Genomic DNA, 72,089 nt, shown 5'->3' with positions numbered 1-72,089 from the left:
AAGTCCGTCTAATGCGTTTACACTGCATAACACTGGAAAAGTGCTTGGTCAACATCAACAGTTTGAAAACAGGAGTTTATGAGTAGTTAAGCATGAGTTAATAATGATGGGTCCCTCCAAGTAAAGTCATCATGACATAATTCTTCATAAATAGCCCATATGTTCATGTTGGTTATTAAACTTAAATGTTAATTAATACATTAACATGTACTAACACGTAATTAGCCATTATTCAAGCATGAGCTCATGTGACTCATGTTGTAGTTAAGGTTGGTTCATGATAAACACACACCTTAACTCTTCATTAATTCATAATAGAGTAATATTTAGTTTACATATTAGCACATCATTATTCATGTGCTTGTTATTCATGTATTCATGTTGTTGAAAAGTGTCACAAAATAAATAGGTCGACTACTTCAAGCTCAAACTTTCAAAAAAGTTTTGAATTTGCATGGACATTCTCGACAATGGAGTCGTCGAGAATGTCGGCCGGAGAGCTAGGGAAATTCAAGAGCTCTCCACCACTAGCAACACTCGCACCAAAAATGAGCTATTTGAACTCTGCCGGAAGTTCCACTATATAGCCAATCAGAACCTGGACCACATTAAAATGGGAGCCAAAGGGATAATATAAGACAATGCAATAAGGTGAAGAGAAAAAAAAAAAAAAACCACAAAAACAATTCAAAACAAAAATAAATAAATAAATAAATAAACTTCAGTCATAACACTGCAACTTTAAGGTCAGCAGATTTCATCTTTATCTATATTGTTTGTTGAAACATGACAAAAGCAATCATGTGAAAAACAGCAAATGGAACACTGTGAAAATACAATTTCCATCATCTTTGTTTACCAGTCATGGGCTATTTTGTGTTTGCGCTCTGGTCCATCATCACTGCCGTAGCGGGAGAAGAAAGATGCTTGTGATGGGTGTGATTAAACTTTTACTATAGTTTGCCATTGTTATTTATTGAAATGATGAAGACATTCATTCTTCATAATAAATGTGGCCTGGGCCTGAGATGGATATGGGGCTGTGACTGGAATAGGAAGAGGCTTTCAGTGTTTTCATCTGTGGTAGAGAATTGAGCAATGCTTCATTGTCCAGCACACATAATAAGGACAATCCTTTATTCTCAAAGTAGGAGTTAAAAACAAAACCTGTAGGGGTAGATTTTTAGAGGAGCTGCCATTCATTTTGGAAAAAGGAACTGTATTTTTTTTTTTTTTTTGTAAATATTAATAGTTATCAATATAAACTGCTATAAACAATTATATAAGCATGCTCTAATGAACTGGAGTGATTACATTTGGCATGACGTGTAACATAAATTTACAATTAGCAAACAATGTTCGGACCTTTCCATTTCTTATTAGAATTTTGCTCGTTTAGACTACTTATTTTTAATTAGCTAAAACAACACAATTCTCGAGATTTCATTGGCACAACTTAATCTTTTATGTTCAATCAACATAATTGTGTTAGGTCATGTGTTCTGTGCTTCATATGAGGTCAGTGAACATTGCGAGAGATGATTTTTAAAGAATTAATGTTCACACTCAAGCCAGGATGCGCCATTCCCCAAAGAGACTGCACATATTTGGCTAAAAAGTCTGCCGCGTCAGTGTAGCATTTGGATCTGAAGTTAAAATGATGAACATTCTGGCCATACTTTTGTAATTTTATTTGTCTCAGAGTTTATTTATATTTTAATTCATATCATGATTTTGTTATCTGATATAATTATTTTTAATTCACATTTTGACTATGATCCCTGTACTTTGGGCATTTCTTTATTTGTATTTACTGGAAACCTAGCTTTATTTTCTGTTTGACTGTAGTTTGGATTTCTTACTTTCTGGGTCTCAATGTTGTGCTCTAAACATGCTCACACAGGCACTTTAGCTTTTTAAAAAATTCATTAGCATGCAAAATGCAAAACTTGTTTGCAGTGAGGGCTTTCTGCAGTAATTTGTTACTATTTTAAAAAAAGAACCTAACCCCCTAAACATATGATTAGGATATTAGTCAACTATTTTGAAATTCTGATTCAACTATGTAAAAATTGTGAATAAGTGGCAAGACTGGGAAATAACATTGTATGTTATATATTATATTGTGTGTGTGTGAGACACACACACACACACACACACACACACACACACACACACACACACACACACAATATAATATATATATATATATATATATATATATATATATATATATATATATATATATATATATATATATATATATATATATATATATATATATATATACACGCACACACACACACACACACACACACACACACACACACAATATAATTAAAAATATCTAAAATAAAAATAATACACTACATATCATTTAATTAATAATTAATGTAATTATTGGATTTATAAAGATAAACAACAAAATCATTATACTAAGGTACTCCAAAGTAGGTGAAGTATTTAGTAGAATCAGCCTTTAGATCAAATACAGCTACGGGTCTTTTGGGAAAGATGCAACAAGTTTTTCAAAACTGGATTTGAGGATCCTCTGCCATTCGTCCTTCAGATCCTTTCCAATTCTGTCAGGTTGGATGGTAAACATTGGTGGACAGCCATTTTAGGTCTCTCCAGAGATGCTCAACTGGGTTTAAGTCAGGGCTCTGGCTGGGCCCTTCAAGAACATTCAATGAGTTCTGAAGCCACTCCTTTGTTATTTTAGCAAAGTGTTTAGGGTCATTGTCATGTTGGGATGTAAACCTTTGGCCTATGCAGTCTGAGGTTCTGAGCACTCCGGAGAAGATTTTCATTCAGGTTATATCTGTATTTGACTGCTTTCATCTTTCTCTCCATTACAACCAGTTGTCCTTTCCCTGCATCTGAAAAACAAGCCAAACTCTGTGGTGGCTTTCTTGTGTTGGGCCACTCCGCCATAAAACCCCGACTGGCGGAGGGCTGCAATGATGGGGAACTTTCTGCAATTTTCTTTCATGTTTAGACTACATCTCTTGAGCTCAACCACAGTGGTCTGATATGCATTGTAAGCTGTAAGGTCTTATATAGACAGGTGTGCTGCTTTCCTAATCAGGTCCAATCAGTATGGTCAAACACAGCTGGACTCAAATGAAGGTGCAGACAGATCCATTTTATGGAGGATCAGAAGAAACAGACAGCACCGGAGTTCAATAAATGAGTGCCACAGCAAAGGGTCTGAATACTTAGGACCATGTCAAATTTTAGTTTTTCTTTTTTAACAACTCTGCAAAAATGTCAACAATTCTGCATTTTCCTGCCTATATGGGGTGCTGTGTGTACATTGAGGAAATATAACAAAGAATGAAAAACTTAAAGGCATCTGAATTTTTTCCGTTTAGAATACAAATTTATAGTTGCATCTGAAAAACATTTTTGATTAATTTATTTCCTTTACATATTAATGTAAACTTAAATAGATAACATCATGATACACCACTTAAATTTGCAAGCATCCTAATGCTGAGATAGATAATTGTTTATACAACAGATGTAATAGCTCTTAATACACAACACATGCCTCTAAAATAATGGCACAGCAAAGTCTTTTACATTCCTGGAAACGCCACGCTCGTTGGAGTGCGGCTGCGGGATATATGCTAATGCGTGACATTATGACGGAAATGATCCCTGGCCTCTAGTAATCTCGCTTCAGTGAGCAGGGTCCAGCCGAGGCTGATAGGACAGCGGGTAGGCCTATATTTTGGCTGAAGACAACCCAATGCAAACAACATTTCCGTCCCATTTGTCCTAATGGGAACACCTTGCATGCCAGACCCATAAAAGTGATAGAACACGGCTGTTAAAGGGAAAGTTCATCAATCCACCAATATACAGCCACTCCGACACTTTCAGAATCATTGGCTCGTAAAGGGCCATTTGCTGTCATTTTACATTAGAAATTAAATGCATTTCAGAAAGTACCATTGCAGATGGTTTTGTCTTTATAGAATGCAGTGACTTGTTATCTGTCTGTCTGTCTGTCTGTCTGTCTCTCTGTCTGTCTTGATATTTATTCAAATGAATAGTCGTTGTTATTGTTAGCTGTTATTTTTAAAGACAGTATGGTTGACCAGTTGGATTTGTCTCCAACTTTTTTTTTTTTGTTACTGGAGTTATTCAGATTTTCTTTTCAATGATTCAATAAGTCATTCACAAAGACATATGGACTTTATTTAATTATTGTTTGGGGAGTAATTAGCTGTTAGCCTAGCTACATTTTTCAGTAGGCTGGAAGTAGCTTAACAACTAAAATGTAGCTTTCCCAGTAGCTAGCTACTTGTATTTTTCAGCAAGTAGTAAAAAAGCTTGACAACAGTTATTTCTTATATCACATACTGCAATAATGTATTACAGCCAATGTTGGAGGTAATGCGTTACAAGTAACAAGTAATGATACATAACGAGTAAAGCATTACTTTTTTATAATCATGCCGGCAACACACATGGTCGCCCACTGAAGCTAAGCATAGCTGCGCCCGGTCAGTCCCTAGATGGAAAACTACATGGGGAAGCTAGGTTGCTGCCGGAAGTTGTTTTAGTGAGGCCAGCAGGGGGTGCTCAACCTGTTGTATGTGTGGGTACTAACGCTCCAGTATAGTGACGGGGGCTCTATACTGCTCAGTGAGTGCCGTCTTTCGGGTGAGATGTTAAACCGAGGTCCTGACTCTGGTCTTTAAAAATCCCAGGATGTCCTTTGAAAAAGAGTAGGTGTTTAACCCCAGCATCCAGGCCAAATTTGCCCACTAGCCTCTGTCCATCATGGCCTCCTAGCCATCCCCATATCATAATTAGCTTCATCACTCCTCTCCACCAGTCAGCTGGTCTGGGGTGTGCAGTTTGGCGCAATATGGCTGTCGTCACATCATCCAGGTGGATGCTGCACACTGGTGATAGATGAGGAGATTTCCCCCCAATGTGTAAAGTGCTTTGAGTGTCTAGAAAAGTGCTATATAAATTTAAGAAATTATTATTATTATTAATTGTTCTTTTTAATTATCTGAAAGAATTAAGTAATAATATTTGAGTAACTTTAAAAAAAAATGTAATGAGTTACTTTTTATTTTAGTTTGCTTAAAATAATCCTAAATTAAAATTCGCTCTGAAAGAATTTGTTCCCTGAGGGAACAGACAGAAACCAACATGACAGGGCAGAGCCTTACACTCCAGCGATTAGAGGTATTCTCATTATTTTTAACACATAAAAAAAGGTAAAAGGGATTGTCTCAATAGTTTTACTTAACTAATAAGACCAAAATTATAAAATTAGCAAATACATTGCTTCAAACTTTCAATAAGGTAAACGGTAAATGAAGGTTATAAAGTGCATTTTTAAATAATTAAAAGACCCCACCCTGCAAGTTACCCGAGCCAGGTAAAAAAATGTAACGCAAAAGTACCTCAAAGTAAAACTTATTTAAAAAAGTTATTTAGCTTTTGCGGGGAGTAACTCAATAATGTATTGCATTATTCTCAAAAGTAGCTTTCCCCAACTCTGATTACAGCCATCTATTGGTAAATCACACATCAAGCTACAGTGTCAGTGTCTTTCCCAACACTAGCTTTATTTTTGAATGAACTAGTCATTTGAACAAATCATTTAAATTGAGTCATAAAGACTGGCAGTTTACTTTCATATTAAACAGTATTAAAGCATTTTCATGATTGTATCTTGAACACCACTACACTCCTAACACTGTTTACGCAGTTGTCAAAATTATGTAAATGCATCCATGTTGCATTTGAGCTTCATTAAATTAATTTTGTTCTAAATTTCTAAATTTCGATTCAGATGCTTCTGTTTCCTACCAGTGGAAACAGCCCTTTTGCTAACAACCCCTTTGTGTCTTCATATATTAATAGTAAATGCTAATAAAATGACAAAATTTGGATGACTAAAACCTTAAACAACACACTTAACTAACAAAAGCATGGCCAGTAAACGTAATGAGTGGCTTGTAACTTCGGACTAAACTACCTGATAAGTCTTGTCGTTGATCCCAGTTGTAAGAGCAACAAATAATAACTTGACAGTTGATCATTCTGAAAAGTGGAAGCAGGTAGATTTTTTTTTTTTTTTTTTTTTTTTTTAGATTAATCATTTGTTGAACTGCATCCCAATCATCACAAATACTGCAGGAACCCTTATAGACCCAAGATTCCCATAGATGACAGTCAGGTTTGTTGAAGGAAAAATCATGGTTTGGGGTTACATTCAGGAATCAAGACATTTGTGCTGCTCATTACATTACAAACCACAGGAGAGGGCAAATTCTTCAGCAGGATAGCGCTCCTCCTCATACTTAAGCCTCCACACCAAAGTTCCTGAAAGCAAAGAAGGACAAGGTGCTCTAGGATTGGCCAGCCCAGTCACCAGAGATGAAAATTATTGAGCATGTCTGGGGCAAGATGGAGGAGGCATTGAAGATGTATCCAAAGAATTTTGAAGAACTCTGAGAATCCTGCAAGAGTGCTTCCTAAAACTTGGATAGGTGACAAGACTTTTCACAGGTAGTGTACTGGTGAGCAAAAATGTTATATATGAATACTCATAATCATCCTAAATGACAATCCTAAATCGTAAACATTTGATATGCTATATAATTGGAAGGTTTAGGATTATATTTGTAACACCCCACATTATCAGTTATTCTGTGCTGAACATCAGACCTCAGATGAGCTCTTGAACAAGATTTTTTTTTTTTCTCAGATTGGCAGGAGTAAAAACCGCCATAAATCGGCCTACAGCCTGAACCCCAGCTTAAGGAGCTGCTAGTGCGGTTTGTTTTGATACAGCTCAACATTTTTTATTTTTTTTAAGCGAACAGATAAATTTCATTGCACGTCTCCGTTGCGCTGTTTTCCATTCGTCTCACAGCTTGCCATTAATAAATAAACAAATAGACTTAAAGATCACAAGGAAAAATAGATGGACAACAGGGATTGCAACAGCTTTCTCCCTCAAATCTAGCGCTGGATGGGTTTTAGTATTCTCTTTTTCCACGATGGCAAGACTTTTTATTTAGTTTTTCGGTGCACCTCAATCATAATGGCTGTCACAATCACTTTGCAACTACTTTTTGACCACCAAAAATCATGTGTTTTCCAAATTACAGGAGAAACTAGGAAATGTTACATAAACTTACAGTATATAATATAACACATTTCACATACCCGGGTGGCTGATGCTTTCTATAGAATCGAAATAGCTGTCAGTCATTCTTTTTTTCTCTGTGTTTTTATTTTTTCGTCAGATAGACCAGCATGTAGGCAGTGAATCTGATTCCTCCTTTACAGTTTCTGTCCCCTTCGGCTATAAGCCTCATAGAAACCTTTAATAATGTTCAGCTTGGCTTTAGACATGGTATCTCATGCTCTAATGATTCTCATACTTTCTAAATAAGGTTTATTTGACATGCTGAGGCATACGAGGCATTTTCACCATGCTGAAATTGACCTGTGTGTCGGGGTTTAATTTCCTTGACTTGTTTCTGTCTCAACCTTTAATTTGAATGGTTGAGGAATCATTGTTCGTGGAGTCGCACAGCACCGCCGGCAAAATATCTGTAATTGGGTTTGACCTTTTACTGGGAATACCAAAGTAAGAAATGAGAGTTTTTCTAATGGCGCAGTTTTTTTCAGCGTGCTCGCATTTCCAGTTTATAAAATGTGCAATGTGAATTAAGCGGTGAATATCATACTTCATGTGGACAAATATTATGCAATTGCCTCCAGTTTACAATGGCCTCTATCCATTTTATTTTTCCCTGGGTGTCGTGAAGATGAATTTCATTAGTCATAGGTAATATAGACAGGCTGGTTTAGAAGATAAGCTCTCCAAATCCAACTCCCGAATGCAGATTTACTTGCTGAGAATATAAAAGCCGCTGAAACGCTGACACATTCAATATCACAAAATGTCATTAAAGGTAAAAATAAAGTCGCAGCTCATTAAGTTGAGTTGATGCATGTCATGTTAATGCATATTATCATTTAAATTTTAGGATACAGAACAAAAAAATTGACCATTTACAATAAATGTTTCTTAAATAATTTACAATTTGTTTAAAAACATTCCTCTCCTGAATATCCCATTTAAAAGAGAAACCCCTACATGTTTATATGCGGCAAAATAACTGTTGCCTCTCCTCATTCTTTTTTTTTTTTTTTTTTTTTTGTATCTTCAGTAAATCCTGACAATAGTTATTTATTTTTAAGCCAGAAGCACAAGCTGTTGCTAAGTCTGACTCGTGATGTGTTTTAAACTCGCTACTTATATGTTGTTGTTGTTTTTTTTTTATTATTATATAATTAATTCATTTGCATGCAAAGATTGCTCATGGGAACTTTTTAAATATACAAAAATGACATTGAGATAAGAGAAAATGAGATGAGAATGATGAGAACAGTGCCTAACCTTTCACTGGTGATATATAAAAACTACAAATTATAATGATGTAGATTTTACAAATCATTAAAAATTAATTACTAATCATAAGAAATGTAAAACATAAGTGCAGTATATGTATGAAGTTTGGGATTCACATGTTTGCTTGCTTGCAAATGGTGCATTTAAAAAAATAGCAAGTATCATGTGATTTAAAAATGAAATAAAAGTTGAATGACTACAATAATTTTTAAAAAGATTACATGTTCTCCACAGAAGTGTTTACAGGGGTCACCACAGAAGAACTATCTAATGTTCTTTATTTACAAGTAAAAACAAAAGTTTAACGTTGCTACATATTCTATAAAACTTAATAATTTTTATATCGCTTATGCCCAACAAGGCTTATTGATTGGATATCGAAATCTTAAATTTCAATGTATTATTTTCTATTCAAATAAATGTGAACGTCATTTTCTATTTGAACTCGCATGTTTGAATCTATTCTAAACTAACCCCCAAAAATCATTTTAATATGATTATTTGCTGCTCCAGAAACATTTTCTGTGCCCGGTTGCTTGAAATTTCTCAAGTAATTTATCTTAAAGGTAGAAAAACTTCCTGTGGTAAGGGCTTTCATCAATGCCTTGTCCACACAACCATGGCTATTTTCGAAACTGCACTTTTTTCCCCTATGTGGTTTCACTGTTAGTCAACACGAAAAAGCAGTGTCAGGTGACTGAAACCCAAACTTTCAAAATACTTTGGCTAGAGAACATTTTCCAAAACTCTGGGCACAGTGTGATTGTGTGGACACTACAACTCGAGGCCTCATGACATTAGCACTTGTTGTTTTCTCATTTCCGATTGGCCAACATGGTTGAGTTCATACTAAACTTGGCAGACAGACAATTCCGACTTTCATGGCAAATGCATTGGATATTCCATGTCATTTGGACCACAGGAGAGTAATTCATCAGTTCTCACGTTTGCAATGATTTGTTTGCAATTTATTCATGCAAATATTCCTCGTTTGGTGTGAACTCGGCATACAAGTGTCATTATCAACACTTGTTGGTTTGGCGTGCCCTTAACATGCATAAAAAATGCATTTTCATGTGGACAGATTTTTATTTATATTTTTTTTAAACGAAAGCAGAGAAAAACCCTGTTAAAAAAAAATGCAAAAAACTTCTTAATAGTCCCCCTCACCCTCATCTAAGAAGTTTTTACTGTAGTTTCTGGCAACATATGGCAATGGGCACTGAAGTTGCTATAGTTATGTAAACAGATGGTAACGAATGCTTGGCTGCGTCCGAAATCGCCTACTACTCAGTAGGTGCTACATTTGTATTTGAATGTACTACATGACTGTTAGAAAAGTATGTTATATATATAGTATTGTATGAATGTGAGTAGTATGAATGGAGCTCAAACCTACTACAGCTGTCATTTTTTATTTTTTATTACATAACCTACCCTGTCGTGTCGCTTCACTTCCATTCATGAATTCTCGCAAAGCATAATGGGATAGTGTAGCCTCCATCAGATGTTGGGATGTAGATGCAATGTCACTTGAATGCAACAAACAGACCATCAAAATAAAGTGTTCCAGTGGTTTGAAAGATCCACTCCCTCACTGACAAAGTCCAGAAATTTGGCCACTGTACTGTATGAGCAGATTTGTGCCATTTTTCACAGTATACCATTGTGAATTGTAAAAAAAAAAAAAACGAGAGAAGGCTTTAAGAGAAATAAAAATTTTCATTATTCAAATTTACAAATACAAAATAGAAAATAGCTGTCCAGATTTATAGTTTAGTTTAAAATTGTAACCCATTTTTTTTAACAGAAAAGCCAAAAAGACAGCATTTCTTTATTTTTCTTTATTTATTTTTTGATATTATAAATATATTAATTGATACATCTTTTACAGAATGTAATCCATACTTGCTGAACTTATTTGAAAAATATATTTGAAATAGCCAAATCACAATTAAATAATTGTAGCTGACAACCTGCATATCTTTAATATCTCAATAGCCTTTCAGGAGACTTTAATAACGGCAGAGAGTCTGCACGCCTTGTAATCAAGTGATTGGTGTGAAAGTCTATGGCGAATCTGACAGGTTACTTTGATTGATTCTCCAATAGCGCTGAATGAAGGGTGAGAAGTTAACATGATATTTATAGTCCCTGTGCGTTTACGATGCAGGCAGTAATGGTTATGAATGCTGGTGTGTGAACGGGGGTCTCTGCTCTATTGAGTTCAGCCAGTCACTCATGACACACATTCACTAGAAAGTAAGCATTTCCCTCCAGCCTCAGACTGTGAGCGCTGTGGAATTGCTATAATCAATTTTAAGTAGGCGAAACCTGCGCCCGATAATATTTTCACCAAAGCTTTCGCTCAGATAATCATAAAAGAAGAGCTCCCTGTGGCTGAAACGGTCCTGTAAAAGAGCTTTCCAGCTCTCCGCTTTTGAGTATTGGGCTTTTTATAGCAATATCAGTACTGTAAATCCTGCCTTTTATTTGACTTTTTCCATTCAGACCTATAATCACACCACATGTAATTGGCACTAAAACACTTTTTATTATTCAGTCTATAATTTTTAGACTTGCTGTGTTTTTCAAATGATGTCTATTTCTGCAGCCCAAGACCAGTTACTCACTGAAGCTAAGCAGGACTGAACCCGGTCAGTCGCTGGATGGGAGACCATACTGAGAAATCTAGGTTGCTGTTAGGGTGGTGTAAGTGAAGCCAGCAGGGGGTGCTCAATCTGTGGTCTGAGTCCTAATGCCCCAGTATAGTGAAGGGTACACCATATTGTCAATGAGCATCATCTTTAACCTGAGACGTTAAACTATCTGTGGTGATTAAAAATCCCAAGGCACTTCTTGTAAAGAGTAGAGATGTAACCCTGGTGTTCTGGCCAAAATCCCTCAATCGACTCTTACCCATCATGGCCTCCCAATCATCCCCATTTACTGAATTGGCTCTATCAATGTCTCTATACCTAAAGCTGGTGTGGTGCCGTTGTCCTGTGGCTGCTGTCGCATCATCCAAGTGGATGCTGCACACTGGTGGTGGAGTGGAAAGACGGCCCTCATGATTGTGAAGTGCTTTGGGTGTATGGTCATACACAATAAAATATTCTATATAAATACACATTACATTACATATAAAGGCATTTAAACAATCTCTTGTTGTATTCAAATTCATTCAAAAGTTTGGGTATTGAATTTGATTTTCAGTATAGCTTCCATTTATTAATGCTAGTTAATGTGCCTACAAACAGGAATACACAATGAACAATATATTTATTCTGGTATTTAATCATCTTTGTTAATGTTTACTATTGAAAATAACTTGCAGTTCACATGCAGATTTTGTAATTTTAATAATGCATTATGATTAATAAATGAAATATAAAGTATTATTTATTATCAATATAGTATTGTTAAGTGTTAATAAAAAGTATTGGTCATTCCTGGTTCATGTTAGTAAATACTATACATTAACTAATGCAATAGGACTGGACAATTAATCGAACTGAAATCCGGAAAGTGATTGAGCAAAGCTGTGATTGTCATGCACATCTTGTAAGGCGAGCACTGTGGGGTTTATAGTAAATCTCTTCCGAAAGCCAGATAGTGCTGTTATTGAAACTTCAAATATCCCCATTCAGAAGAAGAAACTCGGGAAATGCTCATAGTGGGTTCTAATCCAATCCTGCCTTTAATTTTCAGTGCTAAATCCACTCTCATGCTCCATCATAACTCAAGAGACAACTTTTCACCTCAATGAGAAATGTCGGCTTGATTTAGTCTTGCGAGATCTCATGGCCTCAGATCTTGTCACATCTCTAGTAACTGGTTACATTTCCAGTTACTTTATTAATTATTTCTGTTACACTTGCAAGATATTTCAATCTTGATTTGAGGTCATAATCATTTAATTTCAAAACAGCCTCCACAAATTAATCTATTTTTTTGGTTGTACATTTTTTGGTGAAACTGTCGTAGTTGAATGTAATAATGCACAATTAAAGGTTCAAACATTTTTGATTCGCAAAAAATGCTATTCGTTAGCATAATAGCTTTGAAAATATAGTCCCTCCCCTGTTGCCCAAAGCCATGCCTCCTGAAATCTGGAACGCGCATCTTAAAGATGATAGTAGACAAGCCACTATATCATTTACCATTTACTTTTTATTACATTTTTACATTTTACCATTTACAGAAAACTTCATGCTACTTCATTATATTACTATTATATTAGTATAAACGATATCAGGTTTTCTGTAGTGTAGCAAGCAAAACTTGTCATAATGTGCAATATTTCATGCAGGCAATGATAGCTGGTCTCACTCTCTTGCACTTTGTCCTAAAGCAACAACTATGTCCTTAGTGGTTGGCCAGCATGTGCATTAATTACACGTATTACTAAACCATACTTAAAATGCTAATTCAGAACGAATATTGAGAGTAGCATGGTGAAAATTATTGTGAACACGTCACAGGCTACCATTGTTTAAAAATGAACCTGAACCTAAATATAAAACCAACTTCACCTTAGTAAAGCAGGCTAGGTGAAATAGGGCTATTTACTGATGATTAGTTATGACACTAAATAAAATCTACATAATCAATGCTGTAAAAGGTACCTTATGATACTGAAAAGAGTCACATTGATATTTCGCCAGAAGATTTTAGTGGCTGAACAACACTTCTGTGCATAACCCGTTTATAAAACAACAGAATCTACATCAGCTTTGTATGACTAAAATAGGTTTAAAACAGAACCTGTCTCAAAGAAATACTTCAGCCATGGTGTCATTCTTTCTCCAATGTTGATTCCGTTTTGATTACGCATTTGTTTTTACTGCTGTCACTCTCTTGTGTGCATGGGAACTTTAATTGGACGAATGTTTTTTTAGTCTTATGCCTTTATTACCCAGAATATATCAATTCATGTAAAATCATTTAGATCATTTACTTTATTCGTTAATATTGGAATGTGATGAGCCTTTCGATCAACACAACAAAAACATTTTTCTCAAGACAATCACCTACTGCACCTTTTTTCTGATTATATATTTTTATTTTGCTTTTTCAAAAGTTAACAATACAGAACATCAAAACTAAGCAGCAAACGAACTAAAGTAAAACATACACACAGTATATAAATAAATAAAATAAATAAATAAATAAATAAATAAAAAGGCAGAAGGTGCAGTATAAACCAGTGGAGAAAAACTATGTTGTCAAATTAAATCATGTGGTACTGTTTTAATATAATTCAAAAATGGATTCCAAATGTTTTAAATTAATTCACCCTATATCCTCTCAAAGAATATGTGATCTTCAGTGGTATACAGTTGCAAACTTCTGAGATCCACAGTACAATTGGTACTGTTTTACCTACTGAACCATTAAGTGTAACTAATATAGTGTCGTGTAACAAGAACACCTTAAAATTAAGCAATATATTTTTTTTTAAACTATGGCTTAAGCAGTTAAGCCTAAATAAAACGTACATTAAGCCAAAAGGGAAAAATAAATACACAGAAAACTATGCAAACTCGAAATACAATATCGAATAAGTCTGTGTCGGTATTTAAAGCAGCAGAAACCTGCACTGGCAATTTTCCCCCAAGCCTTTTTCTCTCTAATAATCATAAAAGCAAAACTCCCACTAGCCGAAACAATAAAAAAATCCATTTAACTCTCGAGCTTTGAGTAGAGCTATTTATAGCAATATATTCACTGTAAATCCTTCCTTTTATTTGACTCTTTCTAGTCTCACACTGCACTTAATTGGCCCTAAAACACATTTTATAACTCCGCCTGTGATTTCCACCGTATTCATTTCTAAATTGGAATGCAATTAAGTCCGTGTCTTCGGCAGAAGTCAGAAGTCTGTGTGTTTTGCTGTGTGTTTTTGTATTGGATCTTTGTGCCTGGTGCTGATTGTCCACCAGTTTCTTTCTTCTTTTTCTTGGAGCCTGTGCTGATAAATGCAGTGCATGGAGGTGCAGAAAGCGAAAGATGATGATTTGTGTGGTCTCTTTTCCCACTTCTTGATGAAACAGGTGCCTGGCGTGGTCTTTGTCTTTCCCTGCACACGCGTCTCATGAGATCTGCCGGCTGCTGGATACAAAGTTCCTCTCTAATGATCATTAAGTCACTGTCACATTATATTTAATTGCAGGGGGCTGGAAATGAGATTGTCTGCACAGTTGTGTAATTATGGTTTTAATTATAAAGCCCTGAGTTGAGTGAACACTGTGTTATCGGGGGAAGATAAGACCAAGGAAATGATCGGTGTCTGCAACCCGCACACACACATTTGCTATTGGGAAACACTAATTTAAACCTTGTTCTAACCTGGATTTTTTGTAGCATGCTTGCAGTGTGCATATTCCTATTAATTTTGTGTTAAAAGACTAATTCTGTTTAGACTTTGAGGTGTTTATATTTTATATACTATGCTCTAAGAAATAAGTTGGTTGGATAATATACAATATTTAGCTTATATTGTAGTGTGTAGTTTTTCAACTGTAATTTAAATCATCTTTAATCAACCCAGAAATTGCTTATTCTTTATAATCTTTGGTATTAAAGTATTAAAAATGACAATACTTTATTAAACTGTACAGCATAAAACTTTGTCAGATCAGAGATCAACATTCCATCATTCATTCATTTTTCCTTCGGCTTAGTTCCTTATTTGTCATGGGTTGCCACAGTGGAATGAACCACCAACTATTCCAACATATGATTTACCAGCGAATGCCCTTCCAGCCAAAACCCAGTACTGGGAAAATGTTTCATTATGTAATATTAAAATGTAAAAACTGAATGAACACCCATGAGTCAATTAATCCTGAGCTACTGACACACTCTGATAAAATATATAATCATATAATTGTTGTCAAATCAATTTTAACTAGTATTTCTTTATATAATGTTATGGTCACCAGTGATCTAGTGATTGCAGATTGCTGGTAACCACATCAAGGCAACTACACATCTGCCACTGAACTGGACTATATTTCTCACATCATGCACATCACACACACAAACACACACTAGTACCTGATTACTACTGATTGCAAACACACAGCTGCATCTAGTAAGGACTGATTACAAGGACTATAAACACAACACACACACACACACACACACACACACACACACACACACACACACACACACACACACACACACACAAATCTGTGCTGAGTCTTGTAACATGTAAGTGAGCATTACAAAGTCTTTTCCTTGCCTTCTCTAGCTGTGCCTTTGAACCTTGTTTTGTTTATTGTTAATGTTGTGTAGCTGGTTGTCCCGACCATTCACCTGTTTATTTCAACCCATCTCTGAATTACATGTATGCTCTTGTTTGCACCTGTTTGACCTTTGCCTGCCTGACAATTCTTAAAGCTGCTTTTGGATCCTCACCTCTGATGCCAATCGACTCATTACACTATATTTAGGTGATAACATCTTATTTCTTTTAGTTTGAGTGCTGTTCTCCACCAAATGGGACTTGCGGAAACTCTTAAAAAAAAAAAAAAAAAAAAAAAAACCGAGAGGGCTAATTATTTTGACTTCAAGGCTGACTTCTGACTTTAGGTTTTCTACCTAATTTTGCCATTTAGATTGTTGTGGCTGTTATGACCATATTCTTTTGTCCATTTGAAGTGTAACTATTATTACCTTAAAAATGTTCTGTTCAGAGATCATTAGATGATGCTGGAAAATCTAGAAAAAAATGTCTAGAGCTGCATACAATAGACAAACAAACATAATGGCAAACTTGCTGGAACTAGAGAGAGAAATTAATAAATAAATCTAGCTATACAGCAACAAAATCATAAGGGAAAGAAACAAAAAAAAAAGTCTGGCTCAATGAAAACAAAAACAAAGACTGGAACTAGACTGAGAATAAACACCGGAACAAAGAAAAAATAGAGCTTATCAAAAATGAATTAGTACAACACTAGACTACTGGTAAAAGACTAAATGTAGCAAAATCTTACAAGGCTTGTAAACAAAAAAAAAGAGGTGTGTTCACACAACAGAACAGCAAAGACATGAAGGAAAGTTGCTACATAGAGACACCGGAGGATCAGGTGAACACAATGAGGCAAATGACACTTAGAACTAAGAGTTGATAACGAAACATGCACACGTGTAGATTGTTTGCCCACTTTCTGAAATATGACTTTGTGGTTTTTCCTTTTTATTTTATCATTTATTTTTTGTATTACTAGGCTATAGGTGAAGAGCTCTAGAGAGCACAAGTGCAGCCTGCGCTCTGCTACAGTATGTTGATTTAGTTGTTTTTTTTGTGTACTTTTTAGCATTAAATGTGACAATAATAATAATAATAACAATAATAATAGTAAAATTAGGGCATGAGTAAAGTTGGAACATGAAGGTTGGGGTTTTAATTAATTTCAGGGGTTTGCTTTTGTTTGTTTTGCATAGCAATATCTGGTAAAACTGCATCACCAGCAATTAAACTGACAGACACTTTATTTCATTCAGTCACTAATACTGATTCATGAAAATTTGTAGAGATCCGTTTGCACTGTATCACTAGTGGTGTCAAAATTAATAGTTTCTTAGGTGCACAGCGATCCAGACGTGGACAATTCAGTATCGGTTCAGTCATAATCATGACCGGTTATTATTTACTGACGTAATTTATCTCATACGTGCTATGTCGCTGTAGATTACTATGGCGAGGGAGGCAAACGTGAGTATTTACAATGCTCCAACTACTTAACTCATAAACTGTGCACAATTTCACTGGGTGTGTGTTTGCTGGACAGTCTTTCAATGACATACAGCAGAATCCCCTATTTCACTGCGATAGAATGAAAGTAAACGCCATTTCTTTCTCTTTCTCTCTCTCTCTCTCTCTCTCTCTCTCTCTCTCTGTGGCCCATTTGACCTGCTGGTGTGACGTTTCATCTACTCTCAGCGGTTACAGTGATACTTCTGGATACAGACACAAGTGTGTGTCTGCAGAGTTTTCTCCATCTTATCTATCATGGATCAGCTGTAATCGCCACTTCCGTTTATCAGTGTCACTCAACTGTGAAGAGTGCCAGCTATTAGTTATTAGAAATGTGTTGGAAAAAAAATCTCTCCGTTAAACAGAAATTAGGAAAAAAAAAAAAACTGGCAGTCTTATAATTCAGGGAGCTAATAATTCTGACTTCAACTGTATATGTGGAAATCATGTACTGTAGGTGGACATATATGCCAGATACATATATAAGACATTTGTGGAAAACATGTAGGTGAAGAGCTAATCAAATGTAGGAAGAGCTAATCAAAGCCTTTTCTGTTGAGCGAGAGACCAATCGAAGGGATGTAAGAAAGAACTTGCTAGGACAAGGATCAGAAAGCGAGTGGGATATTTGTGTTTATTTGCTATAAATGCTCGTGTTGTTAAAAGGCACAATTTATATATCTGACTGTGTGTATTAAAGGACAAATTTGTATTACAAATAGTATTTAAATCGAAATATATTTATACATTTTAATACAAGAATTGCTATGCTGTGAAGAAAATATAAAACTGTATGTATGGAAAGCATCGTCAATGCACCGTGATGCACCGAGAAATCAAATTGAACCGAATCGATGGCATAATAATCGGATCTGAACCGAATCGTAAGACCAGTGTAGGTTCACACCTCTAACATGTATCGTGGGGGCTGTGCGGCTTCATGTTATGAACTTAGAAAATTTAAATCGATGCGTTCTAAATAATGTTCACATTAAAAGAAAATCAAGGCAATTTTTTATACATTTATTCCTTTTCTTTTCGGCTTAGTCCCTTTATCAATCTGTGGTCGCCACAGCGTAATGAACCACCAACTTATCCAGCCCTTCCAGCTGCAACCCATCTCTGGGAAACATCCAAACAGACTCATTCACACTCATACACTACAGATAATTTAGCCTACCCAATTCACCTGTACCACATGTTTTTGAACTGTGGGGGAAACCGGAGCACCCTGGAATCCCATGTGAACGCAGGGAGAACACGCAAACATGCACAGAAAAGCCAACTGACCCAGGCGAGGCTCAAACCAGCGACCTTCTTGTTGTGAAGCGACATCACTACCTACTGCGCCACTGCGTCGCCTAAAGCAATTTTCATGATACTAAAAATTATTTTTTATTTACAATTATATAAACATAATCATGAAGGTCCCTAGATTCATCCAAATAAAACAAATCTTTCAAGAGAGCTTTAGTTTTGTGAATAGTTTGTCAAATGTTTAAGCGGCAACTATAGTTGCTAGTGAGCATATACCTTATAAGTACATAGATAATGGTGAATTAGGGAATGAGTAAATAAATCAAGGTTATAGGCCTCGTTTAATGTTTATTTTGTTGTTTTGCTTTCATAATACCCCGATTAAAAATAACCCTTTCACTGATATCTTTACTTTAAAGTAGATGTTTTTTTACGCATATGTAGTTTTCCACATGTATGTCTCTGGCATATCGTCACCTTGGAATTATACGGTTCTTTCTGTGTTCTGAATTATTTTTGGATAATGAGCTGTAAAGTTTTTGCATTCCACAGCAAACAGTGTGTGTGCAACACTTTTTTTATTAATTTTTTATAAAAAGTTTTAAAATTTAAAAAACTTATAAAAAAGATCCCATAATGTAAATAAGTTGTATGCCAATTTTGACAAAAAATGTCAGATAGAACCTTAAAATTATGTTGGTTTATATATATATATATATATATATATATATATATATATATATATATATATATATATATATATATATATCCACCTACATGTTTTCTACAAATGTCTTATGTATGTATCTGGCATATATGTCCATCTACATGTTTTCCACATATGTCTCATGTACTGTATGTCTCAGGCATACATGTCCAACTACATGTTTTTCACATATAGGTCTCATGGACATCTCTGGCATACATGTCCACCTGCATGTATTCCACATAAATGTTTCATGTATGTATCTGGATTACATGTGAACCAAAATGTTTTTTTACATATTTGTCTCATGAATGTCTTATGGCATACATGTCCACATACATGCGTTCCACATAAATGTCTCATATATGTTTTTGACATATATGTCCACCTGCATGTTTTTCATACATATATCTAATGTACGTGTCTGGTATACATGTCCACCTGCATGTTTTTTTACATGTATATAAGTCTCATGTATATGTCTTGCATTGATGTTCACCTACATGTTTTACACAATTTTCAAGTTTGTCGCTGGCATATATGTCCACCTGCATGTTTTCCACATATGTCCACCTACATGATTTCCACATATACAGTTGAAGTCAGAATTATTAGCTCCCTGAATTATAAGACTCCCAGTTTATTTTTTTTCCTAATTTCTGTTTAACAGAGAGATTTTTTTCAACACATTTCTAATCATAAAAGTTTTAATAACTAAATTTCTAAAAACTAATAACTAATAAAATTAAATTAATTAATAATTTATTTTATCTTTTCCATGATGACAATAAAAATATTTGATTAGATATTTTTAAGACAATTCTGTACAGCTTAAAGTGACATTTAAAGGCTTAACTAGGTTAGTTAGTTTAACTAGGCAGGTTAGGGTAATTAGTTAAGTTATTGTATAATGATGGTTTGTTCTGTAGACAGTCGGAAAAAAATTGCTTAAAGGGGCGTATAACTTTGTCCTTAAAATGGTGTATAAAAAAATAATAACTGCTTTTATTCTAGCCGAAATAAAGCAAATAAGATTTTCTCTAGAAGAAAAAATATTATCAGACATACTGTAAAAATTTCCTTGCTCTGTTAAACATAATTTTGGAAATATATTAAAAAAAAATGTAATATAATTAAAACTTTGGTCAAATGTTTTGGGTATCCTTCCACAAGCTTCTCATAATAGTTTGAAGTAAAGTCAGATTTGTAGGCTGTCTTGCTCGCACAAGCATTTTCAACTCTGCCCACAAATTTTCTATAGGATTGAGATCCGGGCTTTGTGATGGCCACTCCAAAATCATTTATTTTGTCGTCCGTAAAACACATTTGAACTAATTTGGCAGTATGCTTTGGGTCATGGTCTGTTTGGAAGACCCATTTGTGGCCAAGTTTTAATTTCCTGGCTGATATGTTGATGTTGCTTCAGTATTTGTACATAATGCTCTTTCTTCATGATGACCAGTCCCTCCCGCAGCAAAACAGCCCCACAACATGATGCTGCCACCCCCATACTTCACAGTTGGGATGGTGTTCCTAGGCTTGTAAGCTTTCCCCTTTTGTCCTCCAATTGTAACAAGTCATTATAGCCAAACAGTTTAATCTTAGTTCTATCAGACCACAGGACATGTCTCCAAAAATTCTTATTTTTCCCAGTGTAATTTAGCAAAGTGTAATCTGGCTTTTTTTGTTGATTCTGGCTTGTTAATTTTCCCATGTTGTCACAGAAGGAAGTCATGTGTTTGAGGTTTTCCTGAAATACTATTCTACAGTTGGGCCTCCAAATACCTGAAATGTTTTTCAATTAGCCAATCAGAAACTTCCAAAACCTTGACACCATCATCTGAGCTTTTTCAGAGGCGTAATAATCTTATTGTATGTAAACTGAACTTTCAAGAAAACCCTATTTAGTTTTTGCATTGAATGGTGCTTACAACATATTTGCCCACCAGCAACTATAATTGCCACATTTTCAAATGTGATTTTCTTGAAGAAAAAGAAAAAAAAAACATGGAGAAAGTAAATGCAAAACATGTTCAAATAGGACATTATTAACAAGGATATATGCCTAAAACCATTTTAACAAATTTCGACACAAATGGGTAAACAGCAGAAATAGAATGCAGTAAAACTAATATCACCCATGATGTTATGCTGAGAATTCCATCAATCGGAGAAAGTTATTATTTATTATTTCAACATGATAAAATAACTGCGAATAATTTTGGCTAAAATAGTGGGCATCACCAATCCATGCCATTCCAGCTCCTTTCATTCAAATTCAGCAGCAGAATGTAGATCAGAACACAAGTGTCATTCTCATCGGATTCTAAACGCACACTCTGATTCACTGTCAGCGATAGAGATTAAGACTGATCTCTCAGCTAATCCACTCTGTGAATGTGTCCGTGCTTCTATCAAAGCACTACATGTTCAGGAGCCTCCTCAGCACACGTTCGCCAGTTTCCGCATTCACATGCATTACGCGCAGCTGACAGCTTTGCGCTCTGTCAGCGAAGTGTGGAATCACATCCCAAAATCTACATTGCGGCTTTGAGCTGCTCTCCGTTGCCTGTCACACAAAAACACGGCAGATGTTGAACCCAAGCGTGAAATAATTCCCTCCCCGAACACTGACCCTGCCAGGCACAGGCCTCATCAACTTGTTAAGTGTCGTTCCTTACTGATAGAATAGTATGCAAAGCAATATGAGCTGGATGAAGCTCTGCTGCACATCTAGGTGATACAAAACAAACATGAGCTGAATGCGCGATCGCTCAACACCTTTCTGCCTCCCTCAGAATAAATGATTGATATACTCTGCGAAGAAAAACATACTGGTAATTGGAGCTGCTGAGATGAAGGAAAAGCTGTAGATACACTGGGATCCTTCTGAATTTGGTTGGCGCGTACATTACGGTTCACGCCACTTGTGCAATCAAGGAAATGGAGGGAGAACTAATGGCAGGATTGCTTTTTGCACTTAGTGATTTACCCTCCCAAAGGCCCTGCACGAGGCTCCCTGAGTGATTTCTCAAGTGATATGTGTGTTATTCTGTGAGATATGCATATTCAGCTGGAGGGGAACGTGTGGTCACTGGGTCTTGATTGGGTCACAAAATGCCCAGGGCTGTTAATTATGAGGCTCTTAGCACTGGATGATGCATCTGAATCTTGGTTCTTGCATCTGTGTAGGTGGAAAGCTTGTTTTTTTATTTTATTATTTTTTTTTTTGTGAGTCGCTCCAAAATGCTAGAGATTGCTTGGGTTTAAAATGCACTGGAGGGTGGAATTTATTAGTCCATTTTTAAAATAATTTTTTATTTATCTATTTTTTTTAAATGCATTCACAAATTCTGAAAAAAGAGATTTACACACACTATCCATCCATCAGTTTAGATGAATAGATAGATAGATAGATAGATAGATAGATAGATAGATAGATAGATAGATAGATAGATAGATAGATAGATAGATAGATAGATAGTGCCTCAAAAAACCCAATCAATAATATATCATACAAAAATAAGACTGCTTATCGCGCCACAGGAAAAAGAATGACAACATTTTTTACAGGGATAACAGTGCAATCTGTGCATTTAGAGTAATCCTTTTATTTACTTTCCTTTGCGATGATGATATGAGCTGTGGAAGGCTTAAATAAAAATGGTGTTTTCAAATAAAGATAAGCGTTTGATCAACTGTTTACGAGACCTGAAAGGCTACAGTGCTTCAGGTTTTCTTCCTGAATTTTCGACTTAAAACTAGACAAAAGTTGGATTGAATTACTTGTTGGCAAAAATGTATCGCTCTGGATGAGTATGTGGTCACACTTTACAATAAGGTTCATTAGTTAATGTTAATTAATGCATTTACTAACATGACCAAACAATGAACAGTACATTTACCACTGTATTTGTTCATATTAGTTAATGTTAGTTAATTAAAATACAGTAGTTCATTGTTAGTTCATGTTAACTCATGGTGCATTAACTAATGTTAACAAGCATGGACTTGAATGTTAATAATGCATTAGTAAATGTTCAATTATGATTAATAAATGCTGTACATGTGTTGTTCATGATTAGTTCATGTTAGTAAATGCATTAACTAATGAACCTTATTGTGAAGTGTTATCCAGTATGTTGTGTGGGGTGGGGAGTGGTCGTTCACAGGGCTTAATTTGTGCTGGAACAAGCCAGATCCGGCAACTCTGACATCTTACCAATGGAATTCTCATTTTACGGCCTTCTCACATGCCCCGCATGACTCTTCTGCAACTCTTCAAGCCTCTTCACTTTCTTCCACGTCACTTTACCCAACAATCACCTCCCATGAAGAAGGTAATATGGGGATATAACTCAGGTGAGGTGGAAAACGTATACATAACATATTTCATCTATTTGGCATCTAATCACAAAATATAATCAAAGTTGGAGGTATTTTGGCAAAATTCTGTACATATGAGCAATATCACACTCGTAGCACACTCGTGCATGGCATGAGACCTAAGATCGAATGCCTTAGTGCCCCACCGGTGACTATATATATATATATATATATATATATATATATATATATATATATATATATATATATATATATATATATATATTTATATATATATATTTATATATATATATCAGTACAAAGTTTATACCATATACATTTTGATTGTATTTCAATTTAACCTTTTTAAGTCTAATACTGTACTGTTTCATTTATTTACATTTAAATATTAATTTTAATTAGAGAAATTTAAAACATTGTTTAAACTGTAACCAAGATATGTTTGTGAAATTAGGCTAAGTGAAATTTATTCATAAACTAATTTCGAGAGGAGCACGTGATTGATTGAACACGGCTGGTTCTGCATTAGCATAAATGACCCACCAATCAGGCCTTTCCTAACCCACTATAAAGAGCCAGGGTTTTTTCACTACAGTCATCTTCGATTTGAAGAATCCCCCCTTCCACCCCTACCTTTTCACCTTTCCCTCCATAGGGCAGCACGGTGGCCCAGTGACTAGCACTGTCGCCTCACAGCAAGAACGTCACCGGTTCTAGTCCTTTAACAGGCCGGTGCTCGTTTCTGTGTGTAGTTTTCAAGTTCTTCCCGAGCTTGCGTGGGTTTTCCCCGGGTCCTCCGGTTTCCTCCCACATTCCAAAAACATGCACAACAAGTAAATTGATAAATCTAAATTTTGCAATACAGGTAATCTCTCATAATGCAGCATATCTTTTAATAGCATTCAATTTTTTAGTCATCAGCTCTTATCAAGGGGGAGTTGTCGAGATCTACCTGAGCTCAAGGCTTTCCTTTCGCCCTCCAAACGGGAGGGAGCCCAGGGCTCAAGAACCTTCGAGCTCAGGGCTCTCTCCCGGGACAGCATGCCAAACTTGCTTATAATCAATCATCAGCTAAGTGTGAACTCTTGAACTCAATGTTATCTGTGGTACCTGTTAACATAAGCAAAATATATGATACACTGATAATGACAGTTATTGTTTGTAGTGTTCTTATTTCAGCTCCTCTTGTTGCAAATGGCAATGTGGATAGAAGGAAGATATTGATCCCTAAGGGGGAAATTCAGGCACCAAGCATCAAAAGTGCACAAATACTTTCACACACACGCAGAGAAATAGCGAGTGCGCAACAAAACACAGTCTAAAAGCAATTACAGTAGAAAGTGTAAACTAAAACACGAGGAGAAAAATAGTCCATGAGCAAAGATGTTACAGCCAGCCAACAGGCCGAGTAATTTGCTCCATTTCAGATGTGACACATAGATCTTTTTTTTTTTCCTCACAAAATCTTCGGGAAGATGACTGAACAACAAGAAGAGATAAAAGATGGTGTCAAAAGTTTGGCAGAGACTGCACTCCTGGCAAAACTCTTCGTCTTAATTCCATCCGCAGGAATGAATATCGTGATCGATGCGCTCTGATGTGAGCAATTACACTGTGATTGAATTATTTCAGCCCTTTCAAATCGACTAGGAGGTGACGGAGTTATTTGTCAACAGGCGGTGTATTGTTATCTCAATCTGTCCAGGCACGCTTCCAATTAAACGCCATGCTAATATGTCATTTATGTTTTTTGATGCCTTCGACTCCTTCCAGAGGGGACCCGCTGATCCTGTGTATTAGATTTGTACTGTATTGGAGACGGAAACATAATCAAAGTTTCATCAGGGCATTTGTTTATCTAATCATCAGCGAAATTAAGCGCTAATGGAATCGCACTGTATCACTGGAAACAACGATAATGGCCTCTATTAAAAAGCTATTACATGGATTCTGCGTAAGTAAATAGATTTATTCCTCAGACTTGCCAAATCGCTTATCACTTTTATGTGAGCATTGCTAGAGGGAGTTCAGAGTTTAAATGTATAAATAGGTGCATGCTAATAACTCTAGCACTAGCTAATTTATACAGGAAGCAGGGCATCGATGCATATTTCAGTGTCACAGCACCACAGTCTCGGCTAATGCCACTTATATCAGCATTTTTTTTTTCTGCTGTATTCAATTATTAATATGACCATTAGGTCAAAGTATGTAGAGTAAATAGTGATGAGAGATGCACTCCTGAACATAAGCGATTAGTTTGTCCTTTACTTAAACTAATGCTGGACAAAAGTCTGCTTGAAGATCAATAATCAGCATTAAATGGAAACATTCGTTTATTTTTATTCAGCTTAGTCACTTATTTATCTGGGGTTGCACAACGGAATGAACCGCCAACTATTCTAGCCTAGGTTTTACGCAGCGGATGCCTTTCCAGCCACAACCCCATTACTGGAAAACAACCATACGCACTCTAATTCACACACACCCTCGTACAATAAGGTCAATTTAGTTTATTCAATTCACTTATAGCTCATGTCTTTGGACTGTGGGGGAAACCGGAGCACCTGGAGAAAACCCACAAACCCACAAATCTCAACTTGTGTGACTCTTTTTTTGCATCGGGCCAAATTTCAGCTTTGTCGTGCGTCATTTGTCACAGTGTTCATGTTGTGTACACGGGTAATATAGCCTGATCTGCAATCAGATGTTTTTTTTTTTTTTTTTTTTTAGCCCTTGTGAGGGAATCACACAGTTGAATTAGCAGGACATGGCGTACACCTTGACTTGTTAGGGTTTGCCAGATCTTACTAGGAAAAACAGGTGTACATGTATAAACTTAAATGCAAACTTTTTTTTGTAAAAATAAGACACCGAACAAAATATTGCAACCTTCACCAACTTTATTAATTACATAAACTAGATTGCTTAAGCCCAGTGTTTTGCAATCCCAGTCCTCATGCCCCAGTGCTCTACATGTTTTGCAAACAGCTCTTTAGAAAATGTTTTATTTGTGGGTCCCTGCACAGTGTGCATTTCTCTCTACGCCCTTCTTATTCATTGCACCATAACTTGTTATTTTCTTTTGCAATGTTTATTCACATATTTCCACAAAGGCATTTCCTGCTGCATTTACCTACCAGAGAAATATTTACTGGTCACCAGACTTCATCCGATGTCCTGCAAAGTTTAGTTTTGACCCTAATCAAACAAACCTGAACAAACTAAGCAAGCTCTTACTGAGTATACTGCCATGCAAATGCAAAAGACCGCAACTGCTTATGGTCGAAAATGAGTTATTAATGTTTTTTTATGGCAATGAAGACCTTCTTTATCTTGTGGATAAGTGTAGCGAAGTTAGCTCAATATATGAATGTTAATGATTAATTATAACAAGTTATTATTAATTTTGAATATTCAGAATTACCTTACTGTTAATTTAACAAAATAAAAAAAAATATATGACTTTGCTCATCTGAGCGTACTTTATAATTATTTATTTAGAAAGGAAATTATAACTACTTCTTGTGAAGTAGATGAATAGTTTAGAAGTTTTAGTAAACCTAATGAGCACGTAGCGAGGGTCTTTACCGTTAAAGTGACTTTTTCTGTGAGGCAATCCAAGACAATACAACATGGTTATATAGTGTGATTTATTTACTAGTCTAACATATAACAAATAGACATACAAAACATAACAACAAAAACATAGAAAAGAAAGCGAGGTAATAAAAGAATGGCAAATCTAACTCAGTTCCACACAACTATTAAAACCACCAAGACTATAAAAACACCTTTTTGATGAAGGGGCACAGTATAACGAACAACTAAATACCTGAATTTAGTTGGTCTGTCTCTTTCTTGTGCGAGTTTCTCTGATGCTTGGAAGAAGCTTTTGTTGAAACTCCTTTTGTTGGCGTGAAGTTTGCAATGCAAATCGGAGATAATGTGAGATGCAAACTTTAAACTGAGTTTCATTTGCCGGAAAATAAGAAACGTGGACTCGGGTAAGTCACATGGGTATGGAGACCTTTGGATGAGACCTTTCTGCAATGATGTTGCAGTAGATGTGTTTTAACTATCGGTCAGGTCACACCTATTCTCTACTGACTGACCGATGGTTTCATGGCAAAGTTTGAGTGGGAGATTTTCCTTGTCTCGGGGCTGCTCATATGCACAAGGATCCACCCTGAAGGGACTGAGAGACGTCAACTTAGAGAATTAAAGAATGTAAGCCGTATAAGTTATGATCATACATTCTGCATCACGTGTTGTAAAATATCAAGAGGAACGTAAGAGTACTGAACACAGCACTCATTAAATACACAATAAACAGAATCTATGCATTTCTATACTATATGACACAAAAAAGGGGATTGTTACATTCATATAATACTTTAACATTTTTTGCTTTAGGACAGAGCTTATAGACTGCAAACAAACACATTGTATACCATTTGGAGCGAGTTTTGAATTCTGAGTCCACTTCAATTGTGTGTGTGTCTTTGGATATGTGTGTCGGAAAAGGGGGGTTCCTTTTGGAATCTGTTTGGGTTGCAGAGTGTAGGAGGAAAAGTTTCTGACTTTGTCATCCACCATGTGCAATGTAGATTGAAGACCCAGGAATGGGTCTCAAGGGTTGACCAAGCAACCCGGGCAAGCACAAAAAATGTCATGCATAGCAAACTCTGATGCCAGACACTCTCTTATTTTTCATAGCAATAAAAAACAGGGTATTTAAGGTCAATCCGGTTCTCAGCTACAGCCCATATGTTACATAAGTATCTTGAGTCAATATCATTGTTTTTTCGAGAAAATAATGTCTTGTCTTAACAGAAACTTCCTAAAGCCCAAGCGAAACCAAGGCAGAACACTGTAACATGAGTTACTGCTCTTTGACTTGGTTTTGGTACGCTCTAAGTTACGAGTCTCTGACTTTGTTCAGCTGCGCATCAATATGAAGTTACTGTGGGCATCTGCTACATATAAAGCACTGCAAACAAGTGAAGTCTATAATTTGCGAGTATGTAATGCCACGACAATGTTTGCATGTAGCACAATCACACATAACATCAGTACAGTTTGCAGTTAAAAAGCATTTCCTACCTTTTTTTTGTAACGCAATAAATGTGGACATAGATGTTCAATCCACAAGAATATTGATCATTATTCTAACCTGCTTAAATTCACATAGGTCTAGTCGTTCTTTAGGTTAGGCTGGGTTATTTTTGTGAATGAATCTGAGGTTTTAAATGAATTGTGGGAGTCGATTCATTGACATTTCATAAATTCACCCGTTGATTTATTTCTGAATAAAAGTCTTATTCACTTAGGACAAGGCCTTCCCCTTGGCAATTTAGTTAATAGATGAATAGATACAGTGGTGTAGTCCTAAAAAAGGTGGTGTACTTTTACCCACCCAATCCAAATTTTAAAAGTAGGCAAAAAAAACGACATAGGTCAATGTGTCTTTGATTCATTGATATATATATATATATATATATATATATATATATATATATATATATATATATATATATATATATATATATATATATATATATATATATATATATATATATATATATGTGTATATATATATATATATATATATATATATATATATATGTGTATATATATATATATATGTGTATATATATATATATATATATATATATATATATATATATATATATATCAAACAAGAAAAAAGAAGTGTTTCTATAGCAAAGATATTCTAACAATCTATTGATAAACACATCTTGTGCTCATGGTCTGCACAGCTGTGGTTTGCTGACTAACTGAAAAACGAGTTTAGGAGTGGGAATATGCCACCGTTTTTATATCAAATTTAAAGGGGACTGAGGCGATCATTTAGTAGAGTACAGTTCATAAAGTAATCGCAAAAGTTTGAGGGGGGGCTGAATGGAAATATAGTAGGGCTAAAGCGATGCCCATGCTGTTTTATAATTTAACTTGACAGCGAGTTTACAGCGAGACATCATTCAGCTGATTTGTTGTGATCTTCGAAAAACTCAAACACTCAAACTCAATACACAAAATTAGGGTCTAATCATCAAAACAAATGAGTATACCGAGGGTATGAGCTTCAGAAATCGTAATACCCAAACAGCTCGTGGAAAAAAAGTAGACATACTGAGTATACGTGTGTATAGCAAGGACTACACCACTGGATAGATGGACTTTTACTCTAGTTGCATATTTTTCCTTTTAATATTTGTATTTAAAACCTTATTCATTTAAAAAGGAAGTCATAAAGTTAAAGAATTCAATAGAAATCTTTATTTAAGTAAACGGCTGTAAGTAACTGCCAGTCGTCCAACATAACTAGCATGATTTGACACTACATGTGTTACTATGTTTTTTTAATTTTTTTATTTTTTTATTTTTTTTATGTAAATGTTAAGCAGGAATATTTACTACTTGGAAGTTTTACCTTGGCATGACTTCTCACTTTTTGCATACAATACAAAGGCAGAGGACAGTAACTTTAAAATAGGGGTCAAAGGTCAAGTTTGAGCCCAAGATTTGTTTTTAAATTAATAAATGTTACTAAAACATGTAATTGCCAATTTTCCAATGTCCTATCTATTGTAAAATCTTTGTAGTCATTCTTCTAAACTCGGCACTCCAGCGAGTTAAGGTCTTTTGCCTTTGTAGGGCAGTATGCTTGGAGACGGAGCTAAATTCTGTATGATGCCAGCCCTCCAGGACCAAACTTTCTGACCAATGGCAGATGATCCCGTGTAATCCACCTCTCAGGGCACTTACTTTATGGTCAAAATGCTGCTTAGACCCAAAGTTGCTTTATTAAGTGTTTATATTAAGATGACATGGCAGCACTTTAAAAGTGTGTTCTGTGAAGCTGCCTTTAAAACAAAACAAGATGACTGTTGATAGATTTTTAGTTCAAATTTGCAATAATAGTAAGTCTTTAGTTTTGTGTAGTGCTATAGTGTAATATTACTTGGTCAAAAGTAGTTGAAAAATGCTAGAATGGATTCCACTGTGCTAATAATAGCAATTGCAGTAGCTGTCATATTCTATATAGTTCTATATCAAAGATGGCAAACTTCAGCCCTGGAGAGCCATTGTCCTGCAAAGTTTTGCTCCAGCACTAATCAAACACGCCTGAAACCCACTGATCAATGTCTTCAAGACCACTAGAAAGCTGCAGGCACAGGTGCATTTGATTAAGCTTGGAGCTAAACTGTAAATGGCCCTCCAGGACAAGAGTCACTCATCCCTGTTCTATATACTGTAGTATGAATGTGGGTATTATGAATGGAATTTGGATGTACTACATCTGACTTTTATCATTATCACATGAACAGCCTACGTCTCACTTTTTTTTTTGAAAACAGTACTATTCATTTGGATGTGCTTATTAGCTTGCATACTGCTTTTTTATACACCATATAGTGGAAGAATATAGGCAATTTCAGGTGCACCAAATGTAATTGTGTTTGGTTTTCAAGTTTGCTTAGTAAAGCACACACTCGAAGTGTTACCATATCTACTTCCTGTTAGCAATACGCTTATTTCACGCAGCCATTTTAAAACACAAAAACGAGGCTGTGGTGGGAAGAAACCTGGAATTATAGGGCCAGCACTGTAAACATTGCAGTAACTGCTGCAGACTACAAACCTCCAGCTGTTGCCGCGATTTCAAAATGCAGAAATGGTGTAAACATCACTTTAATATCATTCAGTTACAATTAATTTAAACAATTAAAAGCATATTAGGCATCAAACAAAACTACCATCTCTTTAAGGGTAATGCGCTTAGGTGTCCTCCGAGGCTTCCCTGCTTAAGACTATGTAACCCGGTGAGCAATAAAACAATGCAGTCAACTGTAGCACACCCTCATGTTGGCTGCAATAGTGTTGTCCAAGTATTGAAGTTTTATAACGTCTATTTCCCGCTAGCATTTAAGTGCCGTTGATAGCGTTCATAAACCACGGTGATTTGCCATAGTATACACTAGTGCTCAACAGAAATGACTGTGATTGGCTGTGATGGTCATCGATTCACCACACTTCCCACGTTTTAAAGCCGTGAAGATCAGGCGATTCATCAGCAGATCGCTCGTCTGTGTTTGCACTCGGTAAACAGCGGTGAGTGAACTGATGATCTCTCGGCCAATCACAGTCATTTCAGTTGAGCATGTGAACACACTGGCAAATCAGCGCTGTTTAAGAATGCCATCAACAGTGCCTTAAATGTTAACGGGAAATGAACGTTTTTTTTTTGTTTGTTTTTTTTAGTATTGAAATTTTTTAGCGTAACAAGTCCTATATAGTGAAAAAATCTGTTAATTAACTTATATTTGATAAAAGGCATCTAAAACCTATGTTAGGGAAAGAAAATGTTAGCTAACTAATGCCATTTCCCCTTAACTTGGCTGAAAATTAGGTCTGATATCCCTTTTTATTTTCACTATTCATTCAGACCGGACCTTCGGGTCACTCGGAAGGCGGTGAAATGATAAATTGGTGTCATTTTCTCTTTGCTGATAAGATATACAGTCAGGTACACAACATGTGACTCAGTCGATACTTTCGAGTTTCTTCCCACCGCAGCCTCGATTGTGCTGTTTAAAATGGCAGTCGCGTGATAACAGTCTATGCCTTTAATGTTGGCTTGAGAGACAACTGTTATACCATGTCTTTGAAAATAAAGGGATCTCCTCCTAGGCCGTTCATGCTACAAGGGCCAAATGTGGTCAAAAGGTGCCTTCTGCATTCAAGATTGTTTCTATATCTCCTCATGCTAATAAGACTTATCATTTTTGAATAAAAAAAGTTAAATCTTACATTTTAATAATCTGGACATATAAAAAAGATTATACAAGCCCCAAATTTGGTCAAAAGCTGTTTGTTGCTTTATCTGTTTTTAGGTTTATAAGAGTTGTAATTTTCCAATGAATAATTTTTAAGCATTATTCTTCTCAAAATATGCCGACCCATTTTTGTATGTATCGCAATTATTTAGCATAACATTTTCAATAAAATATGGCAAGCCAATTTACATAATGTCCTAATCCAGTATCCAGTTTTGACTATCATAGAGACAGAGGGTTAGAGGGTTGAGACATAGAGGGTTAATTTTTTATTTTATTTAATTTTTTTTAATCACTCATAATGGCAAGTGGCTTTGATGTATCATCACTAAGCTGTCAATTTTCCCCATAACAACAAAACAGGCTAACCTAGCAACCATTTAAAAACAGCAATATTTCTACATAGAACATCATAAAGACCTGGGTATTGCTAGAAAATGGGACTTCCTGTGTACTATGCATGGTAACAATGATAAGCCAAGTGCTAATAACGATTACCTACATGCTATTAATGATTATCTAAGCGCAATGACATATGCTAGAAATGCCTACTAAATATTAGCATTTGATTAAACATGTACATGAGGCATTTAGCAACTGTTTAGCAACCACCTAGCATTACCATAAACATTTTAGCAATAGCCTAGCAACGGCTGTGCTTCCTACCAGCTGCTATTCCCAGTTCTAACGCAGTCACGTGCAGTGGTGGAAAAATGTAGAGTGAGTAGTGCAAAAGTCCTTTTAAAAGTACTTATGAGTAGTAAGTATTATGCTGTTAAAAGTTGTTGCATTTACATGTAATTTGTGGATGTGTGTAAATGTAACATTCTGTAGTGCATTTAGTTATTGCCCAGCAATATCTTCCCAATGCAATGAATCTTCCCGGATGTGATCTTGATATCGAGGACGCACCGATGAAAACTTGAGCACCGAACTCGCTCTGGAAGTCCCAGAAGTCATTGCGACTGGAGGTGGGAAGCTCAGCATTTTATATAGATTTATTATTAAAGTTCAGAGATATAAATTATTTATCTCAGGAGTTTTCCTAAATGAATCGGTGAAAGTAAACATTACCATGGACATCATAACAAAGGAATAAACGCATTAAGGGTGTTTGCTGAAATTCATATTAAAATCTGTTTTATTTATATTGTGCAGAGTATATTGATAATGTTTTTATGCAAAGTATATATTTTGAAGGAGGGGGGAGGGGGGAGGGGGAGGGATAAATCATTGTATGAATGCTGTAATGTTTAAATAATTTACTATTTAAAATGCGTGACCATCAGGAAGAACACAGCATCTCATTTCTCAAAGGATGCGTTCTCTGCCCTCGTGGTCTCCTGAGTTCGTTCTTCCGAGGACACCTGGCAAGACCGGTCTCCACAAGAATGCAAGTCCGTTCTCTGTGTTCTTGGAATTGAGAAACAGCCTGTGTTTGAGCATCCCTGATCTAAACATTCTCTGGATCAATGCGTGTAAAGATTTTTGACATCTTCTTGGACACTTTTAATGTTTCCAAACAGGTTGCTAGTTTGCAATGTAAAGCGCACATGTCTTGAAGTAGTTCATTATGATGCACTTTACCTTCGATGTGTGATTTTGTCTTATTAATGTGAAATTGAATACAAAAAAATTCACAAATAAAAAAAAAGAAAGTTCCTATGTTCCTGTTTAGTGCCAACAGTGGGGAAAAAATGAACGAAAAAGTATTTATGATACTTATGAAGTCTCCATTCAGCAGTGTGACGTGTGTGCATATGAAATGTGTAGTGAGATTTCAGTACAATACCGGTATTCTTTTGTTTTAAAGAGCATCTCATAAGCTGCAGCACACTTTCAAATGTACCTCTCTACATGAGAAGGTGTTCCTTCATATCTATTCATTGGTGTTGTTCACAATATTCTTGCACATATCTACAGAATTGCCCATGCTCGCCACATAGACCTCAGTGTGAGCTAATGTGTCAAATGTGGAAAACAACAGTTTTTAGGTTCTTTTAGCATCTCTGATTTTGGATGCCAGTGACAACATTGTTCTCCTATAGTTCAGTATTTGGTTCATCTCTGGGACACTTTTAAATAAAAGTGAAACCATCAACAAAAAGATTGATGCCATTCATGTTTTACAAATAAAGTTACATCCATTAAGCGGTCAATTCTGGTTTATAATGTCAGGATTTATAAGTATTTTAAAATGGATGTGTTTGTGAAAATTGTTCTAGACATTTTCCATATATTTACCAGAATTACTAGCCCCTTTCACACGTACACTTTTAGAACACGCTGATATGGATGCCTACTTCTTTGACCAATCAGACAAATTCACACTAGAGCTGTTTATAAAAACAAACTGCTTTAAATCCTTCTCCAAATACATATAGCTGCTGCTTGTTAGTTATATGTTTCTATGTTCCTCCTTAGTGCCAACTGTGGGGGGAAAAAATGATCAATCCGCTGTAAGTTTACTTTTAGTTCTCCTAAGTCAGATTTAAGTAGCCTACAACACCGGGAGTCTTTCGTTTTAAAAAAAGTGTCTTGCAAGCTGCAGCACAAACTTAAATGTACATCTCAGTATGAGAAATTGTTTCTCCATATCTCCATCTGTCTCTGGGACAAAAGCAACTACATGACAGCTGAAGTGTTAAATAAAAGTGAAATCAAGAAAAATATGAACACCCTTTATGATTAATACAAACATAGCCATTTTTGGTTTATGTTGTCAGAATTGGCCAGTACTTTGGAATTGATGTGTGATTGGTCTTTTTTCGGAAAAAATCCGGAACATCCTCGCCTGTGTGAACAGCACATATTTGAATCTACTGGTAAAGTCATTCCAAAGATTTTACGGATATTTACTAGCATCACTGTGTGAAAGGGGCTACTGTATTTTGTGAATTCGACTAATAAGATCCTTAGGCTGGCCACACACCACAAGATAATCAGGTTGATTTAGAGCCGATTTCTTTCCTTTAGACAATCCTAGGTAATGTCCCGATTAGCTTTGTGCTTCTTAAAGTAATCAGGTCCAATAATCAGATTTTCATGTCGTGTGAGGTGTTTTGAAGTTCCTGTGAAGTGCTTTGAAACATTCATTATTTAATGTTTGATGTAATCTCAACTGAAACACGAAGAGAGGGTGGGACATTTAATAGCTCCTCCCCTTTAAAAAAAACAGCCAATAGTGTTTTTGGTTGAAATTTTCAAATGAAAAGCAAATTAGAAGTGTCCTAAAGGGGGCGGGGCACGTCGGATACTATAGATCATTTGATTGGTCAAGATTTGATGAGAAACTGAAGTATGAGATGATGTGGAAAAAAAACGTTGATCCATTTAGGCGGAAGTGACAAACTACAAGCTTTACATGTTTATATCAATTTTATATCTTCCAAATGCAAATTTTGTCACTGTTTTGGAGCACAGTAGCTCATAGACATCCTAAAAAAACTACCAATACTGATACTAACATCTAAAAAAACTTATTTTTTTATTTTCATGGGACCTTTTAAAGTGACTCAATCATCGGAAAAACATCGGAGGTCAAATCATATATGTTATAGCAAAATATTTAACATGTTGAATATCTATTATCGGAAATCCTGATTTGTGGGAGGAACCCAGAAGACAAATGTGCATACCAGCTGTGAATTATCACGTGAAACTACTTTATCCAATGATAAAGCAAGCTGACTGAAGGCAGAAGCATAAGCTCAGTCAGGGGTGCAGCACAATGAGAAATGGATTTGGACAGCAGAGATGAAGGCTCAGCTTGTCCATTTGCGGCAAAGGACAATTGTGTATTTGTTTATTCGTCCGCCATGTTTATTCTCAAGTCTCAAGAGATTTAGTGAGATTTCCTGTTCAAATTCAGCACTCTGATTGAAAATCTTTCTTTGTCATTTCACAGCCCACCACACACTATATGAGCAAAATGGTGATGTTTGTGGTCTCTACAGTTTAGAAGAATCTTTTAATGTTACCCCATCCTCATTCCCATGGATTGTGTTTTGCACTGTTCATAGAAAAGTCTCCGTTTTACATTGTACATGATGAAAAAACCCTAAAAATAGTAACAAAGCTGTACATACAACTCAACATCCAGAGCTTTTGTCTAATTGTTTAATGTTCATTGTATTTTCTAATATTTATTTTTGTGTTGGCACTTGTCACTTTATGTAACTCTAAAAGGTAATCTAAGGGAGCTCCTGGTGTATTACAGCCCCTAGGATTTTTCCTAGGATATCAAAATCAACTGTAGGTTGTAGATTTTCTTATATCTGGCACCTAAACTCTGGAATAGCCTTCCTAGCACAGTTCTATAGGCAGACGGACTCTGTGAGTTTAAAACTAGCTGAAAGAAATGTCTTTGCACTAGCATACACATAAAACTCAACTGCTTTTGAAATTCAAATCCTTTAAAGGATTGTTAAGCTGAATTAATTAGGGCAACCGGAGCCAGGAACACTTATAGACATTATAATTTAAATGACATCTACGCTTATGTTAGTCTGTTTTTTAGTATCCCAAGATCTCCATAATCCTAGACCAGGCGGTATCTTGAAGCAAATGCTGTGGTGGTCATGGAGGAGTGGAAAGCATGAGACTGATTACTGAAAGACCCCAGTGACAGACGAGTCTTTGCATTGATTTCATGAGGCCAGCCTGAACACCTGCCGGTGACTTACTCACACCTACAGCTTCTTCTCGATGGACCTCCAGCATTCTTCAGCCTCCGGCACCTACACTGCAGCTCTGTACAAGAAGTTTGGCCAGAGGAGAAATGGTCTTGCCCAAAAGACCCTGGTTTCTTTCAAGGTTTTTTTTCCTTCCCTTTCTTTAATTGGTCAAGTTTGTTCCTCCCCGCTGGCTTGCTTAGTTTGGGACTTGTGGAGCTGCACATCCATGTATTTGCTCCCCAGTGTTTGGACTTTCAGCATTGGACATTAAACTACACTGAACTGAACTACACTGAACTCTGAAATCTGGATTGACAGTTTTAATTGACTAGAACTTCTATGTTAAGCTGCTTTGAAACAATCTACATTGTAAAAGTGCTATAGAAATAAACATGAATTAACAAAAAAAAAAAGATTCTGATAACCAAATTTAGCTGACCTACAGTGGGGGACGCTTTAAAGTGAGCATTACCGCCGCGCCTTGTACCGCTGCCTCTCTTAAGGAGTAAGAACGTGTTTTTAGGTATGATCGCAGTTTGCGACTATACCTTTGTGTGCTTTACAGGGGGCTCAAAGGGTGTAACGAGGAGCCTGACACGGAGGGATCCATTTGCAGTATATTTGTTAAACACAGTTCAAACACAATCATACAATACGCACTAAAGCGCAAACTCACATCAGTAGTATTCAGTATGGGTCTAAGGGCTGGCGGTGGGCTGTCAAGGAGTGACATAGCAGGCATGGATCAGTTGCAGGCGGCGTGGTTCAGAGTCAGAGAACAAGCAAGGTTCGGGGTAGGCAGAAGGCAACACAAGGTTGGTCACAGATCAGACAAGGAGATAACACTCAGAAATGTCAGACAGGGCAGAGCAAGACTTCACAACGGACTGAGTGTGTGTGCTGCTTATATCTGTGAGCGTGGGTCGTTAGTGGGATGAGCTGCAGGTGAGTGTGCTCATTCATTTAAGTGGATGACGTAATGATAGAAGTCCGGTGATGGTGGCCTCTGCTGGCCAGCAAGGGGAATGACTGGGACCGAGTCGGTGAGAAAGGGATGGGATGCAATCAGACAAAAATAGCCTAGTAGCTACAAATACTGTGCTACTTGTAAATGAAGATGAAAAAAAAGCATTATAATTCCTTCATTAATCATTAAAAACTTGTTAATCAGCTTTATTGTCATTGTAAACTTAAGTGAAATGAGGATTCATTTTGGAAAGTAAAATTAAATAAATAATAGACAACACATACAATTAGGTCGGCATAAATAAATAAATAAATAAATAAATAAATAAATAAATAAATAAATAAATAAATAAATAAATAATGATTTCTTTTTTAGGTATTTCCCAAAGTTTAACTAAGCAGTCCATTGTAACAACAAGACAATAACAACACATTACAAAAGTGTAACAACAAGGTTCCATTCATATTCTTCCTCTGCTCACTTTTGCGTGTTTTGTGAATATTTTTACAAGTTGAATTTCAGCTGGGATGAGGCAGCTTCAGTAAAATCAACAAACATCTAGCGTAAGAATTATGAGGGAGCCACACAATGGGGCAGAGGGGGTGCTAATGCTCAGTGCTAATTACCCGCTCTGTAGTGACATTGATAACACAATCACATGCTCATTGTTTTCGAGGAGGCCCTGGGGAATATGCGAAGTGTAAATATTCTCAGAACTCTTCTGTGATGGAACAATCCACAGTACAGGAGCCGCTTACTTTGAAGTGGTTTCCAGCTTCGTGTCTAGAGTTCAGCTCGTCTCTGTTCGCAGATCATAATAGACCCCCTGCTTTACAGACTGGTGTTTGAGGGCGAGGGGTCAATCTTGTCAAATGCATAGGCAAATACAACACTGTCGCTATTACACATAAAAAAAAAATGTAGGGCTACCTATAAGGTTGAGGTGTATTTCTAGATGTTGAACTAAGTTGTCAAAAACTGTCAAGCTAATTTTATAAAATGACCCGTGTATGTTGTTGGTTTAGTTCCAATATGTCTTGCAATATTGTTTGCAGTTGTGCACAGCTCTACCCAAATGAAGTTTATGTTTGTTGTAAATAAGGGTGTATTTATTCTTTTGCGCAATGCTGTGAATAAATAAGAAATGCAAAGAGCATACGCAGTAAAAATGTGAAACTTTCATATTCCGTGTCTTGTACTCAGATACTTCACTAAATGCAGTGATGTTTAACTTTACTGTGGTTTTCAAATGGCGGTGCAAATAGTGTATATGGGTCTGTGTAGTGGCTATTTTCTCTAAGGAGGCTCTCTCAGTGGTCAAGAAACAAAGTCTTACCCGGGATGTCTTTTACAAGTTTTATTCTTTATAAAGACGATCACAGTCATACAGCAACAACAGTTTCTGCAGAGTGAGATACTAAAGCAAAGTGTGTTCACCTTTTTATCTAGTTTGTACTGCTTACGAGGTCAACTCCCAATAAGGCCTCATCTACAATTACGTCAGGCGTCTTCTGCTGTTCGTGCAAAATGCTCATAACAACCACACATCCTTCTTAGGATAATGAAAAAGCCTTCACCTAAAGAAATATAGTTATCTATAAAAATGTACACATAGGTTTTATGATGAACATATGAAGAACACAGATACACACATATGTAATAATGAGTCTTAGACAAGTTTCTAACATATAAAGCTCATCTAAAAATGAATTTCCATTACAGTCTGTCTTGAGCATTTTCAGGAAGTGTCACTAAAATCTGACTTTATTTTTGCATTAAAAAATGCACAGAGTAAACTGTCATAATGAAAACATCACAAAGCCATTTGATTATCTTGTTCATAAACAATGGTGTCAGGACTTTTCATTTTGACCACACTGACACTTTCATTGACATCAGTACTTGCTTTTGAGGAATGAGCTAACCATTTTGAACAAGTTTGTACTAATTGTTTTGAGAAATGCATTAACTGTTGTGCAAATGTAAATAGTGTTGTGACAAATGCACCAAAGTGACTGAGAAAAAGCTGTAATTAGTGTTGCTAATGTTATATTTTTTTTACAATTCTGTATGTGTATGGGTAGATGGATAGATGATTGACTGATGATTGGTAGGATAGATGGATGGATGGATATACAGATGAATGGGAGGATGAATGATTGGATGGATAGATACATGGAGGGGATAGATAGATGGATGGATAGATGGATGGAAGGATAGATAGAGGGCTGGATTGAGGGATAGTGGTCAGAATATGTAATTTGTGTTAAAATAAGGATCTTTTATTCCACTTGATATTCATCAGATCTGTTGCCATATAGGTGCTCTGCTTCGAGGTGAGAATGTAGAATAGGTTTGTGGCATAATGGTTTCCGCGATTGCTTGCAGTATAATGATAACCTTTTTAGTATTCCGAGAGCCTGCGAAGTGCAAAATGGCAGTGTCAGCACTCCAACATAAGACACAATGCTAAGCAAAATCACTCTCGGCCTTATCTGGACTCTTTCTGGCAGGCTGGATCAAGCATCCTCCAAAAAAAAAAGAAGTACAATATGTTACAGCTTCCCAGACAGCTTTGGCCTGTTCCTATGAAATATTTGCAGACTATAACCCTCGCCTGCCACCGCAGATCCAGATAAATGGGAATGGGTGATATAGAGGAAATTTTAGCCATGATTTCAGATGAACTAAAATTCCATTTGCGGAGACGCACTGCATGGCAAGTGGGTGTCCCAGAGCTCTCCATAGACTGTCAGTGGCCTCTTGTCAGCGGCTTCTTACAGTAACGCCTGTGACCTTTATATGATGAAGCACTGAGAGTCTCCGCCGTGGCATGTCTCTCTGTCTTAGAAATGGTCGACAGGACGTTGTTCTGACCCTCCCCGATGCAAGGATGCATGACAGAGACCGCAGGGCATCGCAAAGGCCACTATTTATCTTTGTTACACTTGTTCAGATTAGAAAAGGTTCCAGTTCCTTGTAGGGGACATCACTTTTTTGCTTAAGCCAAGCGGGTGCTGAAGCAAGTGTGCAACAACAAGTGCCAGATGGTAGGAGACTCCCTGTTGCCATCCGTTCTAGTGTGCGCACTTGTGAGATGCTACCAGACGTTTAGGATTGGTGTTAAATGGAGGCCGTCTTCAGGTGACTAGCGGGAAAACAGCATTGAGGAAGAGCTGATTAAATTACAAGAGGAAAAAAGAGCATTAAGGATCTGATACACCAAGCCAAAGACTCCATAGGATACGCAACACATGTCGCTCGAATAGTTTTGAATAGGAATATGTAACGGTCAATATTGTGAATGAAGCCCCGCCTACTAGTACAGGAGCCAATCATCGATTCACATAGACGGACGTTTCTCCAGGGGGGAAGCTCAGATTAGAAGTGTGCTTTCACATTTTTGTGGTCAACAAACACACTGGAATCTCAGCGAACACTTGCTTCACAGACATGAGAAATATATCCACATAAAGCTTGAAATCTGTACTTTTAAATTAACCAAGCACACTTGAAAATTAAAGTTTTTTGGTTTTGTAGTCTGTATAAAATGAATGCAAGGTACAGTCCTTCCTGTCAAACGCACAACCCCTCACTGCAGTTACTCAAACGCCCACAAACTTGTAAACAAAATTTGCTGTTATTTCTGGAGGATATTCGCTATCAAGACCAAGTTGTGGATTACTTAAGAAGAACAGCATGAGCATACGAGGCATTATTCAGAGGATGATAATGTGTACAATGGCCATAAATGAGGTAGGTGTCGTTATCCTTTTTAGTGCACATTAGCTCGGACAACCTGAAAATATGCAGATGTTGTTTAATTCAAAAGTTTAGAAACAAAACGAGACTGATGTGGTTTATTTCATAGGTGATTCCAACTATATAATGTAATCGTAAACTTGGCAAGAAGTTTTGAAGAATTTGATGTTTCCCTATTTCAAGATAAAGACCAAGCCTGGGATGCATTTCAAAGATAGCCTCCAAGTGAAATTACTTGCCTTAAAGGGTCACGAAACACCAAGACACATTTTTGATATGTTGACAGCCATATATGTGTCCCATGCTGCTAAAAACACTATAAGGACACATATATTTCATAAAAAAGTGAAAATGTATTGTTTTTGCCTTATTTCTGGGTTAAGACAAATTTTTGAAGCTACTTCACGTTAATTAGATCCTAGTGTGTATTACAGCGTATAGACTGGATGACTGTACCGGCGAGTACAATGTGACGCGTTTGAGTGTGCAGTATTGAGTCATAAGAAGACTTGATTCAAACCAATCTGTGTGCTCTATTGTGAATGAGGTGCATTGATAGCTTCGAAGACTGTTTTTACCTGTTACAGTGTTGAGATGGCAGAGAGACCCACGTTGTGTTGCCAAAACAAGTGGAAGAAGAATTGTTTGGAGACATGGGTCATCAGTGTTGTGTTTATAAATGCGCCACAATTAATGTTTTGTTTTTATTTTCCCACTATGAGAGCACAGCTGGACTCATGTGTGGATTACAGTTGTCTGCTAACACACAACTAAAATACGTTTGTAAGGAACATTTATTACATGAGAGCTTTTTGCATCTGGAAATGGTAAAATCCGTACTTGCCACTCGTCTCCTTTTTAAAAAAAGATGCAGCTCCAGTTGGTGTTGATTGCCCTGTCTCTACAGATTTAGTAAGTGTGCGTGTTCTTTGTTTATGTTTATTCAGAGGCAAAGCTAGTTAGTATCGTAAGCAGTACTCTTTCAGTTTTTAAAGACATAACTTAGTCAAAATGGTTTAGTTACTAAGTTTACAGTACATTAAAACCACTGCAATATTATGGACTGAAAGGTCACCTGTAAATGCTGCTCTCTGAATGTAAACATATAAACACTGCAATAAAACAATTACTGTCGTGTCCAACAATTGCAATTTTTTGCTGCATTTTGTGACAGGATAGTGTATACACACAGCTTTCTGGTGCTATCGAGTGCATCTAATTTACAGAGAAATGCGAATGTTTTTTTTTTTTTCTCCCATATGGCGTGTGAAATCAAACCTTACATTAAAACTACACTCTTCCAGCAGTTCCTTGCATCCAGTATCTCGTTTGTCATGGGCGGCATGCATGAAATGTTCCTGAATGAAAGTGAAAGTGCCAAACTGCAGTTAAAGTAGACAAATTAAGAATTTGGCAAATAATTCAATTACTACTGTCCATGTAAACACAGTCACTGTCTTTCTCCTTTGAACCCTCAAGAATTGTGTTGTATCATTGTGTTGTATCAGTTCGTTTTAAAGAACTAGTTTGAACAAACAGCAATCGTAATTTTTTTTGAGTGTATGCACTTATACACTATGCATTTTTACAATAAGACATGTTGTGTATGATTTTTGTGTTGACGTGTACAGAAGCTAATCTGGATACAGTTTATTTAATGGAGCGCATCCGTATGCATTTGCTGATTCAGAGGTTGCATATGAAGGGCAGTAATCGACGCACAGCTATAATGGAAAGAAAGTGAATGCAGACATTTTTATATTCATTTCAACCTTTCAAGATTAAAAATTCACAAGAAATATAAGAAAATATGTAATGATAGGATGATAGTGGGATAGAATGGTAAAATAGAATGGTACCAATTTTTAAAAATGGGAAAAAAAGAATCCTGACAAAAACTGGAGGGTTGACATGTATGAAGTGAACAGGAAGTGTTTGTGGAAAAACAGTTTTGCAAAACATCTTTGCGAAGGAACACAATATATTTTCAGTTTATTTTCCCCACCATCACGTCCATCCTTAATAATCTGACCTGGTCAAGTTTTCTTATTTCAAGCATATCTCCAGATAAAACAACTATTTAATTTCTTTGGAGAATTAGGACTCATAAGAATTAATGCAGTCTCCCATTAACAGACACCATTAGGGTTTGAGCAAATTGTATGAAAAAAAAATATATATATACAACAACAAATTAGCCTATCATTTTGATAAGCTAGAAGTTTACAGCACATAATTTGCTTGCATTTAGTTTGCACACTCACATTGATCAACAGCAATTCACTTGGTTCTTAACAATTTATGCAAATATTTTTACCAAATGTTGATAATGTGACCAAACATTACACTTGCAGTAGGCATTTAAACTGGTATAGTTGAATGCAGTCAATATAGACTGGTATAGTCAATATAATTTATGTGTCACATAAATACTGTACAGTTTAGTTTATATTGTATAGTCCAGTGGTTCCCAACCTTTTTCTTAGGGGCCCCCCCCATGAACATATACAAACATTGGAGCACCCCCACCATATAAATACACACGCACGCACACACATATGTACTGTGTATATATATATATATATATAAATATATATATATATATATATATATATATATATATATATATATATATATATATATATATATATATATATATATATATACATACATACAGTATGTGTGTGTTTGTGTAATATTAATATATAATATGTATACAAAATATAAAATAATCAGTTTTAACTTGTCTTGGCCTTCAATAAAACCAAAATTTAGGTAGGCTTTGACATACTGTCTAATCTTTTTCTTCACCTCTAAAGAATCATTGCATTTACGTTTCTCTGCCATTTTTGTTTTGATTTTGCCTTTACGAGAAGTTGGACAACCACATTGCGCAAGTGAGCAAAATTTAAATAATTATTTAAAGTTATTTATTTTAATTATTTTTACTATTATGTTGGAATTTTAAGCATGTGTTTTGATTTTTTTTTTTTTGGTACTAAAAAATACATATATAATAGTAGGGCTGCTCGATATTGGGAAAAATCATAATCACAATTATTTTGGTCATAATTGTAATCACGATTATTCAAAACGAGTATCAGAAAAAATACAATAAAATTATTAGCGCTCCTGAGAATTTCTTTTTTTATAAATATTTCCCAAATTATGTTTAACAGAACAAGGAATTTTAACAGTATTTCCTCTAATATTTTTCTTCTAGGCTTATTTGTTTTATTTTAGCTAGAATAAAAGCAAGTTTAAATATTTTGAAAGCTATTTTAAGGTCAATATTATTAGCCCCCTTAAGCAATAAATATTTTTGATGACTTGCCTAATTACCCTAATTAAGCCTTTGAACTGCACTTTAATCTGAATGGTTGTATTTTGAAAAATATCTAGTAAAATATTATGTGCTGTCATCACAGCAAAGATAAAATAAATCAGTAATTAGAAATGATATATCAAAACTTTTATGTTCAGAAAAAAACTTCTTTCTATGAAACAGAAATTGGGCAGGAAAAGTTAATATTCAGCTAATATTCAGGAGGGCTAATAATTCTGACTTCAAGTGTTCAAGTGTTGGCGCGGACCCCAGGTTGGGAACCACTGGTATAGTCCATGTTGATTTACATTGATGCATTAGACTTATTTCTTCCATGCAGCAAAAAAAAAAAAAAAAAAAGGGAAGAAAAAAGTTAAATGAATATAATATCAACCCAAAATGTACAGCCTTCCAAAGCCTAAGCTCTTCCTCTGAACATGAAAGCCCTTCCAGAGAGTTTAGCCCACAATGAAGTTTTTGATGTAGTCCTTTCCATCTGAAGTGTCCTTGAAATAAAAGGAGGAGCGGAGAAAATAGGATGGAGATGTTTCGAGTCTATGGGCTATTCTGCATCCTTCTCAGACGTCATATCAGCCCCGTGAAGTCACTGGACCAGTTGAACTCCTTCACAAGATTCTATTATTTCCAAACAGCACTGCAGCATTTCTCAGACAGAGAGGACTGTTTATTTATATAGTTCTGCTTATAACTTATTTATTCTGCTTTTCATATTTCAGCACTTGTTGGGGGAAAAAAAAAATAGATGTCTGTGTTTGCTTTCAAGCATCTTGAAATGCTTGGATGTTTTCTGAATGCTTCATTACTTGTTGATCAAGTTTCTTTTTTCTTTTTTTTTCTTTTTTTAAGACAGCCTGCAGAAACAAAAGTTTTTTTAATGTGTGTTTTTGTGTATTTTTAATCTTGAAAGCACGTTTTATTATTCAGAGACAACCCTGTTACCTTTCTTAAAAAGATAGTTCAGCCAAAACTGAATATTTTTATCAAGAAAGCTGAAAACTGGTGAACATCAGCTTCAATAGTAGGAAAAACAAATAATATGGAAGTTAACGCTTTCAAAATATCATCTTTTGGTTTCAAAAGAAGAAAGAAATTAAAACATGTGTAGAGGCAAGTTCTAAATAGTGCAAAATATATATTTTATTATGAGAAACATGAAAAGAATCAGCTAAAAACAATATGGGGTTTGAAATTTGAGCTCTTTTGGTTGTACATTGAACATTTTTATCACATTAAATTGAATAACAACAGTCATTTTAATCAGATATCTGTTCAAAAGTGCTGTTTTTGGTCCTGGTTTGGCAGCAATATTACAAAAACATTCTTACCAACAATATTCCAAGTTCATTAGAGGATTAGCTTTAAAACTACTACATGTATTTCACTAATCATATAATGCGTTATTATTCACATTAATATTATTATACAATTATTCATTTATTTTCTTTTCGGCTTAGTCCCTTTATTAATCTGGGGTCACCACAGTAGAATAAACCGTTAACTTATCCAGCACATGTTTTACACAGATGATGCCCTTCCAGCGGCAACCCATCACTGGGAAAGAGATCCAATCGATTAATCTATTTATTTTCCATATTAACTAATAGTAATAGTACACTACCTGAAAAAATTCTCATCATCAATCTAGGTTTTAGGAACAACAAATAACTTCTAGTTGATCATTTGATATCAAAAATGGCTTATATGAAAGGCAAAGGCCTCTAGATTACGCTTATTTTACCAAAATAAAATATCATCATGCCTTGATTTTTAATTATTTAATTAGGACAGTAAGGTCTGACTTTGCTTAGATAAAAGTGTTCTCACTTAACAGAAATAATGTACAGTGTCGAATATAAAAGTCTGTGGTGCTGTGGAAAAAGATTGAATATTGTGTATGACTCCTTTGAGCTTGTCTTGATACCTCAGGCTGTTGATGTTGCCATCCACTCTGCAGATCTCTTGCACGCCCCCATACTGAATGTAACCCCAAACCATGATATTTCCTTCACTAAACTTGACTGATTTCTGTGAGAATCTTGGGTTCACACAGGTCTTCTGCAGCAATTGTGATGTAGTTAAACAGATGATTCATTGCTTTCTGCCACTTTTCAAAATTATCAACTAGAAGTCAAGTATTACTTAATATATGAATACAATTATTTGTTGCTCTTACAACTGGAATCGACGACAAGACTTTTGTCAGCTAATGTAGTAACTAATAACATAGTAATAATATCTTAAATCGACAGTTCAGTGCAAAATGAAAAGTGTCATCATTTACACATCCTTGGCTTGTTCCAAACCATTATTTATTCATTTGAATACAATGAGCTTGTCATTGTGTGTGTGTGTGTGTGTATATATATATATATATATATATATATATATATATATATATATATATATATATATATATATATATATATATATATATATATATATATATACTAAAGAAAGTCAATGGTTACAGGTTTGTAACAAGTCAAGGTTAAGTAAATGATGGCACAATCTTCACTTTTGGATGGGCTATCCCTTTAAGTGTTTGCTGTAGTCTGATTTAACACGATTTTTATTATAATTATATTTATTTCTGGTTGCCAATACATTTTTTTCTTCAATAAAAAAGGTTTATTTTTTGAAAGAAGCTTCACATATTTGCCTTTATTTAAAAAAGTGCTACAAATAGTACGTTCCTACCTCTTCCCTCATGATCTCTGTAAAGGGTCCCTTTGGCAAAGACCAACAGATTTAAATTTTAATTAGTTTCTTGTGCTATTAATTTGCTGAAATTGAATGGAGGAAACAGGTAGTCACTGATTTTAATAGTATAAATAGCTATGTTTTCATCCAAAAATGTGAAGTAAGTTTATGCTCAAAACTGGTAAAGGCATTTTGGAATGACTTAAACAACATTTCAGAAGTTTTACAATGTGCTCACCCTGCTGATTTGTCCATTCGCACACATTTTTATCAACACATTATCTCTTATAACAAAATCACATAACCTTTTTTTTTAATGCACATACTGGAATTTGTTCTGTAAAAGTGTTTCCATCTGTTTATTCACATCTTGTCTTATTTATATTTCATATTTTTCCATAAACCAATGTTGTGTAATGTTAATGTCCTCTGCTGCATGGCGTAACTGTTTGGTAACATGATACCCATGTTAATTTCCCTGCCACTGTTTCTTTATATATATATATATATATATATATATATATATATATATATATATATATATATATATATATATATATATATATATATATATATATTTTTTTTTTTTTTTTTTTTTTGGAAAGAGAAGACCTTAGAGTAGCCAATGATGTGCTTTGGTTAAGTCACATGACATGCAGTGTTTTTCTGTAGCGTGATTTCTGACAGATTGCCGTTTATTGTGAGTAGTTGCAAAATGCTAATGTAAACATCAATAAAAACAAAGGATCGAATTATGTCAGATCCACAAAAAAATCTCAAACATCACCTCCAGTAAGTTATGATGACCCAACTCAACTTTTTTAAAATCAAATTGTTTTTTTGTATCGATCAAATGTGTGTGTTGCCAAGTGGAACATGCAATATTGCAATGGGTTAGCTAGCTAGCAAGGTCAGCAATGAACTTTTAAGTTGTAACAATAACAACATGAACGCTAGTAATATCATGTTGATTAGTCTTGTGTTAATTGCATTTGCATTATGGATAAAATCTAGTTTTAATTGCAATACTACTTTTGAATAGATATCAATACAAGCAATAGTGTATTAGCGAGCACCACAGTGTTCTATGGTAAGTGAAAGAAGAAAAGGACAGAACTGGCTCTTCCTGCAGATGAAAGTGAGGATGAGATGGGTTTTAGTGTCCATGAGAATTATGCAGATTGGACATTTGATAGAGACAGTTCAGGTAAGTTAGCTCAGATGCAGATAAGACAGGTGTAGTATATAGTATAATATATATATATATATATATATATATATATATATATATATATATATATATATATATATATATATATATATATATATATATATATATATATATATACATACACATTGTAAGCTATAGCAACATTAATCTGATGCATCTGGATGTACTAGACTTGTTATTTATTTGTTATAGAATTCACTGAAGAACATATTTATATTCACCGTATGTTTTATATATAATAAAACAATATTATGATTGTTTTTAATAATATTCAGCAAAAAATAATGGAATAAACGAAAGCTGTTGAAAAATGAGTTGTGGTAGAGTATGTATAAGGTGTCATTTATAAGTTCTGTGTTAAAGCTCATAATGCTGCAACACCAATTAAATGATTTCAAACTAAAAATATTAATCGTAAAGAAGGTTTTAAATTTGAGATTTCTAAGGTAGATTTACTATTGGACGTGGTTGCCATATGGCAACGTTTCATAAAGTACCTTAAAGTTTTTTTTTCCAATTAAATTTTTTACAGTACTTCAAGTTAAGCCATTTTAAGAAAAGAAAAACAGTCAAATATATATTTTTAAAGGTTTATCATAATGTGTGCAGTAGAGGGTTAAGTAATATGTTATATATGTTGTAAATCTATTATGCTGTAGAACAAATTGCCCTAAAAGAGGACAATAAAGCTTACAGTAATATTTGAAATATTCTTATACTTTTAAAAGCTTATTTCTCAGCATTTTTATATGGTGCAGTGGGTTTTCTGTATTATTGTTAATGTCATTTTGTCTTGTGGTCCATTGTTTTGTACATTCAATTATTTTTGAAAGACTCAGAGTCACATGACCTCTGTAAAATGAAATCAGTTAATGTACTCTGTGTACAGTCTCTGATCTTGAATTAATTCCCGTACACTTCCATTGTTGACACACACGCTTGACGTGCTTACGTCCACAGTAATTACGAATCTCCCTTTTTAAACTGGCTCGTTTATTTTCTACCATCAGCATGATGTGACAACACCTCCTTCTAGTGTTTATACAACCTTAACAAAGCATCAAGATTTATGCTTCAATTAAAGGCTAAAAACATCTCCTATGTAAGCTGATCTAAACCATGCAGGTGATGCAGCCTTACAGGAAGCCATGATGTCTCTCTATAAATACAGATCTCGAACTGACCTTGTGCAAAGCCCTTACAGGACCAGAGTGGCTCTGAAGACCAGCCTGCGTGTCTCTGCTGTATCGACCTGTCCTCAGGCCGTTTGTGTGGATCACCCGAAACACAGCCAGCACTCCTGTGGCCCCGCAGGGCTTGTTTTTCAAAGACTCCTCCAGACCGATATGGACTTCCTTCCCCAGCAGGCCCACCAGCGCTCCATCTCTAGTGTCGCCTTCAGTATCAACAAAGCAATTACTCTCAATGATTTCTCTTTGTGTCATCCGATAGCTTTCCTGCGCGACACTTTCCAATGCGGGATGTCAATTCACCAGGGAGACTTGGTGAAGCATGATCTCCGGCAATCAAAGAAAACAGGGCTTTCTGCAAAATTTAATCTCGCTTTTAGAAGCCAGAAAACTGCGCTCGCAAGCCATTTTTTGCTTGTGTGATTTGGCAGGTTGGTGAGAGAAAGATGATATGGGTGTACAGGACTGTCTGATTGGGAGATTGTGGGAACCCTGCAAAGAGGTGCATATGCAGTAATGATGCAGGCATTCTTAAATTGAATAAATGGAAAACAGATTAACGATTTATACAATTGTTATATATTTTGTTAAACAAGTTACTTTGAGATAGTTACATGTTCATTAATACAAATAACAAAGAGTTATGAACTTTTAATATTTTCTGGTCTAGAAGAAGTCTTCAGAAATCTTGCTAATTTTAAAATGAGTTTTTACAAAAAAATAAAAAATAAATAATAATGTGCTGTTAAAGCTGCAGTAGGTGATTGTCTTCAGAAACATTTTTTGTTATGCTGGTTGAAAGTCTCTTCACATTCTAATAGTAATGATTAAAGTAAATGATCTGAATGTATTTATATTTATTTTTATATTCTGGGTAAGGCATGAGACAAAAAATGTTTGTCCAATTAAAATTTGTCAGGCTGATAATTCCCATAATTCTAATAAGTAGCCCAAACTGTCAACAAATGTACATTTGTACATCTGCGCACCCCTGTTCACGCAGATCCACCATTTGCCCGTACACATAAGGTAAAAACAAATGCTGAATCAAATTTTTATTTAAATTTTTTTGCAAGGATGACACAATGGCTGAAGTATTTCTTTTTGACAGGTGATGTTTTAAAACTATTTTAGTCATACAAAGCTAATGTAGATTGTGTTGTGTTATGAATGGACAGAAGTGTTATGACTGCACAGAAGTGTTGTTCAGTCACTTAAATCTCCCGCCAAAAGATTGATATGACTTTTCACTTTCATAAGGCACCTTTCACAGCATCGATAATGTAGATTATATTTAGTTTAACAACAAAACATTAGTAAATAGTGGTATTTCACGTAGCCTGCTTTATTGAGGTGAAGTTGGTTTTATATTCACGTTGGTTCATTTTTGAACAATGACAGCCTCTATATTGTTTACCATGCTACTTTGGATATTCGGTTTGAAATAGCATGTAAAGGCTTAGAAATAAGTGTTATTCCTGCACCCCGCTGGCCAACCACTTAGAATTCAGTAGTCGCTTTAGGACAAAGCATGTGAGAGAGTGAGACTGATGAGAGAGTGATAGCAAGATTTACTTGCTAACTACATAACTGGAAATGTGCTAGATATAATAGAGTTTTTCATTCAGAATTGTAGTATTATAAAGTACTATAAAGTTTTCTAACTGACAAATGACATGATCTAGTGGATCACTGTCATCTTTAATGTGTGTGTTTGCAATTTCAGGAGGCGTGGCTTTTATTTGAAAAATATTACGCTAACCGGTTAGCATTTGGGCAGATCACCTACTGCACCTTTAAAGTACATTTTCTGAATGTAATATGTATTTTTATATTCTGGGTAAGGCATAAAACTGAAAAAATGTTCATCCAATAAAAATAGTCTAGCCGATAAGTTTCAGAACTTTGATAAGTAGCCCGAACTGTCAAAAAATGTAGATTTGTACATCTGTGCACTCCATTTCATGCAGAGTGATTCGCTGTTTGCAGGGTCGGAGCAAGCTGAACTGCCGCTCTAGGCAGAGGACGATCACGCCGCCCTCAACCCCAATGTGAAAACGAAAGTGACCGGTTATGAAAATGAAGTGAGGTGTCACGGACCTCTTTTCCGGCGCACTATGCGCGGATATAACTGAGGACGCGCGGGTGCTGAGGGAGGGAGGTGTCGCGGACACTGCGCTCTTTATTCTGCCGCCCTATGCGCGGATATAACTGAGGTCGCGCGGGTGTCGCGGACCTCAATTCTGCCGCCCGACACGCAGGTGCTGATGGAGGTGTCGCTGACGCCGCCCTCTCTATTCTGTCGTCTATGCACGTATATATCTGAGGACGCGGGTGGTGAGGGAGGTGTCGCGGACATAACTGAGGACGCGGGTGGTAAGGGAGGTGTCGCGGACGCCACCCACTCTATACTGCCGCCCTTGAATCTTGAATCAATACTACTTTTGCACACTGAAGGAAGGATGACACCATGATGCAGTATTTATTTTAGGCAGGTGATGTTATGTTTAAAACTCTTAGTAACGCAAAGCTTATGTAGATAGTGTTGTTTCATAAATGGGTTTCATGCACAGAAGTGTTGTTCGGCCACTGAAACTTTCCAGCCAAAGATTGGTGTAACTATTTTCAGTTTCATAAGGGACCTTTTACAGAATTGATAATGTACATTCTTATTAAGTTTAATAACAAAAGATCAGTATATAGTTGTATTCCATCTAGCCTGCTTGACTGAGGTGAAATTGGTTTTATATTCAGATTGGGTCTTTTTTAAACAATGACAACCTGTGACACGTTCCCTATATTGTTTACCATGCTGCTCTGAATGTTAGGGCTGAAATAGCATGCAAGTATGATTTACTAATAAGTGTAATTCCTGTCTACTAAGTATACAGTAGTCACTTTAGGACAAAGTGCATGAGGGATTGAGACCAGCACATTATGACAAGTTTTGCTTGCTACACAACTGAAAACGAGCTAAATATAGTACAGATTATAATAATATAATAGTAATATAATAAATTACTATAAAGTTTTCAAAACTGGCGATCTACTTTCATCTTTAAGGTGCACGTTCTTGATTTCAGGAGGCGGAGCATTGGACAGTATGGTAGGGACTGTGTTTTCAAAGCTATTGTGCTAATAGCAGATCACCTACTTCAGCTTAAATTTATTAACCTTTGAGTCTTCCAAGATATTGGTTACTTTTATCTTCTTTTATAAAACATTTAAGATATATTGTTAGGTGCAAATGTGGTCCTTGTTTATTAAAAAAAATTAAATAAAAACAAAACAATGAGAAGCAAAAAAATAATAAATAAATACTGTACGAAAATCTAAATTAATACCCGTTGCATCAATACATTAGTTATGTTTCCATCCACCCATTTTTATGTGCTTTAATTATTCCCATAAAAAATAGTTAATTTAAAGCTAAGATGCACATAAATTTAGAAAATGCGCATACAATATGTATGCATATAACTGAGTAGAAAAAACATTTTATTTGATATGAAAAAAATGTGCATAAACTATGACGGAAACACTTTTACTGAACAAATTCCAGTATGCACATTAAAAAAAAGTTCATGTGATTTTGTTATAAGAGATCATGTGGTGATGTGTATAAATTGACAAAGCAGTAGGCTGAGCACATTTTAAAACATCTAAAATGTTATTTGGGTCGTTCTAAAATGCCTTAACTGTTTCAGTATTAGTGTCTATGCTCCACATCAAAGCCTTCATACCACCACCAGTCATTTACTAAGTAAAGAAAAGATTCACGCAGCTTCTTTAACCACAGCAATTCCATTTTGGCGGCAGTTAATCAGGTGGTGTTACAGTGGTGCAGTGGGTAGCATGATTGCCTCACAGCAAGAAGGTTGCTGGTTCGAGTTGGTCAGTTGGCATTTCTGTGTGGAGTTTGCATGTTTTTCACGCGTTCATATGGGTTTCCTCCATGTGCTCCGGTTTCCCCCACTGTCCAAAGACATGCGCCATAGGTGAATTGGGTAGGCTAAATTGTCCGTAGTGTATGTGTGTGCATGAGAGCATATGTGTGTTTCCAAGTGATGGGTTGCAGCTGGAAGGGCATACGCTATGTGAAACATATGCTGGATAAGTTGGTGGTTCATTCCGCTGTGACGACCCCAGATTAATAAAGGGACTAAGCCAAAAAGAAAGTGAATGAATAATCAGAAAGTGACAATTTTGTTTTTTGACTCATTGGATGGAAACACTGCTTTATTCGCATGTTTATTATCCCATATTCTAGTTTTGTGTGCAACTTTAATTCACATCTTTGAATGGAAACATAGCTACTGAGGTATAATAATAATTATTTTTGTTGCAATATTAAACTCAGATTGTATTTACAGATACCATTTTTATTGATTTGATGCTTGAAAGCCCCTTTTTCTTTAACCAACATATTTTTAACACTCAAAGTTCACAAAATCAAGACTTGAATTTTCCTCCATTTTTTTTTTCATAATTTGGAATATTTAATATATATTTTATTAATAATTTGGTCGGGCAGCTTTGTGGCTCATTAGTTAGCACATTCACCTCACAGCAAGAAGGCCCCTGGTTCGCTTGCCGGCTGGGCCAGTTGGCATTTCTATGGCTGTGTGGAGTTTGCATCTTCTCCCTGTGTTTGTGTGGGTTTCCTCCAGGTGCTTCAGTTTCCCTCAAAGACATGTGCTGAATTGGGTAAGCTAAATTGGCCTTAGCGTACGAGTATGCATGTGACGGTGTATGGGTGTTTCCCAGTACTGGGTTGCGGCTGGAAGGGCATACGCTGTGTAAAGCGTATGCTGTAATAGTTGGCGACCCTTGATAAATTAGAGACTAAGCCGAAGGGGAATGAATGAATGAATTAATAATATGGTCTATTTCTCTGTGTGTGTATGTGTGTCCCCAACCACCCCCCGAAAAAGAAATGTATGATATACAAAGTTAAATCTCTAAATAAGGATGTAAATATAGTTATAAATATGTATCAGCTTTTTGTGTTACTGATGATGTATAAACATAGACTTCATTCATTTTCTTGTCGGCTTAGTCCCTTTTTTATTAATCCGGGGTCGCCACAGCGGAATGAACCGCCAACTTCCGGCCTTTTAGCAGCAACCCATCCCTGGGAAACATCCACCCACACACATTCACACACACTTATACACTACGGACAATTTAGCTGACCCAATTCACCTGTACCGCATATCTTTGGACTGTGGGGGAAACCGGAGCACCTGGAGGTATCCCACGCGAACGCAGGGAGAACATGCAAACTCCACACAGAAACACCAACTCAGCTGAGGCTCGAACCAGCGACCTTCTTGCTGTGAGGCAACAGCACTACCTACTGCGCCACTGCTTCATCAAACATAAGCTTGGCAAACAAATTACAAATAACAGATAAAAGCTGACACAAACGATATACTAACCACAGGCTCTGGAAGACACAGATTGGATTATGAAGACTTATGGTTATTTTACTGCACACAAAACATAATTCACATGAATGTTTTATTTTATTCAGCTCAATTGGAACAGATTGCTCCTGAAGGCTCCTTTATTGCAAAACTATTTGATAGTAATATATCAGAATTAAACATGCTGTTACAGTTGGTAAATATTAGCAAATGCGGCTGTAAAAATGTCTTTGTTTTACCTTTTGATATACCCTCACTGGCCACTTTATTAGGTACACCTTACTAGTACCGGGTTGGATGGATCCATGCTTTCATGTCGTTGATGTCAAAATCTCACCCTACCATCCGAATGTCGCAGCAAATCAAGATTAATCAGACCAGGCAACATTTTGTCAATCTTCTATTGTCCAATTTTGGTGAGTCTGTGCGAATCTTAGCCTTAGTTTCCTATTCTTAGCTGACAGGAGTGGCACCTGATGTGGTCTTCTGCTGCTGTAGCCCGTCTGCCTCAAGGTTGGACATGTTGTGCATAGGACTGCCATAGAACTGCCACTCAAGGGATACTTTCTTTTTTTTCGGACCATTGTCTGTAAATCCTAGAGATGGTTGTGCACGAAAATTCCAGGAGATCAGCAGTTTCTGAAATGCTCAGATCACCCCGTCTAGCACCAACAACCATGCCACATTCAAAGTCGCTTAAATCACCTTTCTTCCCCATTCTTATGCTCGGTTTCAACTGCAGCAGATTATCTTGACCATGCCTAAATGCATCGAGATGCCGACATGACTGATTAGTAATTTGCGATAACAAGCAGTTGGACCGGTATACCTAATAAAGTGGCCAGTCAGTGTATATTTTATTCAAAATAATAAAAAAACAGCACACACATTTGGAACAAACATCGTCTTATCAAATAATTATTTGTTAAATACATGCAGCACATTTATTAGCACCCCTATACATCCATTTACGAAAAAAAAAGTATATTCCCATTGAAACTTTACCTTTTACTCAGTTCATCTGGTTGATTGGGAACAACAAATTGTTCAAGAATGTTCACCTGCTTCACACGGCTATAAATATGAAGTGACACAAAGGCCAAACTCATCCAGTCATTTATCACAATGGGTAGGACCAAAGGACAAAGCTGTGATTTGCAGTAAAAGGCTGTAAGAGAAAAAGCCAAAACGTTGAAAATGCCCATTTGTGCCATCAAGGCAATAATTAAGAATTTTCCATTCAACTGTAAGTGTTATGAATCATCCTGGAAGAATAATATGTGTGTGTCTGTTGTCCAAGGAGGATGGTTTGAGCTGACAAAAATGTCCAAGAATCACAGCTGGGGCATTATAGAGTTTGGATCTTGGGGTTAAAAATGTCTCCAAAAATACTATTTGACGTCACATATCACTTCAAAAGGACAAAAGTGACTCTACTCTCTATACGAGAAATGAATACCATCAAATTCAAAATTACTTGCTATCCTGTGAAAAGTGTATTTTTTTATACATACAGTTGATTTTGACCTTGAAATGTTTTTATTTTATTTTATTTAAAAAAGCTTTTTTTCTAGCCGAAATAAAACAGATAAGACTTTCTCCATAACAAAAATATTATCAGACATACTGTGAAAATTTCCTTGCTCTGTTAAACATCATTTGGGTAGAATTTAAAAAAGAAAAATAAATCAAAGTGGGGCTAATAATTCTGACTTCAACCGTATATATTTCCCAAATTATGTTAAACAGACTGTGGTCGTTTTCAGAGAATTTCCTACAGTATTTTTTTTCTTCTGGAGAAAGTCTTATGTCTTTTAGTTTATTATTACTTTTAGTAAATTATATAAAAAAATCAAATCATGTTAATTACTTCTCTAATTTAATTTACTTTGCAACAATATTTATACTATTTTAATGAACTTTACTTTTCAATCAACAAAGCATAAAGATGTCCTGCGGTGTGACAACACTTAAACATACGAAAAACCACACTTAACTATTATTTGAGTAGCGTGAGAGTGATTTATCATCTTTGTTGCACAATCATCTTTATACAGTGCTATTTATGTTAATTAACTAATTAATTAATAAGAATATTTATTTTTCTCCAAGACTTGGCGGTTTTGTTGGACATTTTTAATAAATAGGGGTGTCACACTGAAGGACAACAACACTTAATTTTATAGTGGTCCTGACAAAGTTAAAAACTGTATGTGAAATCTTTTGTGACAAAAACTTCACAGGGGGCTTCGGTCACATGATCTTCAATGAGGTCCTTCAACTAAATAATATTTTCAGTGAAATTGCAGAATATACACTACCTGACAAAAGTCTTGTTGTCATTGATTCCAATTGTAAGAGCAACAAATAATAACTTGACTTCTAGTTGATCATTTGGAAAAGTCGACTTTTCTTTTCATCTATTGGACTACATCCTTATCATCACAAATACTACAGAAGACCTTTTGGAACCAGCATGGACCCAATATTCTTGTAGAAATCAGTCAAGTTTGGTGAGGAAGAAATCATGGTTTGGGGTTACATTCAGCATGGGCGCATGCGAAAGATCTGCAGAGTGGATGGCAACATCAACAGCCTGAGGTATCAAGACATTTTGTTAAGCCCAGTACATTACAAACCACAGGAGAGGCCAAATTCTTCAGCAGGATAGCACTCCTCATACTTCAGTCTCCACATCAAAGTTCCTGAAAGCAAAGTTGGTCAAGGGGCTCCAGGATTGGCCATACCAGTCACCAGACATGAACATTATTGAGCATGCTTGGGGTATGATGGAGGAGGGATTCATGATGAATCCAAATAATCTTGATGAACTCTGGGAGTCCTGCAAGAACACTTTCTTTGACATTTCAGATAACTTTATTAATAAGTTATTTGAGTCATTGCAGTGATGTATGGATATAGTGCTCATATGAGTCATATACAATATGTCACGGTATGTGGGGGTGGATGGAGAGGAGGCGAGGACCCAAATGCAGGGAATGAAGAGTTTAATGAAAAATAAAACAAAAACAAAACTCAAATCTCCCCACGTGGGGAAAAACACAACATCATATTACACACTCAACTAGACTAGGTCTGGAACTTGACAAGACAATACTTAAACCACTGTTGTAGACTAGAAATCAGCAGATACAACAGTGAAGGGAACAATCAACAACGGACCAGCACGGAACAGAGCACACTAGGAGAATAAATAGGAAAGACAAACCAATAAACAGACAGGCGGACAGGTGAAAATAATAAATTACAAACAAGGTAACAAGGTGGGTGGGACAAGACAATAGACGGGAGAGCGCATGACACAGAAAGACAATACAAGCCATGCGCTCACATAACACAACACTGAAGCACACGACAAAAGCACGTGACCACAATGTAAACACCGAGCCACGTGCTTTGACAAAAGACGCAAGACACGAGCACACGATGAATGAAAGCACTCACCGTGCGCACACACACGCAGCGTGCATGCTTCATCCCAGCGCCGACCAAAACCGAAACCAACAAGACTGAGACGCTGGGAATGAAACACCACGCTGCTGACAAACGAAAACACAAACACGAGTACAAGAGCGCACGCGCCTGAGTGACGCAGAGCGCGCGCGCGGCCGCGTCAAGCAGGAGCGCGCACACTCTACGTACACCCACGACGGCGCGCGCTCACACAGAGACAGAAACAGGACCCGACATGAGAAGTGTCAGAGCTCTGCCACCAAAACAAGAATTTACAAGACCAAAGTGGCAGAACCCTGACACTAGCCCCCCCCAAAAGGGACGCCACCTGGCGTCCCTAAAGGGAACATCCAACAAGGTACAAGACAGACAAGAAACACTAGAAGACAACAAAACAGGCAACATCAACAGACACAAGACAGGGGGGTGAACAGGCAAGACAACATGAAGGGAGGGAGGGAGGGAAGCCAAGCCAGACCCAACAAGACAAACAAGGGAGGGATGGGAGGGCAAGACCAGGGAGGATCAGGAGGGACAGTCCAGGGTGGATTCAGTGGGTCGGGGGCCCCGGCAGGGAGCCAGGGTGGAGCCGGAGGGTCCGTCCAGGGTGCAGAGAGGGAACACCAGGGAGGAGCAGGAGGGACGACCCAGGGAGAGTCTATCAGGGGAGACAAGGCAGGAGGTCGGTGGGGAGCCGGCTGGGCTGGAGACCAGAGGGGAGCCGGCAGGGCTGGAGACCAGAGAGGAGCCGGCAGGGCTGGAGACCAGAGGGGAGCCGGCAGGGCTGGAGACCAGAGGGGAGCCGGCAGGGCGAGGCGCCGGGCTGGGACCGGCAGGACGAGACGTCTGGGTGGGGCCGGCAGGGCAGGGCGCCGAGCTGGGGCCGGCTGGGCGAGACGTCTGAGTGGCGCCGGCAGGGCGAGACGTCTGGGTGGCGCCGGCAGGGCGAGACGTCTGGGTGGCGCCGGCAGGGCGAGACGTCTGGGTGGCGCCGGCAGGGCGAGACGTCTGGGTGGCGCCGGCAGGGCGAGACGTCTGGGTGGCGCCGGCAGGGCAAGGAGCCGGGCTGGGGCCGGCTGGGCAAGACGTCTGGGTGGCGCCGGCAGGGCAAGGCGTCTGGGAGGCGCCGGCTGGGCAAGGCGTCTGGGAGGCGCCGGCTGGGCAAGGCGTCTGGGTGGTGCCGGCAGGGCAAGGAGCCGGGCTGGTGCCGGCAGGGCTAGACGTCTGGTTGATGCCGGCAGGGCAAGGAGCCGGGGTGGCGCCGGCAGGGCAAGGAGCCGGGCTGATGCCGGCAGGGCTAGACGTCTAGTAGGTGCCGGCAGGGCAAGGGGCCGGGCTGGGGCCGGCAGGGCTAGACGTCTGGGTGGTGCCGGCAGGGCAAGGGGCCGGGCTGGGGCCGGCAGGGCAAGACGTCTGGTTGGGACCGGCAGGGCAAGACGGCTGGGTGGCGCCGGCAGGGTAAGGGACCGGGTTGGGGCCGGCTGGGCAAGACGTCTGGGTGGCGCCGGCAGGGCAAGGAGCCGGGCTGGGGCCGGCAGGGCTAGACGTCTGGTTGGCGCCGGCAGGGAAAAGAGCCGGGCTGGGGCCGGCAGGGCTAGACGTCTGGTAGGTGCCGGCAGGGCAAGGGGCCGGGCTGGGGCCGGCAGGGCTAGACGTCTGGGTGGTGCCGGCAGGGCAAGGGGCCGGGCTGGGGCCGGCTGGGCAAGACGTCTGGGTGGCGCCGGCAAGGCAAGGAGCCGGGCTGGGGCCGGCACTGAGCGGCGCTCAGGGGCTGGAGCCGACACTGGAGGGCGCTCAGGGGCTGGAGCCGACACTGGAGGGCGCTCAGGGGCTGGAGCCGACACTGGAGGGCGCTCAGGGGCTGGAGCCGACACTGGAGGGCGCTCAGGGGCTGGAGCCGACACTGGAGGGCGCTCAGGGGCTGGAGCCGACACTGGAGGGCGCTCAGGGGCTGGAGCCGACACTGGAGGGCGCTCAGGGGCTGGAGCCGACACTGGAGGGCGCTCAGGGGCTGGAGCCGACACTGGAGGGCGCTCAGGGGCTGGAGCCGACACTGCAGCAGAGGTCTTCCTTTTTAACCTCCGCTTCTGAGTGCGGGTCAGCCCTTGAGGGCTAGACATGGGCTGGGAGGCGGCGCTGGTGGTGGTGGTGCAAGGGATCCTCTCCTCCTGAAGGATCCCTTTCTCCTGCTGCTGAACCATGTGATTAATAAATTGCTGGTATGACCAGCCCACCATTCTCTGGATCTGCAGGGGAAGAAGGGGCTTGTCCAGAGCAAAATTTAGGTGGGTAATAAGCAGCCAGTCATTAAAATTCAGCCCCTCAGCTGCCTTGCGGAATTTCTCCGCAAACTCCTCCAAATTCAAGCCACATTGTTTCAGTGACTGCAAATGCAGCAACTTAGTAATGCGGCTGGCGAAGGAGCCATCTTCACTCCGCTGGGTCCTCATTCTGGCTGGTCCGTTCTGTCACGGTATGTGGGGGTGGATGGAGAGGAGGCGAGGACCCAAATGCAGGGAATGAAGAGTTTAATGAAAAATAAAACAAAAACAAAACTCAAATCTCCCCACGTGGGGAAAAACACAACATCATATTACACACTCAACTAGACTAGGTCTGGAACTTGACAAGACAATACTTAAACCACTGTTGTAGACTAGAAATCAGCAGATACAACAGTGAAGGGAACAATCAACAACGGACCAGCACGGAACAGAGCACACTAGGAGAATAAATAGGAAAGACAAACCAATAAACAGACAGGCGGACAGGTGAAAATAATAAATTACAAACAAGGTAACAAGGTGGGTGGGACAAGACAATAGACGGGAGAGCGCATGACACAGAAAGACAATACAAGCCATGCGCTCACATAACACAACACTGAAGCACACGACAAAAGCACGTGACCACAATGTAAACACCGAGCCACGTGCTTTGACAAAAGACGCAAGACACGAGCACACGATGAATGAAAGCACTCACCGTGCGCACACACACGCAGCGTGCATGCTTCATCCCAGCGCCGACCAAAACCGAAACCAACAAGACTGAGACGCTGGGAATGAAACACCACGCTGCTGACAAACGAAAACACAAACACGAGTACAAGAGCGCACGCGTCTGAGTGACGCAGAGCGCGCGCGCGGCCGCGTCAAGCAGGAGCGCGCACACTCTACGTACACCCACGACGGCGCGCGCTCACACAGAGACAGAAACAGGACCCGACATGAGAAGTGTCAGAGCTCTGCCACCAAAACAAGAATTTACAAGACCAAAGTGGCAGAACCCTGACACAATAATAATTCTGTTTCCACTGCATCATGAATTTATATTCTACATTGTACATTGTTTCTGTTAAAAGACAAGAGTTTTGTCCAAGCAAAGTCAAACTTTACTGTCCTATTTAAATAATTAAAAATCAAGGAATGATCATATTTTACTTTGGTAAAATAAGCATATTCTAGAGGTCTGATACTAAATGATCAACTATACTTTAAGTTATTATTTGTTGTTCCTAAAACTTGGATAGGCAATAAGACTTTTGTCAGGTAGTGCAATGTCACACCAGAGGATGTGGTTTTCAGTGCCAAAATCAAGTTTCTATTTTTAGAAAGTTATGGATGGGAAAAAAAAAATGACCACTTTTAAAAGGTTGTCTGAGGTATTCATTAATGATTTTCTTTTTATAAGAGCTTTTAATTATTGAACCACACACGAGACAGTTTTTAGACTTGGCTTAAACATGCAAAATAATGTAGTGAGTGATTTACAAAACAATAATAACAACAGTAAAAAGTGTTTTTTTTTCTTTCTTTTTTTTTCTCAGCCTTCTTTGGTCAAACCAAGGATGCCATTGTTAGTGGAAGATGCTGTCTGTTTCTCAATTCCAAAAATGCAGAGAATGGACTTGCGTTCTCGTGGAGACTACTCTTGCCAGCTTACTTCAGAAGAACGAACTTGGTGGACCGCAAGAACACAAAACGCGTCCTGTGAGAAATGAGGTGCTGCGTTCCTCCTAATGGTCAACGGCAAATTATTCAAACATCACAGCATTCATTCAACAATTTATTGTTTTTCCCCTTTCCAATATATGAAACATGCACAAAAACCTTTTAAATGTACTTTGCACCAAAAAAACACACACAGATTTTAATATGATTTTCCAGCCTGATCTCACGAGAAAACGTAAGTATTTTACGTTTTGCCAGTTTAGTGGCTAATTCGTACGAATTCGTACGAGTTCAGTCGTACGAAATGGTACGATTTTAAAAAGGAGGCGTGGCACCTGACCCCACCTCTAACCCCAACCGTCATTGGGGGATAAGCAAATCGTACTAAATTGTACGAATTCATACGAATTAGCCACTAAATGAAAAAGTTACGAATTGCTGTGAGATTGTGTTGGATTTTCAGCAAATAAACACCATGTGTTTATGCCTTTATCAAGATGTTAATGTTTATTTTCCCAGTCTTATTTAGGGAAAATCTTGAGATAAATAAGATATCTAAATTTTCATTATAAATCTATATAAAATGCTAAACTTCGCACTTCCTTTTTTCAGCTGCAGTGACTTCTGGGAATTTACGAGCAAATTTTGTGCTCAAAACAAAACTCACATGTCCTTCGTTCTTGCGGTCTTGAGTATTGTAGCTGAACTTTGGCAGTTGAGGATGATACTCGAGAATATGAGATCGCTGAAGAACACAGTGAAAAACAGCCACTGTATATTGATACTTTTGCTCAAATATACCATATTAAATATGCTGATTAATTGTTTCAACTCAATTTTGAATTGAATGTTCAAAAACCCAACTATTTTAAGTTTTAGGTCAATTTCTTTCAACTTAATGGCTGGATTTGTTCATACATGGTCAACATTTATGTTAAAGCATGTATTTCTTCCATATTCCAAAAACAACACACAGATCCTTGTTTTTAGCACTGGTTCCTATCAGAAAGCTTTTATAATTGTTTTGTTATTATTTTCAGTAGTTTGCTCATTTGCTGCGTCTTTGGCATTTCGCTCATTTTGAGTGTGGAGGTGGACAGAAAATGTACGAAGCATTTTAAGGGGTGTGAATGTGAGAAAATTCATCTCTCCCACCACAGGAATGTTTATAATGCATGCCCAGTCGCTGGCGCTCATTTACATGTGTGAATATCATCTGCACGGCCTCTCGCCAGAGTAGTGGACGCAGGATTTAGCTAATGTTCTGGCATTATGACCATTGTTGTATAATGGCTAGATGCATCATTCCAAGCAGAGCCGTCTGTGCTCTCAGCCACAGTAATAGCTCGGTTAGGGTATATTTAACACTGAGATGATGAAGCACTCGGTTAGGGTGTATTTTAGCGGCAGGTAAATTGTGTATAAAGTGCAGCGACTTATGAAAGTGATACAAATCAATGTATGTGTATCCTTGTCAAGAGTCTAAACGAAGGAGGTAAACACAAGAAATTAAATCAGGCAGTGCTGAGGACTATTTGAGAGTTGTGGATGTTGCTTTATGAAGTTAATTAGTATTTAGTAGTTAATGCAAAGGTTTCGGTGTACATTTAATAGCATAAAATGTACAGGTTTACTATATGTATTTAATTCACCTTTATTTGTATAGAGCTTTTACAATGTAGACTGTGCCAAAGCAGCTTCACATAGAAGATTATAGTGAATTGAAATAGTGTCAGTTCAGTTTTCAGAGTTTAAGTTCAGTTGAGTGTGGTTTAATATTCACTGCTGAGAGTCCAAACACTGAAGAGCAAATCCATCGATGCGCAGCTCTGAAGGTCCCGAACCATGCAAGCCAGTGGCAACAGCGGCGAGGAAAAAACTTCACCAATTGGGGAAATTAAAGAATTAAAAAAACCTTGAGAGAAACCAGACTCAGTTGGGCTCGACCATTTCTCCTATGGCCAAACGTCTTGTACAGAGCTATTTACTAATAGCCTACCTTTTAAAAGCACGATTTAATCTGTGAATATTATTTAATAGACGTGAGCTAATGTTGAATGAATGTACACTTTAGCTGCATTGTATATATGAACATATTAAATTATGAGCAGTACTGTATATTCCCACACCGAAAGAAGCGCTAAAAACATATATGTCTTAATATAGGTTTTGATATAGGTTTTTAATATATGTGACATATAAAATTGGCCGTTTTTCTATATTACATGTACATAAAGGTTTTGATATATTTTTTTAATATATGTGACATATATAAAATGGTCTGTTTTCCTATATTAAGACATGTTTATATAGGTTTTTTTTTTCCATGTGGGATCTCACTTATTTGCCATAGTTAAATTCCATAACATGCCAATTATATGTGATACCAATTTCAAGTGCTCGCACATACACAAGTTTTTTTCATGTTTTTAGTTGTTAGTTATTGTCTTGATAATACAAAATAAGAGCTAGGCATCATGTATGATGATCATATATGCACATTTATCCTCGTATAGGTTATTTCCATGTGGGTTAAATACGTATAATTAAGAATAGTGCAGTATAATTTACCATTCACTTTTAGCTCATTATACCTAATAAATTAACTTAAGTAAAATGCATTTCATTGAGTGTTGAAGATCATTATTTTTTTTATTTTGTAATAAGGAATCACAATTTATTAAACGCCTTTTACGTTTCATTGCATTTAATCGTTTTAATGCCAATACTTCAGGTCACTATAACGACATTTTAGACCCTGCTCTGAACAATAAAGTTAATAAAAAAGTAAATAAATAATCTGTTCTAGGATTGTACGTCAGCCCCTAGAAAAAGCTATATGACTTGACCTAAGACCTGATGTGTTTTTTATTTTATTTTAGGTTGCCTTTTAAAATCTGGCAAGGGGCAACAGATGAAAATTAGCCTTTGTGGCTAACTTTGGCTTATTTACAGTTTTACTGTTAATTAATGAGCATTGTCCCTGTTAAATAAAATAAATTCAATAAAAAAAGACCTAATAATAACATTTCTGATTCAAATTATGTTTTGCATCATTGGTTTAAATTGTTAACATTGAAGCAGAGGTAATATTGAGTTCTTGGAATTAACAGGGTAAAGCTAAAAAAACTTTTTCTTTCAACAAGCAATCTTAGAGTTATACATTTATAAAGTTATAAATAAAAAGCTATACTGTATAAACCAACTATAAAAATCTATACACCAGGTGCACTGTAAATGTTTTAATTGATTTAATTTCTTTCTAAATGTAATGTATGATTTGACTGTCTCTCATTGAGGTTTAGTGAATGTTTCAATAAAGTGTTTGTTGTTTGAAGTTTATGCAACACTGATCGTTGTCAACACTGTTTTTCAAGAAAAAAAAAAAAAAACAGACGTGTGTCAAGATTTGATGAGCAACTGAAGTATGAGGTTACATGGAAATAAAATGTAGATCCATTTAGGACTGGGGTGGGCAAACTCGGTCCTGGAGGGCCAGTGTCCTGCATAGTTTAGCTCCAACACTAATCTAACACACCTGAACAAGCTAATCAGTGTCTTCAAGATCACTAGAAATTTATAAGCAGGTGTGTTTGATTAGAGTTGAAGCGAAACTGTGCAGAACACCGGCCCTCCAGGACTGAGTTTGCCCACCCCTGATTTAGGAGGAAGCGACAAACTAAAAGCTTTACATGTTTATATCAGTTTTATATCTTGTAAATGTGAATTGTGTTATTGTTTTGTACCTCACTAGCTTATAGATATCCTTGAAGGTGATATTTTAATTTCACTGCACCTTTAAATAACCCTCAATCATGGCCAAAGCACCACCTTATGTGTGCATTATTTTCTAATAATTCAATGATCTGTTGACAATTATTCTGCTTAAACTACATTTACACACCCCCAAAAACATATTCAGATGTTGTGTTTTTAAACACTTTGTGTTGGACTAGTTTCTTACTCCTCACCCAAAGCAATTCCATTTTGTTTTGTTTGATTTACATTTGTCACATTTAAAATAACTGAAATCATTCAGCGTAGTAATATGGACCTGTGAAGCGGTCAAGATCTGCCTGGAACTACACTACTTCAGCATGCATTTATCTGTAAATAATTGCAGACCATTGAATATTCATCAGCCAATCACAATCTAGCATTCATGACCTGTGGTATAAATATAAATAATGACAATATAAAGTAGAACATTATTAAAATTAGTAAATGAATGAACACATTTACATATTAAAGATTACCTATGATATCTTGATAACGTTTCATCCTCAACCCTGCTCTTTGAGACGAGCACGGCCAGACCTTTCTTTTAGCATCTACTTTAGTGATTGTCACCAAAGCACAGCCAGTGACAGAAAACATTCCCAACCTCATTCATCAAGCAGTTTTTCTCTGCTCACAGCATCTCAGAATCCTCTCTCCTTTCCTGTCATAGAAATTTTTCGAATCTCACCGCGGACGCTCCTGAGGGATTTTATCGCGCTTTGACTACAAGAGAATGCAAATGGCACACACAGCCATGAATCTGGGACAAGATGGCCATGACCCGCAGAGGTCTCCTCTCTCGTCTGGGGATTCACAATCCTCCACCGCTGGAGCTTAATTAGCCCGACTCTGCAGCCTGGAGAAGTGTTCAGCACTTGACCTTTCCTAAAGGTAAGCGACCGGTGCGTGTTCAACAGGCCACAGGAAAATGAGCAGCGCCGAGGAGGATTCTGACGAGCCCCAAACTAGGAGGGGCGGTGGAGATGGAGAAGCTGGCGCCCAGACGGTGTCTCGTCTAAAGATAACCTGAAAAAGACACGTCGCCAAAGGGAAGTTTTAGCTGTATTCTCTTGCTGCTGATCGTTAAAGACTGACTATGTAATGTGCAGGAGACAAGCAAAATGAAAATATACACGTGATGGCAGATCGGAGAAGACTGATATGTTTAAATGCAGATTAATGATTAGGTAATTATGTTTCAGAACAACAAGGTTTTGTGTAAGCAAGCCATTGGGAGGAAAAAGGATCCAGTCGAAATTGATCTAAGTAGAGTTTAGAGTTTCTGACTGAATGAGGATTAGATTTAGAATGAGGTTTCGAATGATGCATCACTTATTATTGATCATATACTAAATGTATAACAGTTATCAAGATTAATGTGGTTTGGAATTTGTAAAATGTGCTTAGGGAAAATATGATGATATTAATAACTTGCATACTTATGTTTGTCAAGTACCTGTGTGTATTAGTGATGCGCTGATGGCGGTTATATCCGCGGGTGCTGCAGATAATCTGCAGATGGGTTGGGTAATAAAAAAAATACATGATGATTAATTGCGGGTGGGTTGCTGGTGGATGTAGCAGAACAGTGGACCAGCGAAAAAAGCAGAGAGTGGGCTTTGCAGAATGGGAAGATGAGACACCTAAAATAATGGATGAAGTGCAAGAGTAGCCTACTGTTCAGTTTCAGTTAGAGGAGTCATCAGAGGAAAATTTGCCCTTGTTCTGGGAGAAACAAGATCGCTTATTTCCACAACTGCAGCGCTTTGCGTGAAGAATCTTGTTAATTCCTACAACAATCGGTGTGAGCGAACGTTCATTCAGTGCATTTGGCCGCGTTTTGGAGGCGAGGTGTAATCGCCTGAATCCAGGCACAGTAGATGCTAGAAAAGGGCTAAGTAAACATAACGTAGCTGCTGTTTAGGCTGAAGTGGCACCGTTTTTGTTATCTTGTTCCTGTAAAAGCTAAAATGTCATATTTAATTTTTTTTTGTATTTCTTTGAAAATGAAGTAAATGTTGTCTAAAGACAAACTTTTGTTTTTATAAATAAATATTCATTTAAAAACTTTAAGATTAACCTATTGTTTTATTATCAAAGATAGCAGATTATAGCTCACTGAATCTGCTGTTAATTTCCACGGTGACCTATCATTATGCTTAAAACAAGGAATTAAACTATTAAAGTGACAATCAGGCATGGGTCAGGGGCTGATATATATCAGATAAAAGTATATGTGCGGACGGGTGGCGGGTGGATGATAAGTATGAAGCCGTGGATTTGGGTGTCATTTCAGTTGATCCGCTCATCTCTAGTGTGTATGAATTTTCTATTCATCATAGAAGCCTGAATAAAGATTGAAACATTATGTTAGATTGTGGACCTTGGGTATTAACGCATTAAGTATATTCAGGAAATTTACACAGTACGAAATATCACACCATTAACTGACAGTGGTCTTATGATAAAGTAGAAGAAATTGGAATCAACAGATACTCATAAAATCCCAGTTCAGCACATGCTGAAGTCCACAGTACACAGAAGGTGCCAACTTCAGAATCTACAGCTACAGACCTTCAAACTTCAAGAGCTTCAAGCGTCATGTTTTTTTTTTTTTTTTTTTTTTTTTGAGCAGCTGCATCCAAGCTTTACATCATCAAAAGCAATGCAAAGTATCTGATGCAGTGGTGTACTCGTTAAGTCATGAAGTATGCTATCCATCTCAGATGCAGAAAAGCTAGTTCATGCTTTTATGACTTCTAGGCTGGATTACTGTAATACTATGTTTGTTGGTTGCCCAGCATCCTCTACTAATAAACTTCAGTTAGTAAAAAAATTGAAGCTGCCAGAGTTCTTGCCGAGTCTAGAAAAGATGATCATATCACCCCAATGTTATCCTCCTTACACTGGCTGCCTTTTTAAGTTCCATATTGATTATAAAATATTGCTTCTTAACTATAAAGCTTTAAATAATTTAGATCCTGTTTATTTCAACAACCATCTGTCTCGCAACAATCCAACCCGCTCTTTAAGATCTCAAAACTCAATGCTTCTGGTAGTACCCAGAAAAGCAAAGTCTACTAAAGGAGGTTGAGCCTTGTCGTTCATGGCTCCTAAAACTCTGGAATAGCTTTCCTGATAATGTCTGAGGCTCAGAAACACGCTTTCAGTTCAAAACTAGATTAAAGACCTATTTTCTAAGAAAAGCATACAATAACGATATGATACATGAGTGTGCCCCACACAGGTGAGTGGGCTTGACAAACCACCTGTAGGACACATTCTTCCTGTCTTAATTCACACAACATTTTGTTAAAAATACTGAAATGCTTTATATGTTTGTTTCTATGTCGGTTTATATAACTGCTATTTTTCATTTATAGCACTTCATTTTTTTCATCTCATGTTAAAATACATTATGAACAGCAGCTACTCAAATTGTTTTCTTTATTCTCTCTTTCCACCTGGAGATACTCATTGCGTGGCCTCTAGAGATTATGCAGCGCCACTGATGCAATCCAAGACCTGTGAAGAAAAGATGGCAAGGTATCTATAAACTTGGACCAGGCCGTATTCTGAGCAGATGCTGTGACGGTCATAGGGGATCCCATTGACAGATGAGTCTTTGAATGTAACCTACTCGCACCTGAGGTTTCTCCACGATGGACGTTAAGTGTTCTCCAGACTTCATCGCCTAGACTGCAGCTCTGCACAGGAAGTTGGTCGTGCCCAACTGAGCTTGGTTTTTCTCTCTCTTTTTTTTTTTTCATCGTTCACTTACATTAATTGGTGAAGTTTTATTCCTTGTCACTGGCTTGCTTGGTTTGGTACTTGTAGACTGCTGCATTGTTGCACACCAAATTGTAAAGTTTGGTGTGTGGGGTTATTTTCCAGGACATGGACTCAGCCCCTTGGTTTCAATGAAAGGAACCCCTAATGCTTCAGCAGACCATTTTCAATTTCATGCTCCCAACTTTTTGAGAACATTTTAAATATGAGCCCTAAGTAAAAAAAAAAAAAATGTTTTCATTATTATTGTTATTATTATTATCTCATACTGTATATCCCATACATAAACTGACCTGGTTATTATTATGTGTTCAAATCTATGAATAGCCATGGCACTTTTTTAAATCAATAAATGAAGAACAATAATAAATGTTTGCTCTTAATAACTCCCCTTGCAAACTTGCCACACTATGAGACAATCAATAAAATATTTTCTTTCTTTCTTTCTTTCTTTCTTTCTTTCTTTCTTTCTTTCTTTCTTTTTCACATCTAGAGAACTGTAGCAAAAAAAAAAATTGTGTGTGTTTGTTTTCATTATGTTCTTTTCTCTACATGGATATGTCAAGACCTGGACTTCATCAAAGTTAACAGTGTGCTGTGCAGCTCTAATAGCTGGCTCTTCATTAGTGTGGCGCAGGAGCTGTCAGTTTGAGTATGTTGAGCATACAGAATCAGTAGAGCTGCTTAAGGTCTCTCAATAAACACACATCAGCCAATGCTACTGCAATCACAAGCCACTCCTTATCATCCTCTATCGTCATATCATGAAGACATTAAGCATTAATTGCACACCAATCTTAGAAATATCAGTTCATTAAATATCCTATTGCCCCGGTTAACATGCCAATAATCACCAGCACAAGTAAACTGTGTTTACAAACCTTCACTGTAAAAAACAAACTAAGAAAAAAACAAAAACTTTTTCCCTTGTTGGAATGTTGTTTACATTTCTACAGAATTTCATCTGCTATAAAGGCCGTCATGTTAAGTTAATTAATTAAAAGCCAACAAAGACTGCTGTTACATGTCAGCAGAAAACATAAAGCTCAATGTCCTCTCAAGATGCAGCATTTTGACGACTTGTACTTTTGTTGCGTGAGATGAGTACACATGTATGATTACAACTGAGTTTGTACATAAATCCTTTTCTCTTACTGTAAAATGTTTACTGTCACATAGACACTTTAATAAACACACACACATGCATTTATCTACAATTTCATGAAATTAAACTATATAAACTACTCTGCTCCATCAGGTTTCAGTCTACATACAGTTGTTGAAGAAGAAGAAGAATTATTCAACAATACAAAACCAAAAATGTATTATATCATATAAAGTTAGAAAAAAAGTTTTAAATTAAAAACTGCAGTCTATTGTCATT

The 72,089-nt window shown here is 37.1% G+C and overlaps 1 protein-coding gene across 2 annotated transcripts; it reads right to left on the bottom strand.

Annotated features, from left to right (window-relative positions):
* Window positions 1-39,401: 39,401 nt before the first annotated feature.
* LOC147846011 (uncharacterized) lies at window positions 39,402-50,988 on the bottom strand. Of its 2 annotated transcripts, none has more exons than XM_087245071.1 (2): window positions 50,275-50,988; window positions 39,402-41,227 (listed from the first exon to the last, which is right to left on the bottom strand). In XM_087245071.1, exons 1-2 carry the CDS (start codon window positions 50,533-50,535, stop codon window positions 41,192-41,194), a joined length of 297 nt encoding a protein of 98 aa, XP_087101197.1. In that variant the 5' UTR covers window positions 50,536-50,988; the 3' UTR covers window positions 39,402-41,191. The 2 variants fall into 2 exon arrangements, with proteins under 2 accessions (XP_087101197.1, XP_087101196.1); XM_087245070.1 differs by having other exon boundaries at window positions 39,402-41,199.
* Window positions 50,989-72,089: the final 21,101 nt, after the last annotated feature.

Source organism: Danio rerio, chromosome 3 (genome assembly GCF_052040795.2).
Source record: "Danio rerio strain M-AB ecotype USA chromosome 3, GRCz13ab, whole genome shotgun sequence".
NCBI classification, from domain to species: domain Eukaryota; kingdom Metazoa; phylum Chordata; class Actinopteri; order Cypriniformes; family Danionidae; genus Danio; species Danio rerio.
The sequence above is the reverse complement of the archived record's forward strand: the minus strand, read 5'-3'. Positions and strand labels throughout refer to the sequence as shown.

Coding starts and splice junctions, on each gene's coding strand:
- LOC147846011 (XM_087245070.1), bottom strand. CDS start 50,535: ATGACACAAAGAGAAATCATTGAGAGTAATTGCTTTGTTGATACTGAA. Junction 41,200..50,274: donor CTGTAAGGGCTTTGCACAAG/GTCAGTTCGAGA, acceptor TTTTCCCGCTAG/TCACCTGAAGACGGCCTCCA.